Source organism: Phasianus colchicus, chromosome Z (assembly GCF_987193195.1).
Source record: "Phasianus colchicus chromosome Z, bPhaCol1.hap1.1, whole genome shotgun sequence".
Taxonomy (NCBI): domain Eukaryota; kingdom Metazoa; phylum Chordata; class Aves; order Galliformes; family Phasianidae; genus Phasianus; species Phasianus colchicus.
In genome coordinates, this window is record NC_143476.1 from 87139351 (window position 1) to 87211439 (window position 72089).

The 72089-nt window shown below is 38.5% G+C and overlaps 1 long non-coding RNA gene across 1 annotated transcript; it reads right to left on the bottom strand.

Annotated features, from left to right (window-relative positions):
• Positions 1–37410: 37410 nt before the first annotated feature.
• Positions 37411–46981, bottom strand: LOC149913176 (uncharacterized). Its single transcript, XR_016462036.1, has 4 exons — positions 46861–46981; positions 41172–41283; positions 38170–38328; positions 37411–37606 (listed from the first exon to the last, which is right to left on the bottom strand). It is a non-coding gene; the product is annotated as an uncharacterized LOC149913176 (long non-coding RNA).
• Between the last annotated feature and the right edge of the window lie 25108 nt (positions 46982–72089).

Here is a 72089-nt window from a genome sequence, read left to right on the forward strand (position 1 = left end):
ATGAAAGGTTTCTTTCGTAAGAATGGGCAAATGAGTCAGTGATGAATTCCCTAGATGCTTTTTGATCCTTGGAATTCCTTGTTGGTTTTGCTTCAGTACTAAAAACATTTTAATCACTGATGCTTCAGTTTCTATATTCAGATATATGTATGATAAGGAGTTGCTATGCCTATGTATCTAAAATTGCAGCTCATGCCTAGGCCACAGGATGATTCTGAAACCAGGCGACATATTCCTGTGCCTTTAGCTCTCATTCCAGTCAGAAACAAATCTCCTCTAGGTCCTGCATTGCATCTGTCAGCTCCATGTAGATTTCAAATGCCTGAAGGTAGCCACTGAGGTAACTGCACTTATTCATCTGAAATCTGGCTGGCTGTCTCCCATCTATGTCCTATACATGGTCTATTAGGCTCAACATTTTCAAATGGCATTTGTTGGATCAGTCTTGATTCCTCAAGAACTGAATCGTGTTTTTTATAGACTAGATGACTTCTCACAACCATATTCAGAGTATTCTGAAAGCTAGTCATCACAATAACTAAGATTTACTTCCTTACCACTGGCATTTTGCCTATTTTCCGCTCATATTGTTGTTTAGTTTGTCTTACAGACTTGTGAAGCAAGTACCTTGTCTCCCTTGTCTGACTTAGTTGACACTGCTTTAAGTAGGAGATTGGAGTCTCTTCAAGCCCCAGTGGAATTATCCTATGATCCTGTAATCTGACCTATGGTACAAAGGAAATGTTACAAATCTAGAACACCAAATTCTCCATCTCATAACTTTTTGGCAGTTTTAGATCCAATGGTGCTGGTAATCAAAGTATTTTATAATATCAAGCAATTCTTAATGTTAATGAAGCATTCTATAGAGCACAATCTAGTACTTAATACTCATTCATTCACATTCCACAGATTTCTACATCTCTATATTTCTCACACACGCTATCTTCCACACACTTTTTTTTTTTTTCCTGCTATTTCTTATTGAGATAGAAATGCACTGAAGAATACTTGAACATACAGTGGAGGTTTTCTCCTTTTGGAATACATTTTAGTTCTAAAGAAAATCCTGGACTGCTGGACATTTAAGGTATAATTTTCTCTTTCCACTTTGATTTTTACAGGGGAGGGTGGGAAAGCATAACATTCTGTATCTCTGAAATCAAGACAGGATTCATAGTTTACAGTCTAGTGTAGAGAAATGGAGACTTTTTAATTAAGGCTTGGCATTTGCCTTACAGTGAGTATTTTAGAGTGCTCTGGTGGATTTCAATAAGGCACTCAGATTTTTATCTTCTGAAAAGCCCATTTTTGCATTTGCATCTTTCCCAAAACATTGTATAAAGACACTATTTGCCTTTAAGATTTGGTATCTGGTGGTACCTATAAAAGTTCAGTAGATGTCACCACTGTCATGATTGCCAGTATTGCCGGTACTAACTGTAGATTTCACATGATTAGCATCCTAATCTTGAGCTACTGAACCTTTGCCTCTCTTAAAAAAAATAAAGAGACAAATAGTTATTTTTATAGCAGAATACATTTTATTCTCAGATATATATCTAAAAATATTTCAGATACAGGGAATGTTTTTCCTTGTTGATAAATATACAAGAAATGTATAAAACTTAAAATTAGCTAAAATAGATAATTCTTTTTCTCTCTTTGTGAATTTAATTATTTATTTTTCTCAGAAGTAAATTTTGTTTGTTTTAAAGAGAAACTGTGGAATCATTTTTGTTTTCACTTTTTTTTTTTTTTTTTTTTTTTCTGTTAGGAAAGTTCTGATTTCATTTTGTACTTTTAGAATAGGTTTTGGTTTGGTCTAGTTATGTATGATTGTACTTTTTAGAAGAAGTTATTGTTAATATTATGCTGTCTCATCAACTGCCGTGCTGGCAGAAACAAGGGAAGGTTGTGGAGATGTTGGTTCTTAAACAGCGTAAGCAAAATCTTCTCATTTGTATTGCTCAGGTTGGAAAAGACCTTCAAGATCATAAAATCCAACTGCAACCTAACCATGCTATACCCTAACAACCTCCTGCTAAATCATGTCCCTGAGTACCACATCCAAACGGTTTTTAAACACATCCAGGGATGGATGGTGACTCAACCACCTCCCTGGATACTATGAAAGGGAAAAGGAAATTATTTACTAATGACTTTCTTTCCTTAAATTCCTTATTGATTTTCAAATGTGATCTTGACTGAAGAAACAATGACAACATACAAGAGGAAATGGGAACAATCTGATATTTGGTTTATATATATTCTCATATCTAAAAAAAAAAAAAAAAAAAAAAAAAAAAAAAAAAGACAAAATTCCACAAATAAATATCAAACCTTTATACTTAAGTAGCTATTAATGAGCTCACACTGCACTGACTTGGTCTTTTTATGTTTCTAGATATTTCAAACAAAGATCACTGTTGTGTGATTCACAGATGAAATGTGGTCACATGGTAATGGGCAGTAGTAGTTTCGTCTGTTTTGAATTTTCACAGAAGGTAAAATATGTGAACATCATGAAAGAAAAACATGGACAAACAAGCTGTGCATACCCCCAGAAAAAGACTTCGCATACTGGTGAAGGAGTTTCAATGTCGATATTCTGGCTGTCCTCACAAACACTTAGAAAACTGGGAATAAGGCATGGTGGAAAATTAACAGCCAACTCATCTAGAGCCAGCCCTCCTTATTTCTTCTATCTTCTATTAAAAGACCAATAAATAAATAAATAAATAAATAAATAAACAACAACAACAAAACACAGAACACTCAGAACAGTAAAACAACTCAAACCAGAAGTAAACAGTTTCTCATCTTCTAGGGAGGGCATGCAGTAAAGATACTGAGCTTAAAGCTGAGAACTGCAATTGGCAAATAAAGGGATGAAGGATAGATAAATGGAACCCTATTCTTTCTATACCTTTTTCTTATTCTCTTTGTGGGAAGGAAGCTATCCACTGCAAAGCTGTTTTTGTTCTTCCATCACAGATGAACCATAGCCACTTCATTTCATCACTCAGAGCTGCATTTAAAAAAAAAAAAAAGAAAAAAAAAAAGAGAGATAGAGAGAAGAAAGCTGAAGACAGATCATGATGGTAAGAACAGCCCAGACTACTTTCTTTTAGGGGGGGATATGGAAATGGTAATGCTCAGTAATGCTGTCTTTGCTACGGTTTACATCAACAGTCCATCATGAAAAGAACATGCACAGCAGCCTGAAAAAGCTTTGTCCTTTACCAATATCTGGCCTTATCAGGCATCACTCTAAACACAAGTCCTTTGAGCCAAATTCCTCAAAAAGTGTTTTCCCGCATTCTGCATTTGGAGGTGCCTGTCTATGCATTGCTAACTTTCACATTTTCCTAAGGAATCATGCAAAATTCTTAAAGCTTAATGGCTTCACATACTCTCTTTCCTCTGGTGACTCTACCCTTCAGGAAGATTTATGCACACCTGTCAAATGCCACTAGATTTCTATCTGCCTTTCTTTCTCTTTCTCTTTTCTTCCTACCTCTTATGTTTCACAGCTGGTTGTGACTCTTTAACAGTTTATTTTCCATAAATACACAGAAAAAAAAAAAAAAATCTTCAGCACTGGAGAATATTCTGCTTTCATATGCAAATTATTTCAGTCAACAATGTATCAGAAGTATATTTGAACAAGAATGGAGATAGTTGATCAATGTACTTTTCTAAGATTACTTAATCCACATTCTTTCTGATTCTTTTCTGATTCTTTCTTTGCTTGGTCCTTGTTCAGGTATAACTCTTACAATTGTTTGGGGAAATGTTATTTGTGAAACAATTGATGGAAATATGTATGGAACTATTAGTATCTGATTCTATTTTAGTCTGGTATTACATCAGAGCTATCAATGGAGTGGACTCTTGGGGGTATAAAGACCTGCAGACTTCTTACTGACACACTCTTATGTCCACTATATTTTTCGTCCAAGTGAGGTGCATATTAAAACTTGCTCTGTAAATCTGGGCAGCCCCTCAGCTTTACATGGTTATTCCAGGAACATACAAACTGATGAGTATTTCAAAGCTACTTTCCTACCCAATTATTTATAGCAGTTAAATTTAAATATTTCAATTTGAATATATTATCTTTTGCCCTACTAATATTTATTTAGAGAGGATTCTGGTGTCTCTAAGTTAGACAATTTACTCTCAGATCTGTAGATATGTGTTCATAAACATGTACATTTATTTCCCATTGCTTATTAAGTGTTGAAGTTTAAATGTGACATTTCCAGCTATATGGTATGCAACAGCTTTTAAATAGACCTATTGTGGCAGAAGGCTTTTTCACTATTTTGACTACTCGATGGCCACTGAAAATGCATTTACTGAATGTTTAGTAGACCTAGCTTGTCCTGTGCAACCTAAATTCCTTCTGAATGCTCTCCTGTAACATGCATAATTTCTCCTAACTTCACTCATTTTAAAATTGGATGTCCAGTTTACATTAGCCATTCATGATCCTTCCACAGTGAATAGAGAAAGAGAACAGAAACTTCAGAGAGCAATTCATTTTATCCTAAGGTAATTTCAAAGACTAAGCAATCAGCTCCATATGTGTAAAGCTGAATGAAATAAACATTATCCTAAATCACTGTGTCTGAAGTATAAGGTCATGTGTTAAGTATGTATGTGTGTGTGTGTGTATTTAAGAACTCAGTATTCATTTAATATGATTTCAATTTCAAATAAAATTATATAATTCTTCACATTCTAGCAAAACAAAAACAAACAAACAAACAAAAAAAATCATCATGCTTATTGGGTTCTAAAAAGTTACCAAAGAACATACAATAGATCTCTCTTTCTGACAAATTTTGAATGGTTACAGTGCCTCTGTAGTCCGCTATATCATTGTATTCCTCCAGAATAAGACCTATGCTTTATGCATTTCTAGGTAATATCAGCATCAAACAGGGATGACATCAGCCATATAAAGCCAAAATCTTTCATCATGGTGTATTTTTTACAAAGTATCTTCGGCGTTTTAGAATGTCACATGTTGCTAATAGTTCTACAGTTGCCTTTTTAAGATCCTATTTGATGTCTTGAACAGTGTTGACAATATATTTGACTTTCTTAAAAGCAACCCACTTTCCTGTGGAATCAACTGGTGTTAAAAAAATTATACCAAGTACTTTAGGATGAGGTATTTGTATTATTTATAAGGCTGGCATAGTAAAGAAAAGCCTGGAGTACTTCAGCTTTGAAATATTCTTTTCTGACTTTAGGAGTGCTGCAATTTTTGTTTGTCTCAGTAGCTGAGATTTTTATAAACAATCTAAATGAATTAAATAGCTGAAGTAAATAAGGCTTTACTGTTTATTTAAAATATTCTGCCTGCTTGATGAAGATAATACACCTATCGACCTTTCCAATCCTGACATAATGAATCTTCTCCTCATCTTCTTGTTCAGTTCATGATTTTTGTTGCTTGGTGTAACTTACTTCTTTTAAAGAATGCACACATGACTTGTCTGGTCTCAGAACAAGCTGCATGAGCTAACTTTAATCTACATTTTGATACCCACAGCAATTTTATCTGTAGTGGTATGCAGTTCAACATAATCCAGTGAATGTTGAGAATACACTGTTACCTGCACTGGAGCTGCATTAGTTTGAATAAATCTACTATATAAAACTATATAAATCTACCACTGCAGCTGCAGATTAAGTATACGCAAATGGCATCCTTATGTATTGAGAACAGAGAACAGAAAAGCATGTTTCTAATATCTATGTCAAGTACATCTGAGAAATAGATTCCACCTCTCTCTTTAGAAATACTGGACATTAAGAACAGAGAATAAATACTTGCTGCTTCATTTTTTCCCACTTATTGACAGTATGGGATTCTTTTCACTAAAGTACTTTACATCCTGCTTTAAATACTCAAACTGAGGTGGCTAAGATTATCCAACAGTGTTAATGTTAAATTTACTTTGCTTGAAGTGCATTAGAAAGGAACATTCATCTTAATGACATTACACACGAAAGGACTTGCACTAAATTATGCTGATTAAATTCAAAGATACTATGCACATCTTTTTTAAGGTACAATGAGATCCTGTAGGTTTTCCTTAATAAGCACTGCATCAGAAACATCATGATTGCTTGCTTGTATAAGCCTTGGATGGATCTTCACCTTCTGTTTGCCACGGGTTTTCTAGGAACATAAGGGTATATCCAGGTTTAGAAACATGATTCTGAAATCCTCCTCTCACTGGAGAACATGTGACAAGGGAATAAAGTTCTTGCATTCAAAGGCTCTAAAGCACACAAGAGAGACAAGGGAATTTCATATGGTCAAAACAAAAGCATTTCCACATTAAGTAAGCCATTTTCCCATCTACTGTTGGTCATAGCAGCACCCTGTGCATCTTTAAGGATTTTTGACACTTTTCCTCATAACAGTGAGTAGTTCAACTAACACAGTTGTTTGTCAGTAGGGATGCTGGGCAAGTAGCAGTTCCCTGGAATAAGTAAGCAGTAGACAGTTGGTTCTTTTCCTACTTACTACGCAATAAAACAGAAGTCAAAAGCTGTGGATGTGAAGACCCTGTGCTCTGCTCACTCTAGCAATAATCAAGGAAATTTTAGTGACACACTGAATAGCTTTTTCATCACTGTTATTGTGCTGAGAGACAGAATTGGACTCAGTTCAGGTAGCAGATAAGTTTTAGTGAAACAATGCTTCTCTATCTCCAGCCTCAGAAATGACTCTCTCTTGCTGTGTTTTTCAACCTGCTTTTGAGGTTTCTACTGGCAGAATATCAGTCACTTTATTTCTACAGCGTCACTCTTCAGAGTTCTAAAAGCACTTCACAGAAACAGTAACATCAAAATTTTGAGGTCCAGTTGACAAATTATATGGTCAGAAAACATCACCATTCTTTGTTTAAAACAGTTGATCTCATATAATATCAAGTCTTTTTTCCTTCCCTTCCCTTCCCTTCTCTTCCCTTCCCTTCTCTTCTCTTCCCTTCCCTTCCCTTCCCTTCCCTTCCCTTCCCTTCCCTTCCCTTCCCTTCCCTTCCCTTCCCTTCCCTTCCCTTCCCTTCCCTTCCCTTCCCTTCCCTTCCCTTCCCTTCCCTTCCCTTCCCTTCCCTTCCCTTCCCTTCCCTTCCCTTCCCTTCCCTTCCCTTCCCTTCCCTTCCCTTCCCTTCCCTTCCCTTCCCTTCCCTTCCCTTCCCTTCCCTTCCCTTCCCTTCCCTTCCCTTCCCTTCCCTTCCCTTCCCTTCCCTTCCCTTCCCTTCCCTTCCCTTCCCCTCCCCTCCCCTCCCCTCCCCTCCCCTCCCCTCCCCTCCCCTCCCCTCCCCTCCCCTCCCCTCCCCTCCCCTCCCCTCCCCTCCCCTCCCCTCCCCTCCCCTCCCCTCCCCTCCCCTCCCCTTCCCTTCTTCCTTCCTTCCTTCCTTTAATCTGTCAGAAAGGTATATATTTCATGTTGGACCAAAACACAAGAAAGTAAGAGTGAGTTAATCTTACAAAACTATCTTCCTGAATTTTAGAGTCTCTCTTTAGTTCTTTTTAGTTTACACTTTTTATCAACGAAGAGTATCCCTTAATACTGTGCAATTAAATCCGGATTCTGCTTGGTTTTTCTGCCTCTGGCTAATACACTTAAAGCAGGTTTACTGCACAGTGACCCAGATCTAGCAGCAGTGATGGAATATGTCCTGGTTCCTGGCTATTCCTCAATATGGTTGGTAAAACACACTTCTGGAAGTGAAAGCTGTGGCTAACTTCACCTTCATCAGAAGAATACAGATCTGAAACTAGCTATATTATATCCTAGGATAGCACACAAACTATGGAGTACTGCAGAGATGCCTAATCTTTTTGGCTTGCCTGGGCTGCATTTATTCATTTTAGTGAATAGAAATTGCCTTAGGCAACATTGTCATCACCATTCACCATTGATGAACAAGAGCCTGCATGCTGCACTCACAATGATCTGAACCAGCGGAGGTGATCCACTGTCTTCACTACTGCTGATGAAACACACCATTCTCCACCTCACTATGTTCACATCACTTTTTAGTTTCTGTAAACATTCAGCAAGCTTTAGTGAATGTTAATAGGTGCCTCCCCCCCCCTCTACTACCATTCCACCACCATCTGCCTCTGATGTTATGGATCAACATAATAAAAGAGGAAGCATTACTTTCAGAGCAGCCCTTGCAAAATATATAATATCATTAATGTGCATGTAACATATTAATTTCAAATATTTTTCTTATAGCATTGAAAAAAAGAAAAAGAAAAAGAAAAAAAGAACACATAACTGGTAGGGTATTTGACTTTGTTTCTGTGAAACTAACACACTAATCTCGTTCAATGGCAGTGGTTGAAATTCTTAGTGAGGTCTCAAGGTGTTCATTAGAGATTTTTGATGAAATTTTATACTTCCTATACTTCATCTTTGACTACAATTGTTCAAAATGTATATACTGCCAAAAAATAATGAATAAGATATGTTTATGAAATGAAGAATGTTTTTCTCTGCTAAGATAGAGATTGTGAAAGTCCAATAGAGAGACATGATCATATTTTTGAGTTGAATATCTGATTGCAACATCATACATTCCATTTGAAAAATTGCAGGTCATGTACACATATCAGCTGAAAACGGTCTTGCAAATGTAAACTGACTTCATTTGTTTGTTTGTTTGTTTGTTTATTGTTTTACTTTTTCAGCCTTGAAACCCAAATTCTATGTTGCAGTCAACAAGCCCAAGGAAAAGGAAGTTGTTCAGAGAGACCTAGACAGGCTTGAGCAGCAGGCCCAGGAGAACCTCACAAGGTTCAACAAAACTAAGTGCTAGGTCTTGAACGTGACTTGAGGAAACCCTCACTACCAGTTAAAGCTGGGGGATGAAAGGATTGGGTACAGCCCTACTAAAAAGGACTCAGCAGTACTTGTGGACAGGAAATTTGACACAGAATCATAGAATCACAGAATAGTTTGAGTTGGAAGGGACCTTTAAGATCATCTAGTTCCAACCTCCCTGTTTTAGGAAGAGACACCTCCCTTGAGACCAGGTTGCTCAGAGCACCATCCAGCCTGGCCTTGAATGTTTCTAGGGAAGGGGCGTTCACAACCTTGCTGGGCAACCTTCCAGTATCTCACCATCCTCACAGTACAGAATTTATTCCTAGCATCTAGTCTCAGTCTACCCTCTTCCAGTTTAAAACCAATTCCCCTTGTCCTGCCTCTCTGTGTCCTTACAAAAAGTCCCTCCCAGGCTTTCTGTAGGCCCCCTTCAGGTAATGGAAAGCCACTATAAGGACTCCTCAGAGCTTTCTCTTCTTCAGGCTGAAGAACCCCAGCTCTTTCAGCTTGTCTTCACATGGGAGGTGCTCCAGCCCTCTGAACATCTTTGTGGCCTTCCTCTGGACCTGCTCCATCAACTCAGTGACTTTTTTGTTTTGGGAGCTCCAGAGCAGGACACAGTGTTCCAGGTGGGATCTCCTGAATGCAGAGTAGAGGGACAGAATCACCTCCCTCAACCTGCAGGTCACTCTTCTCTTGATGCAACCCAGCATATGATTGGCCTTATAGTATGCAAGTGTGCATTGCCAGCTCATGTTGAATCTTTCATCAACTAACATTCCCAAATCCTTCTCCTTAGAGCTGCTCTCAAGCCATTCTGCACCCAACCTGTGCTTGAGGTTGCCCTGACCCAGATGCAGGACCTTGCACTTGACCTTGTTGACTTTCATGTGGTTGGTATGGATTCTCCTCTCAAGCCTGTCTATGTCTCTCTGAATAGCATCTCTTCTCCTCTACTGTATCAACTGCACTACTCAGCATGGTGTTGTCTGCAGACTTGGTGAGGGTGCACACAATCTCACTGTCCAAGTCACTTACAAAGACATTAAATAACACTGGTCCCAAGACCAATCCCTGTGGGGCACCATTTGTCAGCGGTCTCCATTTTGACACTGAGAAGTTGACTACAGTTCTCTGAGTGTGACCATCTAATTCTTTATACACAGTTGTCTATCCATTGCATCCATTTTTCTCCAACTTGGTGACTGGGATGTCACTTCAGGACAGTGCCAAATGTTTTGCAGAAGTCCACGTAGATGAGTTTGCAGTGTGTCCTCTCAGGCAAGATAGCCAACCAGATCTTTGACTGCATCAAAACTAGTGTGGCCAGTAGGGTTAGGAAGGTGATCCCGCTCTTCTACTCTGCCTGTATTCCATTCAGATGTGGTGTTCTCAGAACAGGAGAGACATAAACCTGTTGGAGTACATCCATAGGAGGACCACAAAGACTATCCAAGGCATAGAACACCTTCCCCATGAGGAGAGGCTGAAAGAACTGGGACTGTTCAGCCTGGAGAAAAAAAGACTCCAGGAGTCTTGATAGCAGCCTTTCAGTTTCTTAAGAGGGACTACAAGAAGAGGACAGACTCCTTAGCAGTGTTTGTACTGATGGCGCAAGGAGAAATGGTTTCAAACTTAAAGAGGGGAGATATAGGTCAGATATAAGGAAAAAAAGTTTTAAAAGTGAGGGTGGTGAAGCACTGGAACATGCTACCCAGAGAAGTGATGGAATCCCCTTTCCTGGAGACATTCAAGGCCAGACTGGAAGGGGCTCTGAGCAACATTACTGAGCTGTGGATGACCTTGTTCATTTTAAGGGATTTGGAGTGGATGATCTTTAAAAGTCCATTCCAACTCGAAGGGTTCTATGATTCTGTGATTCCATTTTCAAAGTCCTTTATCAAAACAGAAAGTACAGGAGTATTTTTCACTTATCAGAGCCTTCTGTTTAGCCAGTGTTCCAAAATGCATACAATTATTTGCCATCACTTGAGTCAGCATGGCATAGCACTGCTCTCCCCATGTCTTGGTTTCAGTCGACACACAGTTAATAGCACACCATTGCTTTGGGTGTTACTGAGCAATGAGCACATGTCTGGCATTGCTTTACAGGGAAGAGCTGCTGCCTTTCCCGTACAGGTAGGGAGTGGGTGGCATTGCAAGCCATGCTGGAACACAAGTTGGACATGCCTGGATTCATGGTATAAAAGCATAGCTTTCAACACTGAAGATTATTCTTTTGCAGAGCAGCTGTTTGTAACAGGTAACTGAGATTGGGTAATCAAAGATTGCACAAAGGGGAGTAACTGTAACTCTCATTATGTGACTAGTTATATCACATTGATCACTGAGTTGACAACAGTTCCTCATGCATTTGATGCTGAAGCTCATAGTAAGCTATGTGAAGTTCATTTATCAGTGTGATATGGGGATACTTTCTTCTGTCAATATATTACTAACTTTAGTTCTTTCAGATGCTTTTTTTTTTTTTTTTTTTTTTTTTTTTTTTTTTAAATGTTATGTTTAACATACTAACTTAAAAAAGGAAAAGTAAGATTCATTGAAGGCAGAAACCAAGTAACTGTAGCACATAGAGAATAGTTTGTTACGGCACATACATCTGTATTTCACTTCTACTATTATTAACATGTATACTTAGAAACATGAAGAAATCCTAAAAGCCATATTTTTGCAGAGCCCTAAAGCTGATTAAATCAAACACAGATGTGGAATTGGTGCAAAACAGATGCTGAAAAGCCATGTCAATATCCTCAAGGAATCCATTCTCTATGAGAAAGAAGCTTAATTTCAACTATAAAGAATTTGATTATGTATTGTTATACCAAATGTGATTAATGTTTTGTGGTGATTAATCAACTGCAAAATATATAATTATGCCATCTGTATCTTTCCAGCTTCTTGTCACTTAAGAATTCCACTGGGGAGTGGGAGGTGGGATAATGAGTACTGGTGGCATTTAGAGTGCTTAAAACCATACTTCAAAAGCCTGGGGAATCTACTAAGAGAAAGAAATGGCATTTATTCTAATAGTAAAACATATTAAGAACCCAGAAGACCCACTAGCTTGATAGCTACTTATGCTGAAGATTCAGTTATGGGGTTCAAACTTCTTGGGACTCACAAGGGCTTACTCCAATTCAAAGGTATCCCATTAAGCCCCCAGGGGAGTGCTTAGAAATTTGCTTTTGATGATGACCTCCTGATGGCTGATTTATGAATGGGCCCTAACAGTGGTACAAGGATCATCTACTATTCTGTAGTTGCATGTGAAATGAAGCATTATTTACAGTGGCAATTGAGGACAAAAAATAATGCTAACTACTTCACGTATTAAAACAACTCTATCCCACATTTCCATGTGCAAAGCACTGGGTTAGATTCAAGCCTAAAGGCCCACAAAGTCATTCAGAACTGAGATAAAAAGAGATAAAAATAAAGGTTCCTTAGGCAAGCTGATGCCAACCACACCTCAGATGAAAAATTCATATCAGGCTTTTATCCACTCTCAAATTAAAATGTATTGCTTGTGTGTTTCATCCTTCCTGGGCTTGGTGCTTGTAGAGTGAAGAAAATGTGGACACTGAATCCAGAGTCTTAAAGACTCTCACATGTTTGCAGAAAAAAAAAGTGTTCTGGTAATATTTTTTAGTTTATTTTATCTCTAGCAATGACTTTTGTGTGTATGTTTCCTTTGTGATATTGTTATTGAGGTTTTATTTGATGTGTATGTGTGTGTGTTTTTAATCATATAAAGTCTATGTAAAGGATGATCTAATTATTCTCCTTCTTCTCTACCTTTTTTGGCTTTGTTGCAAATTAACAAGTTAGAATATCCCAAATTCTTCACTGTTAAAATGATTTTGATATCTGGAAATCATTTTTCAACTTGTTAAACTGTCCCAGAGTTTCCATATTTTTTTAAACAAATATACTAAGTAAGCTCTAACATGCTTGTCAGAGGCATTTCCAGCTGCAGTATACAATGAGCTGTAGATCCTGGGTCTGGTATCTTGAATCTGGTACATTATGTAGCTTTGAATGATAGATTTTTAGGGTCATATGGAAACTAAACAGCCTGGAGATCCTAAATCTAGTATTTCTACATTTCTACACTGTTACTTTTGTAATTTATCCAGGAAGAAAAATTATGGGTTTTATTAAGCTTCACAGATAGGCAAATGCCAATATAAAAGTCTGAAAATGGGGGAAACACAAATATTGCTCTGAAAATAATGCCTCCCATTTATTTCCATGGAAACTACTACTACTAATACCACATAAAAGCACAATAACACTACTGGATAGCGCAAACTGTCAGTTACAAAACACTACTTTTCAATGCCATCACCACCATTAGCTAGGCATTTTCATCAATGACGAGCAAGAGCTTTCATGTTGTGCTCATAAAATGTACTCATAAAAATCTGCATCAGCGGAGATGAACCACTGCCTCCATTACCACTGGCAAAACACATCACCCACAATCTCACTGTGCTCACATCCATTGTTTGGTGCCCATAAATGTTCAGCAGTTGTCAATGAATTTCAATGGGTATGATTTTTTCCACATGGAGGAATTCAACTATACCCCTTTTCTTCTTATAGAGTTTCATGTCAGACTGCCTCTCTGCTGCCATGTATCAGCAGCAGAATTTAACAGAATATTGGCCGGAAGGTTTGACCTCTATTATCATACCACCAATACTTGCCACTGACTTTGTGGGCCATTATAATAAAGTAAGAGACATTACTTTCAGAGCAGCCCCTCTGTGCTGTGGCCCTACGGAAATCTTAGACAGCCAGTGACAGCTGTTGGTGTTCAACTGTATTTCCAGAAGACCATGGCCAAATCAGATATGTTGTTTCATATCTGTCATCTTTTTTTTGTCATATATGTAATATCTTGGACATCAGAGATATCATGAATTCCAACACCACATGATTGCTTAGGTATCTGGCTTACCTTATGCTTTTCAGTTCTTAGATCTCCATCAGTATACAAGTTTCCATATCTGTCAACATTTGAATTTGCACTGTAAAATGATGGTCTTGGCTCTTTTTACATCGTCATCCATATCTAAACTGTTACACCTTTGTATGACTTCTACCCTTACTGGTTAGACTTGCTTGGTTCAGGCCTCTTGTAGCTCAATAAATAAATAAATAAATAAATAAATAAATAAATAAATAAATAAATAAATAAACAAACACTAGTAATATTACTGAAGTTAGTCCACAGCTTAGTTCATGAATTAAGTTAAGTTAAGGAAGAGATTCTGTTTACATGAACACAGCTTCTGATAATGAGCAAGAACAGGGGAAAAAATAAACTACAATAATATGTGCATGACAGTTTGAGTTTGGATGATATATACTTGATTTTAAAGTTGCCTTGGTAATTTATTCAAGGTTGGCAGCTAATATGAATGCAGCAGAAGCCATTGCAATGGTATGAAATATCAGAACAATTATGGTTTAGGGTCATGCACCTTTTAACATCCTTTCTGCTTTAATAAATAAAGAAAGAAGAAATAAAGGATATTGGGAGAAATACAAAGTAAAATAAAATATGCTCCTAAAAATAAAGAGCAGAAAAAGATAATGAAATGACAAAAATATTTGGAATCCATGGTACATTGTCCAACATGAGACAGCAGGTAAATGCGGCATCCCATTTTATGTCTCTTCCCGCCATTTTATCCTTTTCAAGTCTTTCAATTGCAGAATATTCTCAGCAACATCAGAAGAGGATAATGTCACCATCTTTTTCTTTCTTATGTATTTACAGCTTATAAGACACAACTATTCTCATAGTCTTGGTATAATTTGGATGAAACATATTCATTACAATTGTGTGTGTATGTATGCACGTGTGCGTATGTGTGTGTAAGCGAAGTATTAATGGGTGTATGTGTATGAATAATCATCCATAGTATTTTTGAATTAAGATAGGACAATTATATGCAGGTTAGGAAACTAGTTACTAAAGGATCCCTGTAGTAGGCGTGGCGAGGAGACGGTGTGTGACGGGGTCAGGTTCCCTATGCTCAGGGCTTGCCAGGTGCTGTCCCACGATAGGACAGCGTGAATGCAAGGGGTGTAGACAAAGCGGGACGAGAATATTTAAGTGCCTGCTACATTTTAATAAACGCCATTTTGCTTCACCTATACTTGGGGTCTGTGTGAGCATTTGGCCCCGACCTGGTATGGGGTCGGTTTCGCTGGCAAAGCAGCACCTTATGGGGTGGAAAACGAGTGTTGCAGAGAGAACGGCAACAAATGGTGACCCCGACGTGATTCACCCTGTGAGTAGTAGCTGCCCGGCGTGCCCGTAAGGCGGTGGAACCTGTGAGGTGGCGGCAGGTCGCCTACGGAAGACACACTGCGGTGGAACCTGTGAGGTGGCGGCAGGTCGCGTGTGTAACTAAAATTAAGGTATTTTTACATTTCTGTAAAAGTTATTGCGGTAAGACCGTTCCTTCTAAGAAGGAGATCGCGGCCGTGTTATCGCGGCTAGAAAAGGAGGGTGAGCTGGACTCCCCTCAACAGGTGCTCGATTCAAATAAGTGGGACTCACTTACTTCGGCGCTGTGCCAGCGCGCCATGTCCGACCAAAAAGCCTCAGAGCTTAAAACGTGGGGCTTGATACTTGAGGCTCTTAAAGCGGCAAAGGCAGAAGGAGGGTTCGGGGAGGACCGGAGCGTGACGGGGGCTGCCGGGAGCAGGTCTTTGCTTTCTCATAGATCCGACGAGGCCAAGATGGCGGCGACGGCAGAGAGCGGAGGCAGAGAGACGGAGAAGAAGGAGTCGCCGAGTCAGTCATGTGAGCTGACAGCTCCGCCCCCGCTTTACCCTGCCCCGTCTTTATGCCCTTCTTTGGACAAAACGTCTCAGCCAGAACCGCCCCTTGAAGAACGCGATAGGGCGGTAGGCGGAGCGCGCCCGGGAGGGAGCCCGCGCCGGGGGGGGAGCCCGTGCCCGGGAGGGAGCCCGCGCCGGCGGGGGGGCCTGGTTACTGACTGGGCTAAAGTTAAAGAGAAAGCGAAAGAAAAGGGCCTAGCGAATCCAGCTGCGTTTATAGTTAACCCTACAAACACGGGCGCTTTCTCTATCGCATTGGGTTATTGCGGAGTCCGATTGGCCCTCTACATGGCCTACAGGGGCGGCACAGATGATAGCGGGAGTGGGAGGAACAACGCCCACCCGGAGGTCCGCCCAGATGGTTGAGATTATCGTAATCAGCAGGGATGGTTCCCTGGAAAGGCCTGTTCTGCTTACCCCGTTAGTGGCGCAGGTGCCGGGAACCCTCTTGGGGAGGAACTTTCTGCGGAGTGTGGCTGCAGGCATAACAATTTATAGTGGGGGCCACGATCTGCCAATTGTCAGAGCAGTATGCGATCCCACTGCGCTGGAGACAGGAAGTGCGGCCTGTCTGGGTGGATCAGTGGCCCTTACCGACAGAAAAGCTTGTAGCGCTTCACGCATTAGTACAGCAAGAGCTTCGCTTAGGTCATATAGAACCCTCTCTTAGTCAATGGAACACTCCTGTATTTGTGATAAAGAAGCGGTCAGGATCCTATCGCTTGCTGCATGACTTGCGCGCAGTTAACGCTCAGTTAGTGCCTTTTGGTGCAGTTCAGCAGGGTGCGCCCGTACTATCCGCCGTGCCTGCAGGCTGGGGAGTTGTTGTTATCGATTTGAAGGATTGCTTTTTCTCCATACCCCTGGCTGAGCAAGACAGGGAGGCTTTTGCCTTTACGGTTCCTGTCCGTAATAACCAAGGCCCGGCTCGTCGGTATCACTGGCGAGTGCTCCCACAAGGGATGGCGTGCTCTCCCACGATCTGTCAGATAGTGATTGACAGAGTTCTGAGTCCGGTCCGACAGTCCCCTAGGCAGTTCCTCCTGCTGCACTATATGGATGATCTACTGCTATCATCCCCGACCCCATCGGGGCTCCAGTCATTAGAAGCCCAAGTGGTGATGCTCCTGACATCAGCCGGCTTCACTATTTCTGCTGAAAAGATCCAGAGAGGATCGGGGGTCCAGTTTTTAGGATATCGGCTGGGAGACAAAACTGTCCACCCAGTCGGGGTTGACATCAAACCCCGGATACGCACGCTATGGGATGTGCAGAAGCTAGTAGGAGCCCTACAATGGATTCGAGGGGCACTGGGGATCCCTCCTCGCCTCATGCAGCCATTTTATGAGCAGCTTAAGGGCTCAGATCCGAACGAGGCGCGTTCCATCACGCCCGAAATGGCAGAGGCATGGAAGGAAATAACAGAATCCTGTTGTCAATCGGCTCTGTCTCGATATGATCCTGGAAAGGAGCTGGAAGTAGCTGCCTGTAAATGCGAGAGTGGGGCGGTTGCTGTTATAGGCCATGACTTGGGAGCCAAACCGCAACCATTGTGGTGGCATTTTTCCGTTCAGCCCACGCGTGCGTACTCCTCCTGGCTGGAAATATTGGCTAGGCTTCTTCGTAAGTGCCGTCATACGGCTGTCAGAACCTTTGGACAAGAACCTTCTATTATCTATCTCCCTACATCATTTCGTGATTCTTTACCGCTCCCAGAGCCCATCTTGCTTGCTGTGGAAGGGACGTCAGCTTCCCTCACATTTGCGGACTCGCCCCCTATTTTCGAACTGGCGAGACCATTGCAGCTGTCGTTACGGTGCAGGGTGCAAGACTCGCCCGTGGAAGGGCCTACCCTGTTTACCGATGCATCATCATCAACGGGGCAAGGGGCAGTAGTGTGGGAAACAAATGGTCGCTGGGATTCCATAATCTTCACAGATCCGGGCGCCAGCGTTCAGATGCTCGAGGTCAGGGCTGTTGCGATGGCAATTGTTTATTGGCCCTCCCTTCCCTGTAACATAGTCACAGATTCTGCTTTTGCAGCTAAGCTCGCTTTGAAAATGGGCCAAGAAGGCATCCCTAGTACGGAAGCAGCGCTTATCTTAGAAGATGCTTTGTGCACCCGAGTAGAGCCTATAGCAATTTTACATGTAAGAAGTCATTCGGATGTACCAGGATTCTTTTCAGAGGGCAACGCAGCCGCAGATGCGGCTGCAGGGTCCCGTGTCCTGACGATCCGGAAGGCCAGAGACCTCCACTCCACGCTTCACATAGGCGCCCGGGCACTCGCTCGAGCCTGTGGTATTTCCATTACAGCTGCAAGGGATGTGGTGCAGGCCTGCCCTCACTGTAATTCAGCTCCTGCTATTGGGGCGGGGGTCAACCCCCGCGGCTTAGGGCTGCTGCAAATATGGCAGACGGACTTTACGTGGGAGCCGCGAATGTCACCTCGGTCGTGGTTGGCAGTTACTGTTGACACAGCCTCCACGATGATCGTGGCTACCCAACACGGAAAAGCTAATTCTACCTCGGCCCAGGCCCACTGGGCTGTAGCTATTGCGGTCCTCGGCTTGCCAGTGCAGATTAAAACGGACAACGGCTCACGTTTTACATCACGGTCTACCAAGGATTGGTTAGAGGCCTGGGGAATTCAGCACACTACGGGTATTCCGGGAAACTCACAAGGACAGGCCATTGTTGAAAGGGCTAACCGCCTCCTCAAAGAAAAGATCTATGTTCTTGGGGAGGGGGAGGGTTATAACGACAGAATCCCAATAGCAAGACAAGGAGAGATACTGGCCAAAGCTCAGTTTGCCTTAAATCACTATGAAAGAGGGGATGCCAGCAGGGCACCAGTAGAAAAGCACTGGCGACCCAGAATTCTAGAGGAAGGCCCTCTAGTCAAAATAAGAACGGAGGCAGGAATATGGGAGCCAGGATGGAGGATTCTAGTATGGGGTAGAGGGTATGCTGCTGTAAAACATGTCAATACGGGAAGTGTCATGTGGATCCCGGCGAGAAAGGTCAAACCAGATCTGATGAAAGAGAACAGTAACGGGGGACTCTGAGTTTTGCAGGTATGGCTCCTGTTAACACCGAAGAAGGAGACAGCCCAGGAACCCCGAAAGAAGGCCGGGAGAAGCGTGGAGGAAACTCAACTGTTGCTGCCAACGAGAAAACGCGTTTCTAACAGGCAAATGCTATGTTTAGTGTGTGTGGTGGTTATTGCTTTATCACAGGGAGCGAGGGAATTCACCTTTTGTCACTGTCAAGGAATTTACGGGTTACTTAGGTAAATAAGACGAGCCAAAACAACTTTTGCTTTAGTTTGCAATCGGCAACCTCACTTTTTGCACTTGCCTAATGGGCATCTCTCAATACACGTTAGAAGCCTTTGCGAGGTACACTACAAACCATTCCAGCTGCCGTAACAACACCGATCTAGCTAGCCAAACGGCATGTTTGATAAAATCTCTGAATGACCCTGGGGTTGCTGCAGCACAGAGCTTGGCTCAGATAGAACGCCTAGCATGTTGGTCAGTTAAGCAGGCGAATTTAACAACATTAGTATTGAATGCGATGCTAGAAGACACAAACAGCATTCGGCATGCGGTGCTGCAAAACAAAGCAGCCATCTACTTCTTGCTCCTGGCACAGGGGCATGAATGTGAAGACCTAGAAGGAATGTGTTGCTTCAATCTTAGCGACCACAGCGTATCCATCCATAAAGCGCTGAAAGCCCTGCGAGACCATACGGAGAGGATCCAGGTGGACGACGACCCCATCGGAGACTGGTTCAAGAAGACGTTTGGCAACTTCGGGAGTTGGATTGCGAAGATCGTTAAGGGCATAGTATTAGCACTCTTAGTAATTGTGTGTATTGCCGCTATTCTGCCGTGTGTGATTATGTGCTTTCAGAATTGCTTGCTAAGGATTATGTAGTAGCTTATGGACCAATGCATAGAGTATAGAGTATCACAGGTATCGGGAACAATTGTAGCGTTTGCGTTCGCGCTGTTACGGGATATTACTGAGCATAGGGAGGGGGAGATGTAGTAGGCGTGGCGAGGAGACGGTGTGTGACGGGGTCAGGTTCCCTATGCTCAGGGCTTGCCAGGTGCTGTCCCACGATAGGACAGCGTGAATGCAAGGGGTGTAGACAAAGCGGGACGAGAATATTTAAGTGCCTGCTACATTTTAATAAACGCCATTTTGCTTCACCTATACTTGGGGTCTGTGTGAGCATTTGGCCCCGACCTGGTATGGGGTCGGTTTCGCTGGCAAAGCAGCACCTTATGGGGTGGAAAACGAGTGTTGCAGAGAGAACGGCAACAGATCCCTTTATCATCAAAGAAAACAGACACCACAAAATGATGATTCAGACCTCTGAATATGCACCTTAACTTTCACCTTAGTAGAAACAAGGAACAATTGCATTGATTTCAGCAATGACAAGATTTTTAATTTTCTGCAGAAGTGGGAAGAAAATCTGGTTCCAATGTGCCATCTGTATTCCAGCTATTCTTTCAACACAAGATGCTGAAAATCTAAAGAGGAAACAAAGCACTATGAAATATGCTGCAGGGAAACCACCTATATTGTTCTTTGACTGGAAGGGAAGAAAAAAAGCCTGATAACCCCAAAGGTCATTTCCATCGCTAATTTTTGTGGTTTCCTGACAGTCCTCTTCTCCATGTCTTGATTAAATATTCAGAAAAATCATTACTTATACATAAACCCAATCATTTAAAGATACTTCAAATAGAGCAGACTACAAACACTTTGTTAAAGGAAGGCAACATTCAAAAGATAATGTATATTTGAGTCCCAGTTAGGCCAGATCATTAAGGAAATATATTGCAATTAAGTTTACATCCACTGGAAGGAACTTGTTGCTAGATAACAGGAATCTCTCATATGTTCTTTCTTTTCATTCCATCATGATTATTTTCACAGTATGAGTTCATTATTTCATATAAAATATACTCAAACATTATTGAATTTTGAAATAATAATTTAAAAAAATTATTTTCCTAATTAAACAATTATTAGTTTGAACTCACAGCTACAAATGAAAACAGATATAAGAACTATGTGATGTGAAAGAATTATTTTCCTTCAAATGGTTGTATGTCACAGTCCTATTAACTCCTAGAGTGCTGTGGTAGAAGGAGCATATAATTATTTTAATTTCATTATACTAATGATCTGCATAGTCATCACCTTATGCCTCAAACTTGATCCTCATTCTGTTCTATTATTCAATTTCTCTATCTTCTTCAAATTGAAAGAATTTCTTCAATCTCATATTTCAATATACCTAGACTAGTTCTTGTTGTTAGAGACATACTGGTTCTCAGACTCTTACTCTCGCATAAAAAGATATGCTTAGGCTTCCTTCCCTCCTTTTTATTTCATTTAGATTCAACTCTTCTCCTATTAGCAAGTTTCCAGCTCTCTGCACAGGAAGATACTGTTGTAACTGAAGGAGCTTTACAAAAAGCACAATTGCCAGAAAGGTGTTGCAGTATTGAATTTCATGCTTTCCTTAAAAGTTAATCTGTAGTCAACTTTTCATTCCTTTTGTTTTATCTCCATCATGAATCATATGTCCCATCTTCCTCTCTAGCTTGCTGTGTACTTGGGAGTTATGGAAATAAAAAATATTTTTAGATCTCTGTATCTTCTCAATTCTGATTGTTTTTCTTTCTAGGAACCCATTGTGGTCATGATTACTACAGTACTAAAGCAGATTTTTATTTCAGCTGAAGTCTACCTCCTATGTTTGCTGAGCACTGTTGCCTATCTTGTGCTTTTCAGCAGAAAACTCAGTAGACTTTGAATTAATTAGCATGGGATTTACTGCAGGACAGAATGAGACAGCACAAAAGTATTTTATTGTTGGCTCTTGTTGGCTCTCTGTATGATGCTGATTCACACCAACCTGCTTTTCCTGGACATCTTGGCTGTGCAAGGCTGTGTTTGCACTAGTAAATTGATAAAATCTATCTGAAAACTAAAGGTGGCCCCAGGAAAAAAAAAATAATATATATATATATATATATATATGTATGTATATCTATATCTATCTATATCTATCCTGGACAGAAATAAAGCTTAACTCCATAACTTAAGCTTTCTTTTTGAGTTACTATAACTCTCCCATTAGTGACAATGGTCAGCTTTCTCTTTCTTCAAAGATTTTGTGAAAAACACTGAAATCTAAAACAAAACAAAACAAAACAAAACAAAACAAAAAAGCAAAAAATAAGTAAATAAATAACAACCCAGAAAACCATCATAAAGTAGTGCATAAGTCATTATAATTAACATTATGTAGTTATTTCTAGTTGTCAATTCCTTTAGCAATAGAATATGAATTATATATTTAGAGAAGATCTTAAAGAAACACCTTCGTTATATGAACATAAAATTCTCAATAGAAGTTCTTATCATCTATAAAAAGACAACCTGCAACTCTGTAAAAGGGAGAACTTCAACTGTTCTTTAGAGAAACATCTCCTTCCTTTTTTACACATTTGTTTAGTTGGAAAGAAAGGTAGCACTTACAGTATAGATAACCTTGAAATCTAGTTCCTCATTCATCCACTGAGAACTGACAGCACCAACACCAATAATTAAGCTCCCTTTCCATTCAATCAGTAATACTTCATCCCTCCATTTTTATATAGAGTTTCTATGAGTGAAAACATAGTTAAATTCTACTCTCTTCATTTCTCCGTCTCTGTCTCCCCCTCTCCCTTCCATCATCAATGGTCTACAGAAGAGTGTTTATATAGTGCTTTCTATGTGATTACTGTCAAAAGTATAATTCTTTTATTTGCACGAGCAGAACTTTTTGAAGATCTGCCAATCATCCTCACATGCTTTTATCTCTCTTTTACTGTAATAATGGATGGAACTACTATATATTATATACTATATAAGTCTACTATATATACTATATACTATACTATACTAGTTGTGAGAGCAAGAAAATAATAATAATAATAATAAAAATTATAAGTATTCATTAAAGTGCACACCTCGTATTTATTTGAATAGTATAAATTAGTCCTTTTGTATGTCTACAAAATTATGTTCCATATCTGTCTTCTAGGAAAAAAGATAAAGAAAATATTAATGTGAAAATTATTTCATACTCTATTAGTATCTGCGACTAATTCCCAATTGCATACAGATAGTTTGATCTAGCTGTGAAATATCTGTGCCTTCAAGAAAGATATCAGATAAGTTTGATAATTATATAAGACAAAAACAATTTGATATCAGTCATGACTGATTCATTTAGATTACTTTGTGGTTCTTGGAGGTTCAGAGGAGACCTTATCGCTCTCTATAACTACCTGAAGGGAGGTTGTAGTGAGCTGGGGATCAGCCTCTTCTCTCATGTAACTGGTAATAGGATTAGAGGGAATGGCTTCAAGCTCCACCAGGGGAGATTCAGGCTGGACATTAGGAAATGCCACTTCTCTGAAAGAGTAGTCAGACAGTGGAATGGACTGCCCAGGGAAGTGGTGGAGTCACCGACCCTGGAGGCATTCAAGGAACATTTGGACATTGTGTTGAGGGATATGGTTTAGTAAGAACTATTTGTGATAGCTGGATGGTTGGACTGGATGATCCTGTGGGTCTTTTCCAACCTTGGTGATTCTATGATTCTGTTTCAGTAACTATGCTGTCAGGAGAGACACTCAAGAATGTGGAGAATAATCTCTGACACACATCTCCTTATATCATTGAGAAATCTTTTACATAGATGCCCTGTATCAGCCTTGTCCAGATTTGTCTAGGAAGTTTTCTAAGATATAACTACTTTTCTGTTGAGCTGAAAATAATTGCAGGGGAGAGGAATGCAGAGTGAAGTCTATGTTTAAGAAATAATTGTAATATCATTTACAAGACTCAATCCTCAGTGCTAGATAATGTTGAATGAGGGAGGCCATCTTAAGTGTTTTGTTTAGGAACACTTCAATAGAGACACAAATTAAAGCAAGTTTTTTCTGTGATTATAGTATATCAGATTGAAGTAACTTCCTCTGGTGTCCTTGCAGTCAGCGATATTGCTATCCTGTACATCCTGAGATATTGAAACTTTTTGGCATATGTTATATTATGTTCAACACGTTGAACCTTGCATAAACCAGGTTACCCACTCTGTGAACTGGAATTTATTTGTGTCTCTGTCTTTGAGACATAAACTTAATAAGGCATCAAGGCGTGCAAAATATTAAATACTTCACTGGTTTCTATATTAGACTTTTATCTTTCTTTTTAATGTATATGGTACTTTATCTTATGATGCTTTAGTGCATTTTGTGCTGATAGTTCTTAAGAGTTCCATAGGCCTTGATTCATTAAGATGTCTATGCATTACGAAAGATGAACAACATCTTATAACCAAAATCTAAACTGAAAATGAGAACTTGGCGATTCTTTTCCGAAACTATTTTCCAAACAAATTCAGTATACAGTCTGATAATGTTACCTACATTTTGTGTTTACTTCAGGGGATGAATATGCTTAAGAACTGCCATCAAGGAGTAACAGTATAAATGAATACATATATTCATTCTTACTACCCCATAGCAATATTTTCATGTATCTCATATCCTCTGAAAGACACATGCACAACATAAGACCTGAAGATTGCAAAAAGAGAAAGTCCAAAGAAAGGATTAAAAGTGTAGCTACTCTTGTACTTGTGCCACTGAGTAACAATTCTGTAGAACTCCAAATCTGTTTGAATATAAATTCATGAGCCCAAGAAGGGACAACTTCAGAATAAATTAGTCACGGTGAATAATTTACCCAAATTTATTACAATCTGGAAGTGAGGAGCTCAGTAAGATATCTTTTTTTACGTGATTTTAATGTCCTGAGCATTTGCTGTATTGTTTCCTTTGTAATCAGCAGCTCTTTTTACAGGCAAGCAATCTCCCAGTTTAAATAATACACAATAGAGTAATGTGCTACAGCCATATCCTGTCAGCTCAGGCTCTATACTCTTCATGTCCTATTAATACCTAGGTAAACCCTAGGGTTGCTTCAGCAAGAACACAGAATTTTAGTCTAAATATGGTTCTGAATGACTTTTCACATTTAGTATATTTTCACAAACAAGGCTATTTTTCCTAAGAAATGTCTTGAACTAGTTGCATTTGCTCGTGAATTTTTCAAAACAGCTAATACATTTCAATAACATCAGAAAATGTTGCTTGCACTAAGTCTCACAACAACTTGTATTAAAACTAGAAACAGAGAAGACTTTATTTAACCTTCAGTCTCGTGACCACAAAGGCTCTTTCTTCAAAAAATAATTAAATATCTTAGAAAGATTTCCTGACATATAAGTAATAAACAACCTAGACAGATTTGCATGCCAGTGTTCCCTATTTTTAAATAGGAATACAGAGTTTTATCTAACTGTGTCCCATCAGTATTCATCACTCATGCCTCAGGTTGAAAGGAGAAGGAAAAAGTGAAGAAATGAAAAAATAAAAAAGAAAAACATAATAAAAAAGAAACAGAAACATGAGAAGAAGAGGAGATCAAAGGAACAGTTTTGAAAGGGGGGGGAAATGCTTTTCAAGTGCAGAGTAGTTTTTCTCTTGGTAAGCAAAGCATTCTATGGGCAGAGTATATCTAAAAATGTATGTATATATACATAGGTTTGTTGCTTAAATTATTAGTTTTTGTTGTGGCTGGTTAGTTTTGGCTTGAAAAAGCACTTTTCAAAGCCAAGAAGGGGGCGGGGGGGGAGGGGGAAGGAAAGCTTTAAAATAATGTATCTTAGATAAAGTGTGTTAGTTAAAAGAACTGTGGCTGCAATCCCTCGAGGGTGTTCCTGACCTTCCCTGAATCACCCATGAGTTTCAGTTCCTTAGAGCTGTATCCATTCCGTAGTATCTCTGCAGGCTGTAGTGTGAGTGGTATTCTGGCTAAGAGCTTGAAATGAGGGAAAATATGCAAACTTCTAATATGTAGCCTCCTAGTTAAAGAATGGAGACATTTCTACCTATTTGGTGTGAAACACATTGTTCACACTGTAGGTTGTTGAAGGATGCTGCAAATCAGGGGCTGTAAAGAACCCTTGATATAAGAATTGAAAAATAAGCTTTAGGTGGAGTGCAAGAACAATCAAGACAGTGGAGAAAATGTTCATTTGAAATGCTGCTTCAAAGAATTTGGCTCTGCTAAGAAATGAACTTCTTGTGAGAGAAATCTAGCAAGAGAAAGTTATTCATAGAAGTAAAATGCACAGACTTTGAGCCCATTGAAGGATTACACTTAATATTTGTTTTGCATGAGCAATGTTAAGCACAGCTGAGATGATGCTGAGAAATGAGATATCAGTCATCCCAAAGGGATATTTTTCTGCTTTACGCCTTACAGCCTCATCTGAACTGCTAACTGCAGGTTTCTTTGTCTATTCTCACTTTTGGTCACTGTCTAGATGGCCAGGTCTAACTACTTGAGAAGAATTCTGTTTCCTTATGAGAAGAATCTAGGTCTTGCTCGCTGTCCCTGATAGTAAATACGAGAAGATACTGTCTAATAATTTCAGTTATTCCTTTTTCCTAGAATTGATGTCTTTGGCTTCAAAATTAAGACAGAAAGTGACACTGACACCCGTGAATGATCATAGTAGTTAAAAATGATATTTCTTGTATTCTTAGGATAAAACCAGGAAAAAAAACAGTTTGCTACAGTCATTGGCTCTGAAAGAGTAAAAATTGTTCATAAGTTTTTTATGGTCTATGAGCTGTAATGACCATGTAAGGTCAACACTTCATACTGAATTAGGTAAACGTTTAAGAGGTAAATATTTTTATCCAACTTTGCTCAAGCAAAGAAAGAGACCATGAAAACTCAAGAGAACGGACTTGATGTTTTCATGTCGTTATTTTTACTGAGCTAAAGCTTCAATACTGGAGGAGCTTAGATCCTCATATTTAAAGTGCAAGCTTCAAAACATCACCAAAAGAAAACTGCATTAACACAGCTATGAAAAGTGTTATATAGTCCGAAGATACACCTTCTCAAAGTGTGGTTCCAGAACCATCTTACTAACATTTTTTGTCAGGGAGTACTGCAAAATATAGTTGCTGAGGTCTAATCACAGCTCTGCCTTTGTCTTTCCCATCTCACTCTATCCAACATCCATAAGCTGTACCTGTATTTGAATACAGATATCCCAACAGTATCAAAGAGTTTATATATTCATTTGATAGCAGAAAGGTGGTTCCAAATACCAATGTCACTTTATAGTGAGTGGGAGAGGTGGTTGATCATACTGGTTGATATATGAAACAGAAAAATGCGGTGTGAGTGACATTATGTGAGTTATCCTGAGCACCTGCATGCTCTTCGGCATGCTGGTTAGAATTAGATTATAGGAAACATTTAGTGTTACGTCTACAGATTTAAGTATTTCTGCCCAAGCAGAAGCTGTCACTAAATGGAGTAGAGCTATCTATTTCAAAGAGTACAAAAGGCATTTTATGTCAAACGGACATTGGAAATGTAATGTGCTTCTGACAAACATGAACATTTTTCAACATATATATATCTACAGATCCAGAAATATTCAAGAAGCAGTTCTTGGAACATGGTTCCCATTCCTAACTGTATAACTAAACTTTAGGCAATGGAAAACTTTGGACAAGTATATTTTGTGTTGTGCTCTTGCTAAAAGCTGTGTGACTCCAGTAACAATACCTATATTTTGCTGTTAATGAAAATAGGTTTCTAAGTCTGTGTTTCTGTGCTTAGTCACAGATAATTTTACTGTACCCCTTCCTGTTTTCACTCTCAAAATAGCCAATTCTCTTATGCCTGAATGTCCCACACTGTAAAGCAACAATATATGTTTTCATCAGATTGTTGAGCTTCTTAAGAATTAACTAGGATAAATACATGAAAGTTCACACAATATTTCGTGCAATATGTCACCATTTCGGCTTTTATCAGCTGTCAGGATGCTTCAAATATTTATACGGGTTTTTGATGCAAACATTATGAAATAGCAACCGGAAGATGTTCCTTATGGGATGCAGAAGAAAATGAACATTAAAAGACTGAAGGTGTTGCATTTTATGCTTAAGTGATTTGTGGTGGTAACCTTAAATTGTGCTTTAATGACTATTTTTTTCCAAGTAATTTCCTTAGATATTTTTGTCATATTTTAAAAATACATGCTCAAAATCTGATTTTTTTTTTCATTTTCTTTTCTGAAGTTCCTGTTGTGCTTTCGACATTCTGAACTGCAAAAATGTTGCTGCAGTAAATTCCTTTTGTTTTTCCTTGCATGAATCGTAAAAGAGTATATTATCTTCATCCGTCTTCCTTCTTCTCACTTAAATATGTACAATATTATTTTTGGCAATGAATAGGGTGAATAAATATATATAATGATGTTTTGTGTTACTGATGAGAAATTTTCATGCTCCTGTATTGGACAGGATGAAAATGTTGTAAACTGATAAAAGAACAGACAACACAGACGATATTTTAAACATGAGATCTTGACTCTCAGTTCCCTCTTTCTTGTGATAAATACAGTACTGGACTCTGGGGGAGTCAGTGACCTTACTACCTCTAAAAACTTTTGATGGCATCTTCTGAACAGCTTCTTGAAAATAAACAAAGTGCTTTTTAGAATGGTGTGTACAATATTTCAAAAAATTATATGAATTTCATAAAAAGAGGGAATAAATATCTGTGTATCCCACTGTGGTCTTCAGATCATCTCTGAGAAACCTTTACAATTCTTGCTTCACCTTGCATTTTTTATTTATTCCTCTGTAGAAGAGGATTATATTTTTTTTCTGTTATCTTTGTAAAAATTGCAATATTCTAGAGAGTTCAGGGAAAAAGAAGTCAAAATCTCTGTTGGGATTTTAGGGCTTGACTTACAAAGCTGACAGATTAAAATAACTGAATCTCTATGTATCAACAAAAGAGAATCTAAGGATAATATTCTGAAAATATCTAAAATAGCGTAAAATACATGGAGTGAGAGAAATTATTCATGGGTCACAAAAAGAACAGCAAGTGAGGGGATGAGATTAGGGAAAGGGACATTTCCACTTGATAAAGTCTATTTATCTGTGCAACAATCACCCAGTGAATGGAGTGAAGGCAGTTATTCTGATTCATTTATAAAAGAGCTGAACAATACATTAATAAATGAGCTGTAAATCCCTTCATTTCCTGAGTTAGAATGAAAATTGGTAGGATCTCCTTGGTGGAACAGGTATTTTACCTCTCCAATGCCTATGGTTCTATCACACAGGGTCCCTTTCAATTATCAAAGAATCACGTGCTCATTTCAGCAGTGAGACTCACATTAGTGTCAAGGAGAGACACAAGATTAAAAACCCCAGGCATCTCTTTAAAAATGCAGGAATTAAAATGATGTATCATTTCTGCATTAAAGAAACCACATTCCCAAATGTGAGACCCTTCTGCATATCCCTTCAACATGACAACCCTTAGTTATCCTCAGCACCCAAAAACAAATATTGAGGCCAGACGACAATTAACAGCTGAAGGTGAAAAAAAGAAATGTTGAGACTTGTTTTTAACCATTAAATAAATTAAGACTTTACTCTTCCAGGGAGAGTGTGATTTAAGGGCTAGTCAACACCATGGTCCTGCATACTATCTAAGAAATTGGAAATTACTGGCTACCAAGCCCAGCTCTCAGAAGCTCCAGGGGGTGTCTCTGCAATGCCTCTGATTACTTTTGAGCATAGACTTGAATTTTGTTCTCTTCTTAATTAGAAATTCATCATGTGTACATTTGTATATATGTTTGCAGTTTCATGCAACATACATTTTTATTGCTGTATGTGCACAACTTACTTATAGACATACTTTTGCTATGCATGTACACACTTTACAGAATATATAACTGTACTTTAGTTGTCTAATTGTGTTGGGTTTTTTTTGTTTGTTTGTTAGTTTTTTTCCTTATCATGTTTAGTAGATTACACTCTCTACACTCTTTTCCTTTTGCTGTATTGGCAAAGACTCACAAAAGCCTATTTGCTTTCTTTTCTCATTACATTATTCAGTGATTTTCTGTAAATACACATTCAGAAACATTATTAAATGACTTACTTTCAATGAGATTTAAGAAAAACAGAAGCATTTGCTAAAGAAAGAAGCATAAGACTGACTAAAGTGACTGACATAAGTAAAATACTTTCATAGGACAAAAGCTCACCAAGAATACTAACATGGCTCTAGCCTCACTATTTAATTGCCAAATTAATTTAAATGCCAAAAGTCACCAAAATCATCTTCAGGCCTATCCATGTAACCTACTTTAGGGTACCTGCTCTAATAGAGGAGTTGTTAGATTCAATAATCTCTTGAAGTCCCTTCCAAATCCTACAATTCTTTGATTCTGTGACCAACACCCAAAGGTTCAGCTCTTCTACACAGTCTTCTAACCACTCTGTCCAAAGTCTTCAGCGTTGTCTGGGGTTGTTTTGGCTACAGTGCAGATCCTAACACTTGGACTTCCTCATCCCACTGGCTTCAGCCCAGTTATTCACGGAATCATAGAATCACAGAAAGGCCTAGATTGAAAAGAACTACAATAATCATCTAGTTTCAACCCCCCTGTTGTGCGCAAGGTTGCCAACCACCAGATGAGGCTGCTAGAGCCGCATCCAGCCTGGCCTTGAATATCTCCAGGGATGGGGAATCCACAACCTCCTTGGGCAACTTGTTCCAGTGTGTCACCACTCTCTGAGTGAAAAACTTCCACCTAATATATAATCTAAACCTCCCCTGTCTCACTTTAAAACCATTCCCCTTATGCTATCACTATCCACTCTCATAAACAGCAGTTACCCCTCCCCTCCCTGTTTATACACTCCCTTCAAGTACTGCAAGGCTAGAATGAGGTCTCCCCAGAGTCTTCTCTTCTCCAAGCTAAACAAGCCCAGTTCCCTCAATCTTTCCTCATACGACAGGTGCTCCAACCCTCTGATCATCCTGGTGGTCCTCCTCTGGACCCACTCTCAGAGCTCCACGTCCTTCCTGTACTGAAGGCCCCAGGCCTGGACACAATACTGCAGATGGGACCTCACAAGAGCGAGGTAAGGAGGACAATCACCTCCCTCTCCCTGCTTGCCACCCTTTTTGGAATACAGCCCATAACACAGTTGGCTTTCCTTCCCCACAGGTCTGCTTTCAAGGAGATCTTCCCCCCGTTTGTATAAATTCCTGGGATTGCCCCAACCCAAGTGCAGCACCCTGCACTTGGCCTTATTAAATCTCATGAAGTTTTCACGGGCCCATTTCTCCAATCTGTCCAGGTCCCTCTGGATTGCTTCCCTTCCTTTCAGTGTATCGATTACACCGCTCAGCTTGGTGTCATCCGCAAACTTGCTGAGAGTGTACTCGATGCCATGTCATTGATGAAGATGTTGACAAGCTCCAGTCCCAGGACCAACCCCTGATGGACACTGCTTCTGACTGGCCTCCATCCTGACACAGAATCATTAATCACAACCCTTCGGCTGTGTCCAGCAATTCAGTTCCCAATCCATGGAACAGTCCATCCTTCAAATCCACACCTGTCCAATTTAGAGTGAAGGATGTGAGATATGATCTGCCTCCCCTTGATGAAGATGTGTTAGATGTCTCAGACTACCTTCTCATCTTGCATATGACTTAATATCTCTTCCAGGAGGACCTGCTTTATGATCTTTCCAGGTACAGAATTGAGGCTTACCAGCCTGTAGTTCCCAGGGTCTTCATTTCTCCCTTTCTTAAAAATGAGATTGAAGTTTCCATACTATGTAATATGCTATATATATAATACATAAATGGGGCATTATTCCAATAAACCAAACAATTTCTTCTTTTCCATAACCCACATAACTGAGCACAGAATTTTGCCTGCAGATTGCTATTTTAACAGGACTTAAATCCAAATGCCAGCTGCTATTTTTTTTTTTTTTTCCTGTTATCACCTATTGAGGCCAAAACATATTGAACATTAAACATGGAATCTGAAGAACGTATGTTCAATAAAATAAATCATATATATGATTTTAAATATATAAAATTAATAACATAAATACAAAAAAAAAAAGGAAAAGAAAAAGAAAGAAAACAGAAAGAGAGAAAGAAGAAAGACTGTCCTAATGCAAAAGCTATGAATATAAGGCAATATAACTGGCACTTGCCGTTTAAAGGTGGAAGATGTTTCTCTCAGAAGACTGAACTGAGGAGGATGTATTCATTACAATGATGTAGTAAAAATCTTTTGGCAGAAAATATATGTAATATGGCTGATGAACAAACAACGGAATAAATTCCTAATCACTTCTTTTTCTTTTACACCTAATAAACACTTTTTTTTTTTTTTTTCCTTTTTATCTCTTATTTAATACCAACAGAAGAAAAATATAAAATTATTAAAAAGGTCAGAAGTGTAGAAACAAACAAATGCCACATTAAATGTGTTAAAATTATTCACTTAACAGTATTAAAGAGACTTCAGATAGACAACCTGCGATAAATTTATAACCTCCCATTCAGAATCAGTCTGAATAACCATTAAAATAAGAGAATATTGTAGTGCTTTAAGAATGACTTTATGAAAGAGATTATAGGGTGTAAACAGTTGTAAGTCCATCTCACTGGGAATGAGAATTTCAATATTTCAGAATTAGAAGTAGCAGTGCTGAAGTAATGCTTGGGTATTGCGGCATATAGAAATAACACTGAAAGGGAAAAGTATCCTGAGGGTAGATTGCAAGTTATCCACAATCCAAGGCTTATTAAAAAAAAACAGCATACTGAATATATTGCCTTTACCTGTTCTGAAAATGCTTTAAAAAAATAAAAATAAAATAAAAAAATAAATAAAAATAGGGAAAAGCAGCTTTCTGTCTGCTCTATACAGTTTCTTTCGTCCATCTACTATAAATGTGGATATCCAATGAATGAATATCCATGCTAGATTTTGTTATGGAATTTTACATTGCTATTCACAAAGACTATTATTATCTTAAAGGTGCTAAAGGTATGTATGTACGTTTTCAGTTGTAATCCATTCTCTTACACTGTATTTGGATTTTCTTTACTATCTTCTTATCTAAAGCACCCATCAGTGCTAAATTCAATGTTCCATATTTTTTGGCAGCAATCATAACTAGTAGCTGTGTAGGGCAGTAAACCAGTAAACCAAAAATACATTCAGTAATAGTTATGGGGACTAATAAGAACCAAAAATGCACTTACTTAGCAGAATGGAACACATCTCTCAGATATTCCAGGACTTGTCAAAAAAAAAAAAAAAAAAAAAAAAAAAGTCATGGTTTTATGACTTTTTGGTTTTTGGTATTCTACATCATAACACCATGTAATGCACTTCGAGTTAATGCTCCAGTTCCAGGTACCTGTCCGGAAGAGAAGAAGAACTACATATCCCAAGGACTTCGTGTTCAAAGAGGAGATATAACCCCTAGCAAGATCACAAGACCTTCCCTTTTTCGGCTCTCCTTCCTGCTGCTCGACCCAATTGTGCATCTCACCTCAGCATTATGGTGATGCCTTTCCATCTTTCAGACACTCCCTCATTATATTTGATTTATTAGCTTCAGTTCTAATTATATTTTATTATAGTGTGTTATCTTGCAGTCCAGTACCATATTTAGTAAATTAGTTTGTTTCTCCTCAGATCATTGCCACTGTTTTTAATTATTTTGGGGTCACCTGTTTCTCCTTTCCAGAGGCACAGATTCAGGAATTCCTCTGCCTTGCTAGTCACGGAACTGGGCCGAACCAGCCCATAAACTGTTGACAACAAGCTAAAAAAAACAAACAACGACAACAACAAAACAAAAACAAAACAGCATTATAGATAAAAACAAAAATAAAGTAGACTATAGAGCATTAGGACTGGAAGCATTCACCATTCCAAAGTAAGATTTGAATCTAAGTTTGTCTAGGTTAATTCTTGCCTTCGTAAATTGGTGAATGCCAGACAAATATATAGTAACATTTAATGCCTGCAAATAATCACGGAGAAGGAATGCAGATATGCTAAATGAACTCCCCTGATTGTGAAATAAATGTCTTCTGGAGAAGCAAAGAGTTACTGGAAAAAGCCATTATTTCTGCACCCAAATCAGTTAATAGAAATTTTAGGTCAAGAGTTAGGTCATAATTTTCTTAACTAAGACTAGTCTGAACAAGTACAGATAACCTCTCAGCTTTTTGAACACATCCTGATAAATCTTTAGAATATAAAGGTACTATGGTAAGACAAGAGCTTGAGACCAAAATGCCTTGACAGATGCCAAAAGGATTTTGGAAGAGTAAGAAATATTTTTTTTCTTTGGAGACATTAATAGAAAGCTCTAAGTTCAGCAACTTAGATTTTTCTGACTGAAACAAAAATAAATGATAAACATGCAATCACATAGAATAAAGCTATGCTGATCAGTATGAAATGTTGGAGGAAGAATAGAAAATAATTTCCTCACCAGTAAGTATCTGAGATTGTGAGTGTTAGCATAAGTTCTATTGGATATTCTACCAACACAAATAATGCTATTCAGTTTATCACCTGGGTATCCATTTCCTTGCTTAGCTAGATATCTACATGACACTACCATAACCTGTTTGTTTAGTTACTGGGAAGCAAACACAAATGGACACATGCATACTTATAAGTTAAATTTTTATTCACTGTCATGCCAAAAATCACTTCCAAGTTTGCTCCTTCGTATGAAGACATGACAGAAGAAAAAAGAAATAAGAATCTCTAAATTCTCTAAAGAGTCTCTAAGGATTGAAGTAAAATAAGGAATTAGAGGGAATCAAAGACTTACAAGAATTTGGTAATGAGAATAATTCAGGGTTATTATTTCTTCTACTTCTATTAAACCTCTCACCAAATTGGAGAATGATTACTTACCAGCTCATTATGCTGATGACATAGGATATGACTAAAATCAAAGTCTTTTGTGCTGAGTACTTTTGAGCATATAGGTCACATTCCTCTCTCTCAGATTAGGAAGTCTGAAGCCATCTGACCCATTTTAACGAGCCATTTTAGAATAAAATGAACAGCCCCAAGGAATAAGCAAAAGTGCTTATATCTCTCCTTTACTTTTAAAAAGATTCTGGAATGACTAGTTCATACTGAGATATCTAACTTGGATGTCTTAACCTAAGTGAGATGAATACTTCCCATTTTTTTCTACTAACTTCATCATTCTGAAAAATAGGCACGTCATCTATGTTAGTTACCTAGACTCTATGTAATCAATAGAGAAAAATAAGTATCTCCTGAGGGAAATTCATTCTACATTACTAGAACAACTTTCTTTGGAGAGGATGAGCCCTCCTCTAGAAATTTTTCCTAATCTCAGAAGGAGCTGAGCTGACTGGCTAAAAACAGAATCACAGAATGTCTTGGATTAGAAAAGACCTTAAAAAACAACTAGTTTCAACCCCAGTGCTGTGATCAGGGGTGTCTTCCACTAGATCAAGTTGCCCAAGGCTCCATCCAGCCAGGCCTTGAGCATTTTTGAGCTCAGGGAGGAACAGTTTAGTTTGTATGTCAGGGAAAAGCTCTAACAGAGAGAGTGGTAAGATGCTGGAACAGGCTGCCCAGGTATACTGTGGATGCTCTGTCCCTGGAGGTATTCAAGACCAGGTTGAATGGGGCCTTGGGCAACCTGGTCTAGTACCAAATTAGGGGTTGGTGGCCCTGCCCATGGAAAGGGGTCGGAACTTGATGATCCTTGAATCCTTTCCAACCCAGCCATTCCATGGTTTCAGGACTGGGACATCCACAACCTCTCTGAGCAACCTGCTCCAGTGACTCAGGACCCTTTGAGTGAAGAATTTCTTCCTCTTACCTAATTTAAATACAGTCTTTCAGCTTTAAACAATTAGTCTTTAGCCTATCCTTGTATGCCTCTGTTAAAGGTCTCCATCTAGTTTTTGTATTGAAAGGCTGCAATAAGGACTTCCTGTCCTTTGAACTTTTAAAGGCCTACTGACTTTTAAATTACTCAGACAGGGTAGCATCACCATCTTACTGAAAGTGCAGTGTCTTTTCCAAAGGCACTGAAATAATATTTATAAAATAATGAAGTCCTGGGTTTTTAGCGTTGACTTCAGTAGAAAATGGATTTCATTCTAAAGGTTGTAAGATAGATAAGGAAACATAAAGTAAGAGTTAAAGAACAACAAAAGTGAATAAAAGAGGAAATATAAGAAATAAAAACTTCTACAAGCCCTATAAGAAATAAATGCATTTACTGTTGTTTTATGCACAATGATATTGAAATACAACAAATTTTATTTCCAAAAACTAAGCCAGAGTGAGACACCCAGAAGTGGTCCCCAGGAATTCTAAAACTACTGCAAGTCATGTTTTAAAGGAAAAGAAATCAACTTTTGTGAGGGTTGAGGTCCCCAGGACATGTACTAAAAAATCCCTGAACTTCAGAATACTCAGAGGAAAAAAAGAAAGATTCCTGGCTAATAGTAGTCAGCAGCCAGGTGCTCTGCATTTAGCCATCCAAACATATGTGTATTAATTTCAAACCCAATTCTGGTTCAGCATTTTCTTAATTTATTGCTAGAATTTGATATTAAATTTTTAAAAGTTGCTTTAGTCCAACAAGATAGGTGAGCATACTACTGTCTGCTTCCAGTGGAGCACGAAAGAGAGAGGTGCGCTGCAGTTTCTTCCACACATATGTATTAGCTACTCCTTTAAAGTCTTTTTTTTTAATTTAAAATTCAAACGACTTCAGGTTTGAGAGGAAGATACGATTCAAAGCCAGTAAGACTCACCCCTCAGGAATTTTAGATAGTGTAATATGAATGAAAAGTAGTCTGACGAGTGACAGTCACATACAGGAATCATGCATCTGTACACATTCATGTGAATAGCCAGTCACTTCCAAAGAGTCATGGTTCTGTTGCTGTTCATCTTCTAGGAATAAAAACACTTGACACAGATTTATTCTTGGGTCATCCATATAATTTTTATAATTCTGCTAAAATGAATGACATGGTAACAATGTGGAGTATCTGACATTTCTGTCAATTAAATGTTGGTAATCAACTGATAAATCTGAAAAACATAACTGTACCTTAAAATAGTGTTGGCTTAAATATTCTCTAATCTTTCCTGCCTTTATTTCTCTATCTTCTTTATTTATATATATATAAGGAAGCTGTTGTTTTGTTTTTGTTTTGTTTTTGTTTTGCTTTTCACATGATTTGGGGGATTTTAATTATGACTAGATCATTAAGATCACTGAGCATTTTTTCTGTACTACAATACTTCAGTCAAAATAAAATGTTTTTGTCAGTAATCAAAACTTTACACCAATTTTAAAAGCTTAAAAAAAAAAAAAATGTAAAGAAACATAATAAAAATATGAACAAATAAAATCTCTCCAAGAATTACAAGACTTGAAATGCAAGCATCTGGAAATAGATCTCAGCAAAGTCAGTACAATGTTTGCCTAAAGGAGAAAGTGAGGTCAGTTTTGTAGCCTTGGAACATATCTTCTGTCAGTGTAAACTGACACAGCTAAACTAAAACCAATTTACATCAGATGAAATTGCCCCCTTTCTTTATTTTACTTTATCTATCTTTACAATGTAATGTTGTTGCCTACAGAGTCCAGTAGTGAAGAAGAGCAGGTGTCACTATATTTTGTATAGTTACAACTCAGGACCAGATGTCTTTGCAGATCTGAAAGAACAACCGTCTACTGCGAGTCCTTTTTGCTTCTTTCTGCATCAGCAATAATTCCAGCACACACTTCTCTGTTGTGCAAAAATAATAATAATAATAATAATAGCAAGAGCATATAATTTTTATTTTTCTGCCATGTAGACAATATTCTTAAGTCTAGGCTTTTACTGTTAGTATTTGTCACTATTCAATCAAAAGAGAATTAGAAAAAGAAAGAAAAAACAAAAGCACTTTCACATTTTTTTGTAAAGCTGACCAGTGTACTATAAAATCGTAGTATCATACAATTAACAAGGTTGGAAAAGACATTCAGTTTCATGCAGTTCAACTATCCACCTATCACTAATATTTAATATTTTAGTATCAGTATAATATGAAGTAATGTGGGCAGATAATAATAAACTCTTCCTCAAATTCCTTCGAATCATTTGCTCCCCCTTAGAATCAGAATTTGTTGTTGTCGTTGTTTGTTTGTTTTTTTTTTTGCTTGTTTGTTTGTTTGTTTGTTTTTTGAGACACAATACTTAATGTCAAAAAATTCATAGTATGCATACAGCACATTATATACACAGCCTTCCTTAGCTGTATATGTTACTTACTGTATATGTTCTTACCAATTATACAATTATGTTACCTGTAGTCATAATGCAAGAGCATATATGAAGGAATTACAGTCATGTTGAAGGATTCCTTGAAACTGAATTTGTGCACATCTGGGTTGTTCCAGTGTCTCTAGGAGGCTTATTTTCAAAAGAACTCTCTGTTATTCTCAAGCTCAGAAAGTTCTTCATCACTTGTAGTTAAAAAAAAAAAAAAAAAAAAAAAAAAAAAGGAAAAAAAAAAAAAGTTTAAAATTTCTTAGTGGCAGGAAAATCATTGTTGTCTCCTGTCCATGTTCACTGTCTAGTTTTACCATTGATATTTTACCTTTCCGCAACCCACCCCCCATCCCCACCCCCCAGGTATCAACTATTGATTCTGTAAAATTCTAGTTAGCTTTCCAAGTTACTGTTACTGCTTCTATGCCCAATTAAAAGGGGAAAAAAAATCTCATTTAAAAAAAAAAAAAAAAAAAAAGGGTGTTTTTCTTCCAGTGGTAATAGAAACTTACTGAGATGTTGCTCCTCCCTACAAAAGTTCACTCACACCCTCAGATGTATCACTCAGAGTTATCACTGCCATAGCAGAATCAGGCAACTGTTACTGTTAATACATCCTCTTGCAATGTTTCAGCTCCATATCCTTCTTTCTACACTTGAACTGACTAAGAATACTAAAGTATTCTTACATGCCCATAGATGTTTACGTAATTTCTTCTTAGAGATTAGACTTGTTTACTTTATTGCTTATTTAAGCTGGATGTAAATATGTCCCCCATACTGTAATTACTTTTCATTTAGTAAGTTAGTTTGTACTGAGCTAAAATTAGTTTTCTTCAGAGTAGCTGGCATGGTACTATCTTTTGGATTAGTGGTGAAAACTGTGTTGATAATGCACCAAGTTTTGGCTGTTGCAAAACAGCGCTTACACTGAGGATATTTCATCTCATGCTGCCCTGCCAGTGAGGAGGCTGGGGGTGAACAAAGAGCTGGGAGAGAAGACAACTCTTGTTGTTTTATTTTCAGTGTCCAAACATAAATGTGATTATGTAATCATTCCACGTAAAGTTGTCTGGTTTGGTATAGATTTGATAATTGGAAGAGTTTTCCCTTCTTTGACAAAATGTATGCATATCACTGAAGTTTCTGAATATTACAAAATGAATTTACAGTGGTTCTTGTTACACTTTATTTTGTTTTATGGTTAAAAATAAAAATAAAAATTCTCAGCTGTAACAAAGAGATCAGCTGGTCCAGATTATTTCTGGGACACTTCAGGCTTAAATGAAATACAAAGGAATGATTTATTCTCTCTTGCCTCTTCTACATAACAAACATTAACAAAAGTTTACACTGTCTGGCCTTATTACCTTTTAAATGGGATGCACGGTTTGCCCTTGACTGCCCTTTATCTGCACCAATATTATACACTCAAAAACAGACACATTAGATGAGCTAGCGTGTGAACAGGAAATAAGTTCAGATAGATTGATTAAAATATCATCTCTGGCCTTTTTTGCTATATGCTCATCTTTATGTCTGACTACCTTAATTCTTTTCTCATTTCTGCTTTTGGGAATCTGATGCAGTGGTAATTCCTCATACTTCTTCACTTGCGTTTTCAGGTTATATTATGAACAGACTTGGCCTTCCATTCCTCAAATCTTGTAGAAATTTATTTGAAGGATGACACTGTTTGCAGTTACACACCCTCAGTCACCACCCAGGATTTATCATGCCCTGCTATCATGCCTCTTGCTGCCATCAACAAGAGAATGGGTGCAGAAAGAGATTTCATTATGGTTAGTTTATCTCTATAGTCAGCAAGCATCTGAGAACAGAAGAGAAAACACACTCCATCTGAGCACTGGCCTGATAAAATCATTGTCGTCTGCAGTTCTCCTTTCAGGTTTTTTTCTTATTTGGGAGCATTTTGTCAAAGTCATCACTCTTTGGACAGTCCTCTGTGAATCATAATCTGTTCTGATACCACTATCTTTGGAAATGGTGCTGTCAACATTTATGTCAATACTGAAGTTGTAATTTCTTGACAGTAATGTTCCTCACTTGATATAACACTCTGTTCAACTTGGCGGAACCTCCTGCTTGATGCTGTTTCACAGAGAGTCCTTTTGTGTTCATGTACATGAGAGGTTGAGGAGTCAATGCCTTGTCCATGCCATATTTACTGGATCTAGTATCAGCACTGTCATTCAAAAGAACAGCAATACATCCAAAATAATTTTCATTGGTAAAATTAAAAGTGCTTTGTGTGGAAGGGAGAAAAATGGAATAGCTCAGCCACCATAATTCCACCCTGAATTTACAAGTAAATATGCAATCAATGTTTAGTCCTTAAAAGTCTTTGGAATGGACATTTGTTGCATCCCTAATAATCAGCAAATAATTTCCTTACATTTTAAAGCAGTTAAAATAAATAAATAAATAAATAAAATCCATAACAAAAAGTCACTATCCCTAAAATTACAACATGCAACAAACAGACCAGAAAGATCAATTACTTCCAATGGATTATTTTTTAATCTTCAAAATTATTCTTCCCTTTAACTGCAAGAACAAGAATTTTATATGTATATTTTCTAATTCCATGTCATGTTCTAATATAAATGAACTATGAAATCCCAGATATAAAACTCAAAGTGAAAGAATTGCAGACAAGGGCTACTTAGATGATCAAGGGAATGGAGCAGCTTTCTTAGCAATCTAGAAAGCTTGGATTGATGAGACTCAGAATGTTGAGTCTCAGAATGAAAGAGATATGAGAGCAGATTTGGTTGTTGTCTAAAAAAACATCAGGGAAATTTTAATGGAGACATCACAAAAAAGAAAAGGACATTTTAAGCTGCGAGGCAATGTTTTCACAAGACAAAATGTGCATATAGTGCTGAACATAAATTTAAAATAGAAAGAGGAAGAAAGAAGCTATATTATGCATAAACCTGCCTACCACTGATGCTGGATGAAAAGCATCTTGATTTCTTTTAATAAGAAAACTAAAAAACTTTGTAGTACTTACTATTTGCTATAACAGAGTACTTTAGGACTTCAGATATCTTCTTCCATTTCTATCACTTTGAAAATGAGAGGAATATTCTTCGGTTTATTTATCTCTATTTTGTAAATTGTATCTATTGTAATAAATAAATAGAAAATACCATTAGGTCTTGTAACATTTCTTAAAAAAAAAAAAAAAAAAAAAAAGTAGTCCTGTGGATGGCATAGACTTCTGTCCTACTTCAAGTATAAAGGCAAAAGAGTAGTTGCAAAGGTAAAACATATCCTGTAGCTATTTAAATCCAGTAACTTTTTTTCTGCTTTCAGCTTTGAAGATTCTTATTTATTAATTTATTTGTTTTTCTGTTGGAAATTAAATAAGAGCAAAGTACAGGCAAGGAACATTATTTCTTTTACAGAATGCTGAGTAATAAAATGATGTGTTGTTCTGTTTATTAAATGCAGTGAAACTTTGTTGTAAAGAATATCTGAACAAAATTACACAAATTAAAAATTAGTCCATATAGCATGAGACAAATGTCTTGACTTCATCTGAAATTATTCCTTCAGAAACCCTCCTCTAGCTGTACACAACTTCTAAAAGGACAAATGGTAAATACTTATTGGATATAATAGATTGTCTTTCATACCCCAGAATCTCTGTACTGTATAGAGTCAATCTGGAGTCTTTACTTGATCAATCAGCATGGTAGACATTTATTCAAATAGGAAGTTAACATTAACATTAAGGAAATTCTTCCCATGCACATATTAGTAAATCTTGAAACAATTCTAAGCCAGAATGATGGTCAGACTTCTAAAATTGTGGCAGAACTTGACATGTGCCTTTATGGATCATATATGACTGTTTTGAATACGAATGGATCAAGTGCTGTATTCTTTCGTCTTGGAATAAAAGCAGGTACCAAGTTGTTAACATTAATGAGCAATTCACGTATTTCATGTTGTTAATTGGTTTGGGATAATTACAAATTCTAATTTACTTTCCTTCCCTCCCCTCACCTCCCTCCACCCCGCCTACATTTACCATGCTGATGCAAGTTTCACCTAAATAAAGTGTTGGCCTATTCTGGTGTTGCATCATCAATTGATGTCAGGTCATCAGTTTTTTCCTTAGTGGATGATGATTGTCTCTGCTTTAGCAATCTTATAGCAGTGTATGCAAATCTGTTTCAAACTTTGGTTTCTGTCATGAATGCCTTTCTATCTTCAAAATTTTGTCTGTGAATAGTGCATATACTTTGTGGTGACTACTTTCCTTCTCATATAAAATAGATTACAATATGTTACTGACCTTCAGGTCTCTGATTTCCTTGCCCCACAGTTCAGAAAAAGCACAGTAATGGTTTGGCAATGACTATAAGCTATATCTTCTGATAGTATTTTTATCAGCTATTTGCTTTTTACTCAGAGTGGTGCTACTATCTGCAAAATTAGGCTGTGTTGCTTCATTCTAATATTCCCACTTATATGTAATACTGCGATTACATCACAGGTGGCTATATAGTGTATCAAGAATCAGATTTAAATTGCTCAACTATGATTTATGAATGCCTGATTTTTTATCTTATTTTATTTTTATTTCACCGACTGTATTTCATAATGTAACAGCTCAAGGTGCCTCTCTACACCATGGTGCTTTTGTCACTTCATGTTCTTATTTAAAATGTTCTTTTATATAATAGTTTCCTTATGAAAAAGGCATGTACATCTATGATCTCTGTAACTATATGATTTCTCCCGTGTCCCTTGCAAGTTTTCTATATGTTTGTTATCTTTCTCTTTATTTCAAGTGTAAAGAGGGTAGACTTAGGATGGACATAAGGAAAAAGTCTTTTACAATGAGAGCAATGAGGCACTGGAACAGATTGACTGTAGATGTGGCTGATGCCCCATCCCTGGAGACTTTCAAGGTGAGACTGTATGAAGTCCTGAGCAACCTAATTTAACTGTGCATGTCCCTGTTCATTCAGGGGAGACAGACAAGGTAACCTTTAAAGGTCCTTTCCTACTCTAAGGATTGTATGATTCTTGCAAATTTGATACAGAAATTTAGGCCCCCCAAAAAATTCCTAGAAATTTACAGAAAATAAAATTCTGGATAGAATATGATCTCATATTTTATAGATAGTAGGAAACTCGATGAGAGAAAATCTTTATAAATCCTACAGCTCTGAGAAAGTTGTCTCTGGTAAATTGACCTTTAATTAAGATTCCCAACAAGGGGTTCATTGCAGTATTGGGTGGTACTGCAGTCTGTGTCTTTTCCTTACTTTGTCACTCCAGGAATGAAACACCTGATCCCAGATGAAGATGTTGCTGACTAGACATGTCTGGCATGTGATGCTCAAAGACAACAAAAAGGTTTCTGATGCTGTGCTGAAAATGAGTGAAATACATGTCTCTCTAAGAGGGAAAGAGACTGAGATAGGAGGCAATTAGATGAGTCTCACTGCAGAAAAATCTTGACATATCTGCCTTTTGGTGTACAACTCAGTGGCATTTTCTTATCTGCAGGCCTTTCACTAGGATGGAATCTATTTATTTCCACACACTGTCTTTGAAATAACTGAATTATTTTGAAGTAACAGCATATATTTAATGAGGGGTAATCTTAAACTTCCTGAGTTACTTATGAACACCTGAATTCTAAGCTGTGTATGATAAATATTTCTTTCTTCTTTTATCTGCTAATTCAAGCACTAATAAGTTAGTGCTATGGGCTTGTTTGGTTGAGCAAAGCAATATTCATCAAACTTTGTCAACAAATGTTTCATGGTTTTCATTTAAGAATATACTTAATTTTCAAAATTTTCTCCCTTCAGACAGTATCATATTTCCAGCTCTGTATATAGCCTCAAATCTCATTTGCATGTTTGTGAATAACTTTATTGAGAGGAAATAGTGGAGGAAGAGATCCTGAGGGAAATGAGTAAAGCAAGCAGCACAATAATGAATGACTCTCAAATTCAGGAGAACAGACTTCACTTTGTTCAGGGAATTGGCTGTGAGGTCTCATAGGAGACTGCCTTGAAGGCCAGCAGGGTCAAGATAACTTTTCAAAGACAAAATTAGAGCACAAAAAAGGTCTATTCTAATTCACATGGTGTTGAGAGAGTCTGGTAAGAGGACCACATCATTGATTGATCCAAGCTGAAAGATTTGGGACTGTTCATTCTGGAGAAGAGAAGGTCCTGGGGCGAACTGATAGTAGCCTTTCAGTATCTGAAGAGAAACTTCAATAAATCAGGGAACAGATTCTTTAGCAGGGTCTGTTACATAGGACAAGTGGAAATGGTTTCAAATTAAAACAGATGAGATTTAGATAAGATATAAGGAATTTTGTTTGTTTGTTTGTTTGTTTGTTTGTTTGTTTGTTTGTTTTCAGTAAGGATGGTAAGGCATTAGAACAGATTGTCCAGGGGTGTAGTGGAGAGCCCATCCTTTTTGACATTCAAGATCAGGCTGGCCAGAGCAACCTGACCTAGCTATAGGTATCCTTGTTCGTTGCACAGGAGTTGCAGTTGATGGCTTTTAAACTTCTTCTTCGACTCAAATATTTCTATGATTCTATTATGCTATGATATGTAAGGAGAGGCTGAGTTAGTTCAGCGTAAAGAAGTTAGGCATCTTGTTAATGACTTCAGCTCCCTAACAGAAAATACTATGAAAGATGAACTGGATTGTTTTTGGAAGTGCACAGTGAAAGGTAAAGGGAAAATATTCTTTTTTCATTGACATGGAAATCAGACCTCTGAACAAGTTGTTTATAAAAGCTGGGGAATTACTACCCTTGAAGATGTCATTGTATATCTGAGAAATCTACACATTAACTTACAGTCACACACACATCTGAGTTTGTATAGTGAGAGGCAAGCAGAGGCTTAGAGACTTACTTGATTTAATGAAGACGTATCAGGTATTTTTATGTGGGAAGAGAAATCACATATGCTTGAATTCAATATGATCGCTCATGTCACCTCTTTCCCTTTAATAAAAAAACTTTCTAGACTGTCAAAAATTGCTGTAATATTCTTGCCAATGATTTTACTGTCATAAACATTTGGAGAGAAAGTCTGTTTTAAAAGAATATTCACGAAAAACATATTCTGAATACATAATTGGGAGAAATGTCACAGCAATTGTTAGAGTTACAGTCACTAATTAGAGAAAATATAAAATATCATGTGATTTATGTGTTCCATCAAAACTGAACTAGAATTTCTGATATTGTATATTCACAGTAAATTTTACATGTGTTTGGTATACAGGCCAACCTTCAACTGTAAAAAATCACTCACTGTATCATCAGGATGGAACAGATGCAAGAAAATTGTGATCTTCTTGATGAGAAGCAGTAATAAATAAATAAATAAATAAATAAAAATAAAAAAAGTGATAAAAGCACTGGATCAATTATTCACTGCAAATTACACATTCAGCAACCATGATCATTATAACCCCTTCACATCCCACTACTCTGCACTACATTATTTCTTTTTACACCTATGGAGCCTACCCTTTTACCTTCCTGACACTCCCCTCTTTTCTAGCTGTCAAACAGTGTGTTTCATTCCCTGTTTAAAGGGTTTCTTATTTCTCCTTTGTGTGTTGTCTGTATCCTGCCATCCCTGTCTCTCTTTCTTGATGCTCCATCAGAGTAGAGACTTTCATGCCTAAAATGAGGGGGGAAATGCTGGTTTAAAGAAAATCTGGCTTCTATTCACAGGGATACTACTGGAAACCAAACCAGTTCCTTAAAGATTCTATTGCAGTATAGAAAAAATTCCTTTTTTTACTTTCTTTCAAACTGTGAGATTTTTTATTTTTATTTTTTATTTTTATTTTTTCCAAAGCCTTATTTTTTCCCAAAGCCTTCAGATTGGTTCCTGAAAACTCTGCTGACAAGCAGGAGCCCTGTATGGATTCTAAATTATAATGAGTAGTACTAAAGGATTTTTAATGAATCAGCAGAGCTCAGCACAAGAAAGGATCATGCACAGTGAACTTGATATAGAGGACACAGATTCACTGGTTTATAGGCTACTTGTTCGTGTGTGTGGTTTTACAAGTAGTACTTCTCCAAATTATCATTTAGCAGTCTACGATGATTTTAGTGTTCTTACACTGAAGAATCCTAATATCATTTCCTCCATTGCTGTGAGGTGGAGCAGAATTGCTCTTTCTATTTTAATTTTAAGCCACAAATTCTACTGATTGTCTACAGACAGGCAGGAAAAAAAAAAAAAAAAAAGTTTAGTAGCAAAGAAAGGAAAGAACGAGCAAAATGACTTGCAGTATATGTCAGCACTTTCAACATCAAATCCCTTGTCCTCAGAAAGTACAGAGGATCTTACCCCATTAGAGTGCTCTAGATTTCTTAGTGCCACAAGCTACTTTATGCTCTTAAGACACAGATTACTTTTAACGGATTATTGTTTCTGAAGAAGATGGAGGCAAAAGCATATAAAAAGTGTGCGGGGAACACAGATTAAATGTTAACGTTCTGACTGACAGTTCTCACAGCTCATTTGCCAGTGAAGCAAGAGTATGTGCATTCTATTATTAAAATCCAGAATAGGGTCTTCTTTTCTCAAGAGTGCTATATGTATGAGCTTTTATATGCTCTGTGTTGGAGACTGAAACACCTTTCCTTTTAGGGTATGACAGTGTACATAACCCAGTTTTACCTCCAAAACCATGCAGTTCAGATCCCTTGAAACCCTTGTTCAGATCAGATGGAGAAGATTTAAGATCTCAGCACTCTCAGTTCAGGAGCAATCTTCTATGTAACAATGCTCAGGAGCACATATGTTGGGATGAGACAAAAAGACAACAGTTTTGATTGCTATTTCAATTTCCTTGTACCAGTGATCTCTTTAGGAGACACTAAAAGTAGAGTGAGATATTGAGCTGATACATTTTGTGGTAATGAAAGATTCTATAACCAGCTTGGAGCTTAACAGGATATCAAGTTCATTATATCTGAGGATTATTTTGCTTTCAATTCTTTCAGATAGAAAAAAAGTCAGATTTGTTCATCATGTCTCTTTTACATTCTCATGGGAATGTAGGAAAGTGCACCTTCAATTTCATTCTATAAAATTACTATCTGAAAATAACAGAAGTACTATGACTTTTGGGTTGAATTGGATTAAACAGATATTGTGGATGTTACATAGTCATCTAATTTTAATGGAACATATAAAATAAATAAATCAGCATGTAAATTCTTTTCAGAATTTGATTAATCATAGAATCAAGATCACTGAATGGCTTAGGTTGGAGGGGACCTTAAAGATCATCCAGTTCAAACCCCCTGCCATAGGCAGGGTTTCCAGTCAGCATATTAGGATGCCCAGGGTGCCATCCAATCTGGCTTTCATGCCTCCAGGGATGGAGCATTCACAATGTTGTTGAGTAGGTTGCTCCAGTGCCTCATCACTCTCTGAATAAAAAATTTCCTCCTAACAGCTAATGTAAATCTATCCCCTTTCAATATCTAGCTATTCACCCTTGTCCTGTTGCTATCAGACTGCGTAAAAAGTCTTCCTCCCTGCTTATAAACTCTCTTCATGTACTAGAAGTACTAGCAGACTGCACTAATATCTCCCTGGAACTTTCTCTTCTCCAAGCTAAACAACCCAATTCTCTCCACATTTCTTCAGAGGAGAGGTGCTCCAGTCTTTTGATCACCTTCATGGCCCTCATCTGGACTCTCAGCAACAGCTCCACATCCTTCCTGTGCTGGAGGCCTCAGGCTTGAACACAATACTCCAGACGGGTCCTCATAAGGGTGGAGTAGAGGGAGACCATAACTTCCCTCTCCCTGCTGACCACTCCTCTTTTGATGTAGCCCAGGGTACTGGGCTGACCTTCCAGGCCACAAGAGCATACTACTAGCTCATGTCTAGATTTTTTTTCCACCAGATTCCCCAAGTCTAGTTCTGGTTGGTACGTCCAATATCTGAACCAGGGTTCTCCTCAACTGCTTATAGCCCAACATGTTGTTTTCACAGGAGACATCTGGGTGGTTGAAATCCCCACCAGGTTGAAAGCCTGAGAGAGTGACTCTTCTTGCAGCTTAAGCAAGAAGGCCTCATCAGCAGACTCCCCTTGATCAGGTGGTCTGTAGGAACCCCTGGCCACCTGATGCCCTTTATTGGTCCTGCCTTTAATTTTCAACCACAGCCTCCCAGCGTGTTCATGACTGCTCTTCACCGGCAATTCTTCACAGCCGTCCACTTCTCAAGATAGAAGGCAACTCCCACACCTCTCTTACCTCATCTATCCCTTTTAAAAATCTCACAAACTTCAGTCATGATGTTACAGTTCTGTGAGTCATCTTACTATGTTTCTGTGATAAGCAGTAAGATTGTAGTTTTCCAGTTGCACCACAGCTTCCAGTTCCTCCTGCTTATTTTCCATGCTGTGAGTGTGGCATAGAGGCACTTCAGCAGTGCTTTCAGCTGTATTATGTTCTTGAAGGAGCCCTCTCAAAAGTCTCTGGAGAAAATCTGAGATTTTCCCCTGCAGCCTCCTAAAGATACAGTGTTCCCTGACTCTTTTCTTTTCCTCAGTCATACATTCTCATCCCCCATCAAATGTAGTTTAAAAACCTGGTGATAAACCCTGTCAGCTTTCTGCCTATTATATTCATCATAAGATGAACAAGTAATATGAGGGACCCCACTATCACCTTGTCCCTCTAACTTAGCTATGCTATTCCCTACTTTTAAAATGGCAGGGTTATTACCACCTTCTTTTCCCTTCAAAGCTTTAAACAAGCCCTCTTGTTTAAAGCTCTGTCAACAAGACAAGACTCTTCCTGAGCCAGAAATTTTTTCCCACTATGACCTACGTGGACATCATCATCAGCCATCAGACCAGGCATAAACTAAAGCATACTATTGTCAAAAAAAAAAAAAAAAAAAAAAAAAAATCCTGTGGTGGCAGCAGTCTCTTAGCTATGTATTTATCGGATGGGTTTTCCTGGTTCTCTCTGTATCCCTCCCTGACACTGAAAGGACTGAGGAAAACACCATCTATACTCCTGCTCTTTCTACTAACAGCCCCAGTTCCAGTAGTCCCTTTCAATAGCCTTAAAGCTTCTCTTGGCTATTTCATTGCTTCCAGTCTTAACCAATAAGGAATAATAATGCAAGTAGTATCCTGGGCTCCATCAGAAGAAGGGTGCAGGGATGGGGAGGTGACTGTCCCCCTCTACTCTGTCCTTGTGAGGTCCCATCTGGAGTACTGTGTCCAGATCTGGAGCCCCCGGCTGGCCCAGAGGAGGGCCATGAGGATGATCAGGGGACTGGAGCACCTCTCCTATGAGGACAGGCTGAGGGAGCCTTGTTCAGCCTGGAGAAAAGAAGGCTGCGGGATGACCTCATTGCAGCCTTTCAGTACTTAAAGGGAGCCTACAAACAGGAGGGGAATCAATTCTCTGAAAGGGTAGATAACAGCAGGACAAGGGGAAATGGTTTTAAGTTGAGGGAGGGAGGATTTAGGTTGGACGTCAGGGGGAAATTCTTTACAGAGAGAGTGGTGAGGTGCTGGAACAGGCTGCCCAGAGAGATTGTGGATGCCCCGTCCCTGGTGTTCAAGGCGAGACTGGATGGGGCCCTGGGCAGCCTGGTTTAGCATTAAATGAGGAGGTTGGTGGCCCTGCATGTGGCAGGGGGGTTGGAGAGTCATGATCCCTGAGGTCCTTTCCAACCCTGGCCATTCTGTGTTACTGTGATTCTGTGAATAATCAGATGGGTGAACCAGACCAGGGAGTCTCCTAGCAATGCCCTGATCTTTTCTCCAAAGATAGCCCTACTTATAGGGTCTGATTGACATGCAGGGCCCACTGGTCCTCTCAGAAGGGAGTCACTGATGACTATTACTCATTTCTTTTTCACAGAGGTAGTCTTAAGGTATGGAGTCAGTCTCCTTGCCCTGGACAACCTCCTGGATGGACCTTCTTCTGCATCCTCACTAGCTTTTCCCTTGAGTTCCACAGCCTCAACCCTATTATGAGGTAGGTAGGAAAACGTTCTTACTGTGATGCTGATCAGGGATCTGCTTCCATTCCTTTCTATCTCCTAGGTCCCATTCCTTTGCCCAGTGGTGGCAGAACAGGGAGTTCACCACCCTTTCAGATGTATCACCCTGGAGCTTTTCTGGTAGGCATGGCAGGGAGTTGCTATACCAGTCTATCTCATGTTCACACCCCCTAGCGCTCCTTAATCTCTCTGCCTCTACCTTGACACTACCACCATCCGCTTCATTCAGATGGTATCTCTACCATTCTGCAGGGGCATCAACAGGCTCAGGCACTTCCTGCAGTTAGAGATCTGAACAGAAGTATTTCTGAACAGGCACTCAGTCTGGGTAGCCACATTCTTTTTGGCAAGAGCTTTCTGCCTAGTGGAGGCCATGGCTAGATTTGTTGTCTGGGAGGCAAATGAGTCTATGGGGATACTCTGAGTGTAGGGGGATATTCTGAGTGTAGGGGGATATTCTGCTTTCCCAGCTGACCTGTGCGAACTGATGTACACTCTTCTGAGGCATCATGCTCTGTTTGCCTGTTCTCTTTGCAGTGCTCCTGCTAGCTACAATCTTTTGGGGCCCCTTTTGTAATTGCAGGGAATCTGCAATTCAATTTGATAACAGAGCCATCTGATAACATAAAAAATAGTGTATAAAACATCCAGTAATAGAAACCAGCTTCTTTTAAAATTCACTGAGCCTAAAATATGTTAACAACCTATAGGCCCTGTTGTTTGAGTAATATGATGAATCTTTTAAGTACTCTGTCTAATGCATCTTTCAGGAAAGAAAAAAAAAAAAAAAAAAAAAAAGATAATTCCAGTAGGACTAGCCAGGAAATTCTTTTTGCAACTGCTGTCCCATATATCAAAAACACTGCATGGCATGTTACAGTCATCTCTGGTGTGCAAGCTACAGCCATTAAGCTCATGTAATATCTGAGACAGAAGTGAAACTTCTTTATTCACTGCATTCACTGAATCTATAAGCAAAAGTATTCAGATGCTTCAAAGGGCAAAATAGACAGACAGAGAGAGAATTAAAAAAAAAAAAAAATCAACACAAAACCAAACCTACAATCAAACATATCCATATGGAAATATTTTACTACTAAGCACTGGCACAAGGAGTTAAATATTACACCAAAAAGAAAATGGTCCTGGAGAACTGTAAGAGAGAAATCCAAATCCACTGTAACAGTTTTAGAGAAGCTATCTTATAATGCCCAAAAACATAAGACAGTTTTGATATGTAACTAGCTACTAACATCTCATTTACAAAATCCTTTCCTTACCTATCTGATTTCTGCTCCAGAAGACAGTCATGTTCAGACACTATAACTCAGTTCTCTTTGGGACTACTTTACCTTATTTTCAGTCTGGAAAACAGAACCACCCAAGAGGTTAAATGGCTTTGCTGAAGATCACATAAGGCAAAATACGAAGAGCAGAAGGCTTTGTTCATCCCATGTGTACCATTCATCCCCTGTGTCGACTGTTAAAAGAAATCTTCAGGAAGATGAAGTTAGTCACTCTGTCTAGGGATGAATGCATCAATGACAGCATGACTGTTTTCATCTCCCTTCTAATCACCAGGGCACAGACACTGGTTTGCACATACAGGAGTACCTGTGTCACTTCCTTATCAATGTTCCAATCACATGAGTCTTAAGTCTGCTAGAAAGACTGCTCAGGGCTCAAGGATATCTGAAATTGTAGTTAAAAAGCCAGTGTGTAGGGGAGAGAATATAAGTTATTTAAATGTGCTAATATATGTTGTTCCTTTTTCTGTATAATAAGTTTGTAAATAATCCCATTTGTTGTGCTTTTATCGGCTGAGTAGCATAAAAGTCAGAGTGAAAGAGGATTTTCTGTTAAAAAAATAGGTCAGCCCATTTCTCCTTTAGCTCTAATTACATATACCTTTTTTTAAAAATACATGTATATTTAATGGAGGAGTTAGAGCATGTCTGGGCACTGACATTGTACAAATGTCTGGTGATCGTGACAGGTGCATTTGTTAGGACCCAGGGAGCAACTCCATTAGATTCACTTTATTAATTGAGCAGACTATACATCTGAGGAGATCCATTTCCTTCCACTTCTTCCTTCCTCCCCTCACCCTTGTTGTTTTTGTTTGTTTGTTTGCTTGTTTGTTTGTTTTTAACTTTCTATGTTTCAGGAAAGGAAGGGGAAAATAAACTTCCTATCAATTTGAGTGAAAGTATGCTCCTGTAATGTGAAGGGTTCACAATACTAACAAGGCCAGTTATCCCTTGATAAGTCTCAAACCAGCAAGTATTAATAATATGACATATTAATTATGAATTTGTTGATCTTTAATTACTGTTTTAAAGATTTCTTCCATGTGATGCAGAGAAATTGGCAGTGAGAGGTTGATTAAAGGGCCTTAATCTCAACAGGATTTTTTACTGCATTATAGACTGAGGGTCCTTACATTATTTGCCAACAAATAAGAATGCAGCAAGTGACAGAGAGAAGCTAGGAAAATCTCGCTTCTTTAGGATTTAGCTTCTTTCCACATTAAAGTGATTTCAGCATATTCCAGTTCCTGGCTAATGACAGAGCAATAGAACAGGGTAAGGTTCAAAGATCCTAAAATTTGGCAGAACTGTAGATCACTTGTTTGGAAATGATCTCATTCCTCAGTGAGGAATGACTTAGTCAAAATTCCTGCCTATCACAATAAGGCAGGATATCACATAATATCAGGAAAATGTACCTTGTCCAAAAGTTAATGATAATTTTAGAGATTTTTTGATTTCTTGCACAACTTGCACTGTGAATAATTATCATAGTGGATACACTGTATCCTTTCCATTTTAAATATGATTGAAATCCAATTTTAAGTCATCTAACATGAGACTTTCTAGTTCATGGTTTTGTTCAGGTGTTTTGGCTTAAGTAATCAAAGACTAGTTCTCATGAGAGGTACAGCATAATAAATCAAGAACAGCTTCCATGAAACCAAACATCATAGGGCAGAGGCTGAGGGGAGACCTTACTGCTCTCTTCAAATATGTGAAGGGTGACTGCAGCAAGAACAGGTTTGGTCTCTTCTCACTGCTGACTGCTGACAGGACAAGGGGAAATGGCCTCAAGCTGTGCCATGGGAGGTTTAGGTTGGATATCAGGAACAATTTTACAGAAAGAGTTGTTAACTACTCCAGTAGGCTCCCCAGGGAAGTGGTTGAGTCACCATTCCTGAATGCGTAAAAAAAACATCTGGATATGGTGCTCAGGAACATGACTTAGTGACGGGTTGTTATGGTAGTATGGTTAGATTGCTGTTGGACTTGATGATCTTTATGTCTTTTCCAACTTCAGCAATTCTACAACTTTGTGATTCTGCGACCTCAGCAGAACATAATAGTCCAGTTCTGGCACCTCTCTAAAACTTCCAGTTCTGGAATGATCATGGACAAAAAATAGTTCTCAGGGCAGTTCTATTTATTTATTTGTTATTGCTTAGGCAGCCAGGAAGATTAACAATATCTATGGGTGCATCAAGCCCAGCACTGTTAGCTGGTCTAGGGACGTGATTTGTCTCAGTCTACAATGCACTGATGCTGCTTCACTTTGACTATTATGTGTTGTTATGGGCCTCAAAGTACAAAAAAGAACATAAAATTACCAGAGTGTTAAAAGAAGGGCTACAAAGATGGTGAAGGATCTAGAGTGGAAGATGAAAGAGGAATGGATGAAGTGCCTTGGTTTGTTCATCCTGGAGAAGAGGAAATTGTGGAGAGAACTCACTGCTGTCTATGGCTTCCTCATGAGGGAGAGCAGAAGGGGATGGACACTCATCTCCAATTTCTGGTGATAATGACCTAAGGGAACTGCATGAAGCTGCAACAGGGGAGATTCAGCTTGGATACCAGGAAAAGGTTCTATACCAAGAGTGTGATCAGGCACTAGAACAGGCTGCCAAGGGAAGTGGTAAAAGTAATGAACTTGCTGGAGTTCAAGAAGAGTCTGGACAAAGCTCTTAAGCATATGGTCCGATTTTTTTGAGTAGTCCTGTTAGGAACCAGGAGTTGGACTTGAGGATATCTTATGAATTCCAAGCTAGAATATTCTATGATTCTATGATTATTTTCTTCTTTTTTTAGGTCATGTGATCTTTGGTATTAGTTTTAGCTTTTATTCTAGGTCAGACTTTTAGGAAAAAAGAGTGTTGATTTCATTAGGACATTTACAAGGTACTATCCTATTTATTTTTATCTAAAGTTAACCTATTTATCAATAAATATAAACAATATTATACTTAGTTGAGTCTGTAACATACTTCCACATTTACAGAGAATTATTATGGCTAATTAATATTTCCTTTAAACCATTTTATGCACTTTCCATATCCAAACAGTTGTGCTTATTTTTATAAAATCTGAGCTTTTCCTGAAAATGCTTGTGCTTCCCAAATGATCTAGCTCTGTTATTTATCCTTGGTAGAAACAGGATTGAGCATGCCTGGCCAGTCAAAAGCAAATAAACTTAGCTTTTGGTCCAGAGAGACTAAATAAATAATATAGATAAATTACATACTGCCACATACATGCCTTTTTCATGGGGGAAAAAATAATAATAATTAAAAAGTCTAAAGTAAACAAAACATTGTGGATATACAAAAAATAGCAATAATAATAATAATAAAAATTCTGAGTATCTGGAAGATGACAAACTATTTAGATTCATAAAGTATGCTCACTGGGTGGGGCAAGATTCATGGGGTGTTGTGTGCACAATGCAGCACAAATATTGACTGCTAAAAAGACTGTTTACTGCTGTGGAGATGGGAGACTCGTTAGTGGCATAACAGTACCATAAGCTGGCCTCCTCCAGAGGCACAGAAGTTAGTAGCAATGAAAATGCTGTCTGAGAAGGATGCTGCCATCTGTAAGTTTACACATTGGATGGCTTAGGGGGGAAAGAAAGGCATGAAATTATTCTGAAAATCTGATGAAAAAGTTCCATAGAAGGAAAAAAAAAAACTTGGGAAATAGATGGAATATAATAAGAAAATGCTTTGGGTTTTTGATAGAGCATGGCACTTAGTGAGAGACAGAAAGTCTTTTTTTATTTTTTATTTATTTTTTAATGCAATCTATTTATTTTCTATGGGAATTGTAAAAATATAAATTTACATTTTGGCAATATATTCCTACTATAAACAAAGTGTCCTAATAATTATGTTTGAGGCTTTTCCCCCCAAACCTTACTCCCTGTGAATTGAGAAGTGTGATACAGTGAGTGACAGCAGTCTGGGACAGAATATTAAAATTTGAAGCCTGCAAGTCGTGTTCAATAAAAATACATCAAGAGGGATGAAACCTTTACAATTCACTAGCACATTTTACTCTCCAATTTTCAAGCGGAAAGTAGCAGGGGTCTCAATTGAAGCACGTTGAAATGTTCCATCAAACACGTCTCTTCTAAATGTAGCCTGACAGTGCCTGCATCCATTTCCCATTTTCTCACTTAAATGGGTAACACATGTGTAAATGATGTTTATTTTATTGTAAATAGAGTGTTGTCTCTGCCCTTTAATATCATGGCTCTGTGCTTGCACCCTTGGTGTCTCCTTTAACTACTAATGCAGTCCTCTCATATACACATTTATTAAGGCTAGAACAGCAGCCTCTAGCCTGCCACCACATCTGCCAGCATAGTGACAAGATTGATTTCATACACTTTTTCCATGCCTAATCATTGGGTATCACATTTTGCCTTGAATATCATCTCTACATTTACACAAGCTCTCCTGGCATTTTATTCCTTTGCCTGTACTGCTCCTCTGAGACTGGCTAACACTTTTCTTCAAATTTTACCTACAGGTTTTCTGCTGAAATATAGTGCACAATGTCCTCTTCTGTCCTTGTTGAGAAAAAGAAGAAAAGTTGTTCCTTTTCACACCTCTTCAGTTTGCTGTGTGTCCCCCATTACCCAGTAGCAAAATGGAAACCAATAGATGAAGATCAAATAAGGGTGTCTTGGTGCACAGGAGTCAGCTTCACCAAGACACTCACAACAGTTAGGTCACCATGGTCCCAGGACTTTGAGACTTTAGCTAACATATTGTCTCTCTCTGATTTATAGGAGGGAGAGGAGGTTCTTTTAATCTCTGTATACCCGGCGTGAGATTAAGAAACAATGGTTCAAATGTTGGTTTATTATAAATGTTAATTAGGGAGATGGGGAAGAGGAGGACGGACGCTATTATGAATTAGGGCAATGGGGAATGTTGAAAAATGAATCTTTATTTCAGCCTGTGCTTTTTTTTTTTTTTTTTTCTATTTTCTATTTTTCCTAATTCTTTCTATTTTTCCTGTTTTCTCCTCTGCCCTTCTCATGGGTAGGGGGGGAATGACTGAGAGACAGCAACATCAACAGAAAAGTTAATTTTTTGCAAAGAATTAGCCAGTTAGGTTTCTCAACTGCAAGATTTTCTATGTGGACTTGATTTTTCCCTATAAGCTATAAAGAAATAATTTGAGTCACTACAAAAAAAAAAAAAAAAAAAAAAAAAAAGCCAGACAGGAGCTTAACCTGATCAGTTAAACTAATTTTAACCCGTTACTTCATTCCTCATTGGTTTGGTTTAGTATCTGGTTGTATGAATATTTCCGTTAATAACTTTACACACATGAATAGGCTCATTAATCACAACTAAGGGGACTGGAAGGCTCTCAGATGTTTGTTAGAAAGAGTTGTTAGACTGTAAGATGAGCTATGGCTGTGGAGATGGTCTTCAGACAGGATTCCCTTTTGAACTCTTTGTTAACCATTCTCAGACACCATGTAGTGCCAGAGTATCTTTCTCCTTAATGAAATTTGTGGTAAAAATAATTAGAGTCATAGTTTACTCTGAACTGTTTGTACTGGACTTGAGGAAGTGGTGAAAATCTAACGCAAATGAATGTGAGTGCAAAAAAAGCAATGTGTGAGACTCATAAGGTCCATCCATGTTTTTCAGACATGCCAAATTGTGCTTCCATGCTGAGCTTGGGATCTAAATCGTTCTGGGATCTAGCCCAGTATCCTATGAATGGTGGCCTTGAGAATTCTAGAAGCAGAACTTAAATTGTATTTTCTTTGGGAGATGTTTTATCTTCTGACAGGACTCAGACATGATATCTAAAAATTCATGCATCTGTATACCTTCAAAAATTACTTTTATAATTTATCTAATCTTTTTTGAATCTGTTTGATATGTTTAGAATCCACAAGTTGTTGTGGTAATAAATTACACAAGGAATTATATTTTATGGAAAAGTACATTATTTTGTTCACTTTTAGAACTTCCCACCTGAAAATTCTGTTTGACTACTTAGACTTTTTGTGCCATGAGAAACAAATAACATTCACTTTCTATTCTTCAAAATTTATATTCTCAACCTTCTTTTTTGTCTAAGCAAAAGATTTTTGGTTTTTGTTTCTAGTTTGTTGTTGTTGTTGTTTTGTTTGTTTTGTTTTTTCATATTTGGTTCTGACATCATTTCATATGGCCAGTTTTTCTTGCTTTCACTTTTTTTTTTTTTTTTTTTTTGATAGTTGTTTTATTATTTCAAAAAAAATAGAACATGACAGAATGTACCTTATGTATGAATATCCCATAAAGAAGAGTAAGGAATTCTAGGGTGTTTTAAAAAACAAAACAAAACAGAACAAACAAACAAAAAAAGCCTTTCTGTAGATTCAGGTATACCAGCATACAATGTTTTGTAATACACTAATACACAGGAGTGGGAGTAATTCATAGTAGCAAGGTAAAACATAAAAGTACATCCACTATGAGAATTTCAAGCTATCACTCATAACAATAGTATCAATGATTCTTCTCTTTCTGAAATAAATTGTAATAGTTTTGTGCTTAGAGTCCACACTCAGAACAGCTGCAAAGCAGAGTCATGCAGGAAATGCTTCCGTGTAAGTTTGATTCCAACCTGTGAATAATTCTACAGAAATTCTCATTTTCTATGAGTACTCATCAGCTTTTCATCTGTACAAATGTTTTGTTGGGTCAGGGTCCAAAGTATTTGAACAAATATTTATCAGATATTTCACAGACCTTTCAGGCTCTTCTGGGAGCCAGATTCATTAGTTGCTTACATGTTTTTATGCCAGAGGTGAAAATGAGCCTATGCTCTTATACTTAGAAGAAGATCAGATTTATCTGATTGGAACCAGAAACCTAAGTTTTAAGTACATTAGCAACACAGTTCTTTGTCTAGTCTATGCACACAATAACCAGAATTGTATTTGAATAGCGCAAAGCTTTTCATCCTGATGGCTTAGTACACAGGTGTAATCCCCTACAAAATAGCTTACTTTTCCAAACTGAATTCTGTATATAAGGCAGTGGATAGCGCTTTACAGCTGTCAATGTCAACTTTGCCATTCTAGGCCAAGAATCACACTAGGGCTTGATATAATTCCAGACCTCCACCACTTCACCCATCCGTGTCTCAATCTTGGCTGACCAAGATCAAGCCTCTTGCAAGTGCCACCTCTTCTTCTTCCAAAGAATATTTTTGTCCGTGAAGAGGTATCATCAATGTATGTGATCCTGCCACCATCCCACATAAGCTAAGTCCAAGTAGCCAAGAGACTCTCATACATATGCATAACACACTGTGGTTTAAACCTGAAGTTTCTCTATTATCATTTCCCAGATGTTGAAGCGGGCAAGTGTTTATATAGTCTTATAAATACAAGATTGTGTGTTTTGCACTCTAGCCTGATTATTCTTTGTGATACCCAGAAATCCTCACATCTCATTTTAATAGCATTATTAAAACTCTGTCAAGTTTTTACTGGATTTCTCTGTGTCTAATTATATTAACAAGATTTTATTGTAGTGTTGTTAATAATGTGTTTTTTGTTTTTTTTTTTTTCTAAAGTTTTGTTATGTGTGTGTGTGTGTATATATATATATATATATATATATATTTTTTTTTTGTGAACACAACAGAAGCCTTCAATTCAATGCTCATCTTACTTTCCAGCCATAATTAGCTTATTCTTTTCATCATTAAAACAGGTCTATAAATGCTCTCTAACCAGTTTCCATGGATGTAATCACACAAGCCCTCTCATTCTCCTTAGCTTCTTTGACTACATGTAATTTGCAATGCTTTAGTTAGTTATTTATTTGGTGTCATTATTATTTTCCAGCAGACTCTAAAAGATTCTGTACTTGTATGGTTGCTGGGCTGTTGAAGGAGAGCTGTAAGAGCTTGTTGGAGAAGGAAAGTTAACAATGTGATGATAAAAACTGGAAACAAAATTGTTACTAGGACACAGTGGAGTGAAATTGGGTGGGAAGAGAAAGAGATTTAACTCCAGGGAGCTTAGAGTGTTGCTAGAGTGTTTCAGGCAGTTTGATTATTTTCTGAAGAATGAGGAAACATTAGGATACTGGACTAGAAGTTAGATACATTTTGTTCTAAATTCTCAAATTCTGATTTTCAAATTGAGAAATCTCAAAAGATTGTGTTACATATAGTGTGGCTCATTTGGGTTTGAGCTGTGATAGTAAGGAGCTTTTCTTCATCATCCATTGTTAAAATAAATTATTTGACTGTGTTATCTCTTCATTTGCTGACTTGTAAAACATCATTTTCTTTCATTTAAAATATATGCTTATTTAATGTCGAGCTGTGTAGAAGTCCTGTGAAAGGGACTCATAGCTTTGTTTCTTCGTTTTACACTCCATTATGTAATGAAGGAGAGGTTCAAGTCTGGTGACAGTACAAGAGACATAATACTAGAGTTTAGAATTGCAAATTTCCTGTGTCAGAGACAAATTAAATAGATAGATAGTTATCCCCTCCACAGCTGCATCCAGAATTTAATTCAGTAAACACAGAACAAGAAGTAATAGAAATGTATAGTGGTTGTTCTCAATAGTAGATGATTTTCATGGCAGAACAAGGAGTTGGAAGCAGCTGACATGAATAAAAATAAAGATACCTTCTCTTTGAAAAATTATATTATCAACAAAATGTAATGGCCGTGACACAGAAAGGACTGACATTACCAGAAAGGAGAAATCTTCATTTAGCCCTGCAAGACTGTGTTCTTACATTACAGATGCAGAATCGTCATGGAATCATAGAATCATAGAATGGCCTGGGTTGGAAAGGACCACAGTGATCATCTAGTTTCAACCTGCCTGCTGTGTGCAGGGTCACCAGCCTCCAGACCAGGCTGCCCAGAGCCACATCCAGCCTGGCCTTGAATGCCTCCAGGGATGGGGCATTCGGAACCTTCTTCGGCAACCTGTTCCAGTGTGTTACCACCCTCTGTGTGAAAAACTTCCTCCTAATTCCTAATCTAAACCTCTCCTGTCTCAGTTTAAAACCATTCCCCCTTTTCCTATCACTATCGAGCCTCATAAACAGCCATTCCCCTTCCTGTTTATATGCTCCTTTCAAGTACAGGAAAGCCGCAATGTCAGAGGGCCGCAACTGTCAGAGGGTCCAATTACTGTAAGGCTGTCTTCTGACCCACCTTCTTATAAACCTGTTTCAGTCTGCACTATAAGCAGGACTACCCTAGCTTAAATTCAGACATTACCAGTAAGATTCAGTTTAAGCTAGTTGACAGAACATATTTAAAGTCATATGTCCAGTCCTTGACCAATTACTGTCCAGAAGGTTAGACCTGTAGCCCCTGCAGTGTTGATGAGCTCTGTGATGGTTACACAAATCCTGCCTTAAAAATAAATATTTTTTTCTGGAAAAAAAATAAAAAAGAAAAGAAAAAAGAAGGAAAAAAAAAAAAAAAAAAAAAAGACTTTAAACACAAAGACATTTTGTATATATGTAGATTCCCAGGGATTGGCCAACTATAGCAGCATCTTTTGCATACTTTTTTCTTCAGACTTCTGGAACTTCTCCCTCTGCATTTAAAATGCAACTTTTGAAGGAAAAAAAAAAAAAATATATATATATATATATATATTTGCATCTCTATGTATACGTACCCACATATGTGTGTGCTGTGTATGCTACATAGGGAAGGTTTCAGTGCCTAAATGTAGCATTTGAATTTGAATACTAAAATGAAAAAATTTCAAACTTTGAGTTGCATTCATACATGTAGGTAACTCTGAAAGTAACATCACCTATTCATTTCCATAAAAACTACAACAGCTACAAAGTGAACAATCACACTATTTAATAGAGCAAATTCTAAACTATACAGCAATACTTTTCAACATAGTTGCCACCATTATCTATGTGTTTTCATCAGTGCTGAGTAAGAGCCTTCATGCCACACTTAAAAAAATCTGCAGAGAATGAGGTGACCCACTGTATCCACTACCACTGCTGAACAAAACCACTCATTACCTCACTGTTTGTTCTCCACACAGTGTGAGAAGCATTGATGAATTTCATTGGGTGCAATATTTTCTGCATGGAGGAATTAAATTCCACATCTGTATTTCCTATGCACTTCCATGTCAGATGCCATTCTGTCAGGCTGCCCCTCTATGCCATCTATCACATGATAATTTAATAGAGAACATTCAGTCTCAGCTGTCATACCAGTAAAATCCACCATTATTGCCTTTGGCCAAAGTACTATAATAGAAGGCATCACTTTTGGAGCAGTCCTTGTACTTTGCTATATTTTAACTGCTTGAAAATCCCTAAAATACTACTCAGTATACTTACCACTCCTCTCTTTCCCAGTGTGCTTCATTTGTACTTGTGTGTTTTGAACAAGAGTCAAGACAGAGCTCATCCTCAGGGGAATCACATTTATGTATACTGAGTGCTGTCAACTGATTACTTCTGAACGGTCCTCATTTATTGTTTCTAAGTTTCTAAGGAAGAGATTTTTTTTCTTTCTTTCTTTCTTTCTTTTTTAAAGACAATGATGTCTTTAAAATAAAACTCCTATGTGAGTTTTTGTTTGTTTGTTTGTTTGTTTTGTTTTTGTTTTTCCCATTCATGTAATTGGAGATAAAGATTAGCTACAGTGAGCACTGACATCTAACTCCCCACAATTCAATTGGAGTCTCATGGAGTTCATTCTTTTAGATGAGCTTTTATTGTTTGCATGTGTAACTTCATATATTTTCTGGAACAACTATTATTTTTTACTGGAAGTTAGTTGTAAATATCCAGAAAAAGATGAAGAAAATATTCTCTTTTTGAGTTACTAATTCTAATGGGAAAAGTAAAACTCACTTTGAAAATTGTATATATACCCTGCAATCTTCACTAGTTGAATAAAATGGTGAAAGATCAGATTCTGATGTCAGTTACCTCAGTGAAACTCTGTTATTGTCATCTTGAGTAACTGAACACAGAAGAAATATCCTTGCATCTGACTTGCTATCTTATCTTTACTTGTCTTTTTCTAAAGATCGCATGAATTTTCTACAAGAGCATAACCATCTGGGGTCCATTGCCAGTACCGTATTTGCTCTCTGCATGCAGACAGAATAAAATTTTATGTAAGTCATCCCCATAGAGGGAAGTCCTGCTACCTGTTAGCACAGTGAATGATTCTTCCAAAAATTAAATAAAAAGCTGTGTCTTTAATGTTGCTCATTGAATTACAAATTGGGGAACTGGCACATCTCTCATTTTATTCATCCTAATTACAATTGCCCTGTCACTGAGATGCCAGCTTGACTAAGAGCAAATCAGGTAGTGACTCCCCAGGGTCTTCTTTGTAACAAGAAGGCTGTCTCTAGTGGCTTCAAAATGACAATTTCCTCCCTTTTACTTCAAAGTGGAGTGTTTCCCCTGGACAGTTTCACATTTGATTATTTTCACTAGCCTCTCTGTCTTGAATTGCTTGATTAGCATCTCAGTCACCTAAGAAATTAGAGTAGAGTTTGTGCCTTGGAAGAAAAGAGGGAAATAAATAAATAAATAAATAAAAAGGTACTGAAAAATGATATTTCCTAGAGGGAAGGAGATGAAGAGGAAAGAGTAATGAAAATCTGACAAAGTTTTAAACTTGTTAAAATCTTATCACTTTTGAAGGGAAGGCTAGCTCCTTCTTTGGGAAACTTTCTTCATTCTAAATATTTCCCTGTAGAAATTTTAATGTGCTAGATAATTTGTACCACTGTTCATAATATTATTAGTCTACTGTTTAGACAAACAACTGAAAGAATCAAGTAGTAGACTCTAATCTAGTTATTTGGAGAATCTTTATCTCTCTGTGACTATGGATTCTGTTGCAAAATATTAGAACCTCAAGTTTTAAGATTCTGGTTGCAATCCTTCTATCTTGGAATTTTAAACACATGTGTCACAGAGTTAACTAGATCAATCTATGCCCATGACAAGAGGGCAGTAGGCCCCTGGGCCCTCCCCAGCCCCACAAAATGGGAAGGGAAAGGGAAAAGGGAATAGGGGGATGAAGCTGGGCTAAAGGAAGGAAAAAAAATAAAAATAAAAATAACAGCGGCAACAATCTATAGAGGAAAACTTATTTTACTAATTATGATATGCAATCTATGGAATACAAGATAACACAGTATAATACAATCTAATTGAAACTGAGACTAATAAATCAAATAAAATAGGAGAGAGAGAGTTCCTGAGACCGAGTCAAACCTAAAAAGCTTGGAACAGCTAGGAAAGCACCCTCCAGCACCCATTGCAAGGCAGTAGGAGACCACCCCACCTGGAAGAGACAGATCCCATGATGACTTCCGTGATGTATAGGTACCTGGAATTGGAGCATTAATACTTTAACTCCCAGTGCACTACATGATGTTATGATGTGGAATATTGAAAACCAAAAAAGCATAAAACCATGACAACATGGACAAAATATTTAAATGCAACCACAGAGACAGCTGTGTACAAGACAACATAAGTGAAATATTAATGATTGAAGAGAAACAACATGATTGTCATGATTATTTGATTCTAAGTGCAGTCATGCTGCTGGAGAATATCCTACTGATCTCATTCCATTGCGGATGAAGTTGCCTATTCTCAGAGAAGGCACCGAGCCTTGGTTTTGTAATGTTTCATGAGTGCAAAATATTAAAGTTTAGCCTAAGTACCTGGGGCACGTGAGTCTTGCTGAGGTTAAAACCTGTGGTTCTACATCATCTATCTGTCTAATATATTTAAACAGGAGAGGGGATCCTCAAACCACCCCTCTTTGAAGCTGAGAATGGTAATGGATGCCCTGGGCCTGGAGGAGGATCACAGGCCAATAAGCATCTAAGGTTCAGGATAAGGAAACTTTAATAAGTATATCAGCCTCAATGGGAGCTCAACTCAAGTGCCTGTACACCAATGCAAGGAGCATGAGGAACAAGCAGGAGGAGTTGCAGGCATGTACGTGTCTACAGGGCTATGGCATAACTGATACAAGGTACGATGATCTCACAAGTGAAATGTACAAGAAACAAGAAAGACAGGCAGAGGATACGGGGAGGAGTTGTTGCCCCTGGACAACCGGGAGTCCATGGAGGTTAACCTGGGGATAGACGAGGAGCTGACAGAGAACTTATGGGTTAGTGTTAAAGTGAAGGCAGGGGAAGGAGACACTGTAGTGAGGGTCAGCTACAAGCTGCCTGATCAGAAAGACCATGTGGATGAGGCCCTCTATAAACAGATAGGAGCAGCTTCACATTCACAGAACATAGTCCTCATGGGGGATTTCAACCATCCACAGATATGTTGGAACGATAATACAACAGTACACCAGAAATCTAGGCTGGATATGGCTGGACACATCTGCTCTAGTGGTTGGCAACTCTTCCCATGGCAGGGGGTTTGATGAGAGATTCAACATGAGTAGGTAAAACACACTTGCAGACCAGAAGGCCAACCGCATGCTGGGTTGCATCAAGAGAAGAGTGACCTGCAGGTTGAGGGAGGTGATTCTGTCCCTCTACTCTGCATTCAGGAGATCCTACCTGGAACACTGTGTCCAGCTCTGGAGCTCCCAAAACAAAAAGGTCATTGAGTTGGTGGAGAAAGTCCAGAGGAAGGCCACAAAGATGTTCAGAGGGCTGGAGCACCTCCCATGTGAAGACAAGCTGAAAGAGCTGGGGTTCTTCAGCCTGAAGAAGAGAAAGCTCTGAGGAGTCCTTATAGTGGCCTTCCATTACCTGAAGGGGGCCTAGAGGAAACCTGGGAGGGACTTTTTATAAGGACATAGAGAGGCAGGACAAGGGGAATTGGTTTTAAACTGGAAGAGGGTAGACTGAGACTAGATGTTAGGAATAAATTCTGTACTGTGAGGATGGTGAGATACTGGAACAGGTTGCCTAGCGAGGTTGTGAATGCCCCTTCCCTGGAAACATTCAAGGCCAGGCTGTATGGTGCTCTGAGCAACCTGGTCTCAAGGGAGGTGTCACTTCCTATAAGAGGGAGGTTGGAACTAGATGATCTTAAAGGTCCCTTAAATCCCAAACAATTCTATGATTCTATGATTTGTCTTTGCTGTTTTTAATATACCTGTTACCTCTGTTCCTAGATATCAGATACAAGAATTAGGGGGGCACAAATTCTGTTTAGAGAGATAGCAAAAGATCCTCTCCTTTGTAAATCAATGATACACCTGTATTCTTCAGGACTGTCTTCATTGTATTCTTTTCCCATAGATAGTGCAAGAAGGAAAGAAATGAATTCTTTTTGGAAAATTTACAAGTCTTCATCAGTCTTACAGTCACTTCTACAAGAATTATGTAGAAACTTTCATTTAAACTCTGCAATAATTGATTTTTTTGTTTGTTTGTTTATTAGATTTAAGAGTGCTTGGATTAATTTGATATTCAAGTACATGTTAATTTTTCTGTACATCTGTTAAACACATCCAAAAGATTAAAAAAAAAATACATCTAGAATAAGTTAACGTTGTACACACACAAAATTCTGAAGTGAAATATGGAATAATTTACAGTGCCCAGTTGGACTTGATCAAATATTTATAATCTTTATATCTGCTTACAAAATATTCTCACCTTTCACTTATTCATATAAATTTCTGCCATTCCAGTCAAGGTGAAATTTATTACTTTCCACTTACCTAGATTTAGTTGTGAAATGTTGCATGACTTCTGTCTGTGTTATTTGCATGTCTTTATTATGAATACTGCTTATTTAGGGGCAGATTTGATTTGTGAGTATTTGGCATGATATGCCCAGTTATTTAGTTTTCATTTATGATTTAGAGATGGGGAATGAGAGAGGAAGCAATTCTTTTTATCTTGATGCTGAATATATACAGAAGGAAAATATATATTAAACAAAATTATTTTAGTTTGTTTGATTTTGATCTTGGAGTTAAAATCATCAAAAGTGCAAAGACTTCCATGTCTAGTGAGATCCTAGGATTGCTAGTTAGAGCAATCCAGGATCAGTCTTTCCTATGTTCAAGTCTGATCAAAACTTGTGTAGGAACTTGGAGTGATAAAATTAATTTCTGGAACAAATGTCTCAAAGACTGGAAAACACCAGCAACTGGAAGGAAACATTTTCTGCTATGGAATCTTCACAGCAAATATAAGGCATATATTATTCAACAACAACACTGGGAGATGCTGTTTTTCATGGTTTTTTTTTTGTTTTTTTTTTGTTTGTTTGTTTTTAATATATTATTTTATTGCAGCTATGCAAACTTCTTGACGTTTTTAAACCCTTGCTCACAAAAAGATGAAGTGGTAGCTCTTTGCATTGATGTTTTTGTACTATTTGATAGTTATCAATTTCCTTCCTGGGATCACCTACTGCTTAGGTAGATGCGTGAAAGTTTTCTGTATTTTCCTTCTCTTCAAAGTCAAGTATATAACTTTTTCACTGACCAGAAAAGCATTTTCATGTGTTTGGAATGACCTGACTTCATAGACTAAATTTCTGATTCAGAAGCAGCAACCACAGCTCAGTAATATAAGTAGAAATGATAAAATAAATCCTGAATACTACATGCTACATACTACATGCAATACTATCATGAACTGCTATTTCTACAGAGTTTTACATTATGAATTTGAAATATTAGCACTTGGTATCTCACAGCATCTGTGAAGAAAGGGCACCATGCATTTGAACATCATGCAGAATCATTTGAATCATCATGCAGTGTCCATGCAAGGCTTCTGACATGATCGCACATTATATTCTTCTCTCTAAATAAGAGAGATACAGATTCAAACTGCATTGGATGAAAAATTTCTGGTTCAGATATTGGACATACCAACTAAAACCAGACTTTTAAAAGGCGTAGATGAGGTAAGAGAGGTGTGGGAGTTGCCTTCTATCTTGAGAAGTGGACGGCTGTGAAGAATTGCCGGTGAGGAGCAGTCATGAACACGCTGGGAGGCTGTGGTTGAAAATTAAAGGCAGGACCAATAAAGGGCATCAGGTGGCCAGGGGTTCCTACAGACCACCTGATCAAGGGGAGTCTGCCGATGAGGCCTTCTTGCTTAAGCTGCAAGAAGAGTCACTCTCTCAGGCTTTCAACCTGGTGGGGATTTCAACCACCCAGATGTCTGCTGTGAAAACAACATGTTGAGCTATAAGCAGTTGAGGAGAACCCTGGTTCAGATATTGGACGTACCAACCAGAACTAGACTTGGGGAATCTGGTGGAAAAAAAATCTAGACATGAGCTAGTAGTATGCTCTTGTGGCCTGGAAGGTCAGCCCAGTACCCTGGGCTACATCAAAAGAGGAGTGGTCAGCAGGGAGAGGGAAGTTATGGTCTCCCTCTACTCCACCCTTATGAGGACCCGTCTGGAGTATTGTGTTCAAGCCTGAGGCCTCCAGCACAGGAAGGATGTGGAGCTGTTGCTGAGAGTCCAGATGAGGGCCATGAAGGTGATCAAAAGACTGGAGCACCTCTCCTCTGAAGAAATGTGGAGAGAATTGGGTTGTTTAGCTTGGAGAAGAGAAAGTTCCAGGGAGATATTAGTGCAGTCTGCTAGTACTTCTAGTACATGAAGAGAGTTTATAAGCAGGGAGGAAGACTTTTTACGCAGTCTGATAGCAACAGGACAAGGGTGAATAGCTAGATATTGAAAGGGGATAGATTTACATTAGCTGTTAGGAGGAAATTTTTTATTCAGAGAGTGATGAGGCACTGGAGCAACCTACTCAACAACATTGTGAATGCTCCATCCCTGGAGGCATGAAAGCCAGATTGGATGGCACCCTGGGCATCCTAATATACTGCAGGGAATTGGAACTAGATTATCTGTAGTATCTCTTCTAACCTTATCCATTCTCTGATTCTTTGATTCTCTGATCTTCAATTGCATTTTCATGCACCTAGCAATAGTAAGAGACTAAACTGACATTTTTTAAATAGTTTATAAAAAGGGTGTGGAATTCATTTAAAGTAAACACATTATTCACGTTATTATATTTTGAGAGAAAAGCTAGCAGAGCTCATTGGCATGCTTTTAACTTGGTTTTAAGGGTGAGGGGGTGATAGTGAGTCTGCCCATGATAAGTTGGGGGAAGGTATAGCCGGGTTAGAGTTATAAGGGTTCTATTTGAGGCCCTCATCTTGCTGCACTAAGATGTGCTGGCAACAATATAGTACACATGAAATCTTATGACAATGAGCCAGGGACAGCTGAGGCAGTGGGAGAAGACATGAGGGAAATGGGAGAGAAATACTTCAAATTAAGGAGTTATCCTCCAAGAAGATACAGTCAACTGCATGGTTGAAATCCCTCTGCACCAATGCATGCAGTTTGGGAAAGAAACAGGAGAAGTTAGAGGCCACCATGACACTAGAAAACCATAATGTTGCTGTCATCAGTGAAATCTGATGAGATGACTTCTACAACTGGAGTGTGGATATTAACAAGTACAAGATGTTCATAAGGGTCAGGTGAGGAAGGAGGGAAGATGTTGCCTTCTACATCAAGAAAGAGAAAGGAATGTGAAGAGCTGTTCCCTGAATAATGTCCATGAGCAAGTTGAAAGTTGATGGGTGAGAATTAGAGACTGAGGCTAAAAAGGGACCCTTCTGGCTGTTGTCTAGTATAAGCTGCCTGATCAAGCAGACTCTGTTGAAGAATTCTTCTTCTAGCCACAGGAAGCATTGCAAACACAGGCTCTTGTCTTGCTGGGAGACTTCAATCACCCTGACATCTGCCGGAAAAGTAGAATGATGAGCTGCTGATAATACTGGGGGTTCCTGGAGTGTATCAAGGATAACTTCCTCAGCCAAGCATTAGATAGCCCCACAAGGGGGAATGCAATACTCAGCTTGTTTCTAACCAGTACAAGTGGACAGACAGGTGACAAAAGGATGGGAGGCTGCTTGAGCTATAGTGATTATGCAGTGATGGACTTCGCACTCTTGAAAGATATGGGACAGAAAAATGTGAAATCAGGATGTTATATTTTTGGAAAGCCAGCTTACATGTCTTCAGGAGTAACTTAACAAAACTCCCTGGGAAAATGTCCTCAAAGGGAGAGAGGAAGAGATGGCAGATCTTCAAGGAAGCTTTCTTTAGTGCACAAGAACTCTCCATCCCTGAGTGTGATAAGTCAAAAAGAGAGAAAGAGAGAAAGAGAGAAAGAGAGAAAGAAAGAGAGAGAGAAAGAGAGAAAGAGAGAGAGAAAGAGAGAGAGAAAGAGAGAGAGAAAGAGAGAGAGAGAGAAAGAGAGAAAGAGAGAAAGAGAGAAAGAGAGAGAGAGAGAGAGAGAAAGAAAGAAAGAAAGAAAGAAAGAAAGAAAGAAAGAAAGAAAGAAAGAAAGAAAGAAAGAAAGAAAGAAAGAGAGAGAGAAAGAGAGAAAGAGAGAAAGAGAGAAAGAGAGAAAGAGAGAAAGAAAGAGAGAGAGAAAGAGAGAAAGAGAGAGAGAAAGAGAGAGAGAAAGAGAGAAAGAGAGAAAGAGAGAGAGGGAGAAAGAAAGAAAGAAAGAAAGAAAGAAAGAAAGAAAGAAAGAAAGAAAGAAAGAAAGAAAGAAAGAAAGAAAGAAAGAAAGAAAGAAAGAAAGAAAGAGAGAAAGAAAGAGAGAAAGAGAGAAAGAGAGAAAGAGAGAAAGAGAGAAAGAAAGAAGAGGGGAGGGGAGGGGAGGGGAGGGGAGGGGAGGGGAGGGAAGGGAAGGGAAGGGAAGGGAAGGGAAGGGAAGGGAAGGGAAGGGAAGGGAAGGGAAGGGAAGGGAAGGGAAGGGAAGGGAAGGGAAGGGAAGGGAAGGGAAGGGAAGGGAAGGGAAGGGAAGGGAAGGGAAGGGAAGGGAAGGGAAGGGAAGGGAAGGGAAGGGAAGGGAAGGGAAGGGAAGGGAAGGGAAGGGAAGGGAAGGGAAGGGAAGGGAAGGGAAGGGAAGGGAAGGGAAGGGAAGGGAAGGGAAGGGAAGGGAAGGGAAGGGACTGGTCTAACTGGAGAGCAAGAAGAATATGTTCAGGCAGTAGAAGCAAGAATTGATACTGTGGAAGTCCTATAGGGATTCTGCTAGGCTGTATAGAGATGAGATCAGGAAAACTGGGTCCCAACTGGAAGTGGACTTGGCAAGGGTGCAAAAAAGAACAAGAATTACTTCTGCAGGTACACTGGCCAGAAATAATCCAAGAAAGTGTACCTTCACTAGCAAGTAATGCAAGAAGGCTAGTGAAAACAGACAAGGAGAACACTGAGGTACTCAGCAAGATTTTTGCCTCTGTCTTCACTGGCAACTATTCTTCAAACAACCCTCAAGTGGATGAATCAAGATGGTAGGAACTGGGGGAGCAATGTTATTCCTACTCTAAGTGAAGATCAGATTCAAGACCAGCTGAAGAACCAAAACATCTAAAAGTCTATTGGTTCTGTGAGATACATCCTAATCTCCTCAAAGAGAATAGGTTAACATAGTTGCCAAAATGCTCTCTAATGATTTTTGTAAAGTCATACTGGCCAGATGAATTCCCCAGGTACTGGAAAAAAGACAATGTTGCACCCATGTGTCTGAAGGGTAGCAAGGATGACCCAGGGAACTACCACCTTGTCAGACACACTTCTGTGCTGGTGAGAATCATGGAACAGATCCTCTTAGGAGCTGTGCTAACTAGCATGGAAGACAGGGAGGTGGTACAAGACAAGGAGTATGGCTTTACTAAGGGTAAGTCCTAACTGACCAACCTGGTGGCCTTCTATGATGGCATCAGTGGACAAGGTAAAAATTAATAATGTGATTTATCTGGACTTCAGTAAGGCACAGTCCCTTTGACACAGTTTCCCCAAATATCCTTCTCTCCAAATTGTAAAGTGGATTTGATGGGTAGATTGTTCAATGGATGAAGAACTGGTTGCAAAATCTTACCCAGAGAGTGATGGTCAATGGCTCAGTGTTCAGATGGATAACAGTGGTGACCGATGACTCTCAAGCATCTGTACTGGGACTCATGCTCTTCAGGATCATCATCAATGACATTGACAGTGAGTGGGACGCCAAGTATATATATACTATATATATATATATATACTATATGTATATGAACAACAGTTCATATATTAGTCCAACAAATTTATTATAAATCCTAATCAGGGAGACGGGGAAGGGAAGGAGGGTGATAGAAAAGATAGGAAAGAAGCAAGAATCGCGTAAAGCAGGGATAGTCACCACCAGGATCCAGCAGCGGTCCTGTTGCACACTGCTTCGAAGGTCCCAGGCAGAAGCAGCAGGAGGGGAGAGCAGCAGCATGGACGGCCTTGGGCAGCAAGAAGGTAGCAGGAGGCAGTCACAGAGCCAATCTGGGGGGAAGCAGCAGGACTCAGGTAGCAGGCCCAGGAGAGTCCGTCAGCATGCAGGAATTCTGCAGTGAGGAATCTGATGGCAGACACCTTTGTTCTTCTCCAGAATCATGGTAGAGCGCAGAGCAAGTCTGGGAGGGAGAGAAGCAGGTGGTGAGGCTTCTTTATGGCAGAAACCTC